General features: G+C 49.6%; 22 protein-coding genes across 25 annotated transcripts in view; 12 read left to right on the top strand and 10 right to left on the bottom strand.

Moving 5' to 3' along the window:
* The window catches only part of J3458_015442 (uncharacterized protein), a gene marked incomplete at its 5' end in the record, with an annotated part of 5,317 nt that extends 69 nt beyond the window's left edge, over window positions 1-5,248 (bottom strand). Inside the window, 8 exons of the mRNA XM_066120768.1 lie at window positions 1-3,458; window positions 3,525-3,650; window positions 3,698-4,028; window positions 4,090-4,151; window positions 4,209-4,406; window positions 4,461-4,575; window positions 4,631-4,869; window positions 4,925-5,248. The exon at window positions 1-3,458 is cut by the window's left edge and continues 69 nt beyond it. Of these exons, the coding sequence (XP_065974096.1) occupies window positions 3,399-3,458; window positions 3,525-3,650; window positions 3,698-4,028; window positions 4,090-4,151; window positions 4,209-4,406; window positions 4,461-4,575; window positions 4,631-4,869; window positions 4,925-5,248 (1,455 nt within the window). The 3' untranslated portion in view covers window positions 1-3,398. The remainder of the gene's footprint in view (window positions 3,459-3,524; window positions 3,651-3,697; window positions 4,029-4,089; window positions 4,152-4,208; window positions 4,407-4,460; window positions 4,576-4,630; window positions 4,870-4,924) is intronic.
* On the top strand, window positions 212-3,278 carry J3458_015443 (uncharacterized protein). The gene has a single exon (XM_007816925.2). It carries the CDS (start codon window positions 1,077-1,079, stop codon window positions 2,892-2,894), a length of 1,818 nt encoding a protein of 605 aa, XP_007815116.2. The 5' UTR covers window positions 212-1,076; the 3' UTR covers window positions 2,895-3,278.
* Window positions 5,249-8,769: 3,521 nt separating the features above from the next.
* J3458_015441 (uncharacterized protein) lies at window positions 8,770-10,386 on the bottom strand (the record flags this gene model as incomplete). The annotated part of the gene is made up of 4 exons (XM_007814759.2): window positions 8,770-9,555; window positions 9,611-9,882; window positions 9,938-10,200; window positions 10,267-10,386. The coding sequence occupies 4 exons, from the start codon at window positions 10,384-10,386 to the stop codon at window positions 8,867-8,869; spliced, it is 1,344 nt and encodes a 447-aa protein (XP_007812950.2). The 3' UTR covers window positions 8,770-8,866.
* Window positions 10,387-14,535: 4,149 nt separating this feature from the next.
* J3458_015440 (uncharacterized protein) lies at window positions 14,536-14,901 on the bottom strand (the record flags this gene model as incomplete). Its single annotated transcript, XM_066120767.1, has 1 exon — window positions 14,536-14,901. The coding sequence occupies one exon, from the start codon at window positions 14,899-14,901 to the stop codon at window positions 14,536-14,538; it is 366 nt and encodes a 121-aa protein (XP_065974095.1).
* A 252-nt stretch (window positions 14,902-15,153) lies between these two features.
* J3458_015439 (uncharacterized protein) lies at window positions 15,154-15,489 on the bottom strand (the record flags this gene model as incomplete). Its single annotated transcript, XM_007814760.2, has 2 exons — window positions 15,154-15,193; window positions 15,251-15,489. 2 exons carry the CDS (start codon window positions 15,487-15,489, stop codon window positions 15,154-15,156), a joined length of 279 nt encoding a protein of 92 aa, XP_007812951.2.
* A 2,737-nt stretch (window positions 15,490-18,226) lies between these two features.
* Window positions 18,227-19,713, top strand: J3458_015438 (uncharacterized protein; the record flags this gene model as incomplete). The annotated part of the gene is made up of 5 exons (XM_066120766.1): window positions 18,227-18,268; window positions 18,345-18,386; window positions 18,442-18,556; window positions 18,621-19,234; window positions 19,300-19,713. The coding sequence occupies exons 1-5, from the start codon at window positions 18,233-18,235 to the stop codon at window positions 19,711-19,713; spliced, it is 1,221 nt and encodes a 406-aa protein (XP_065974094.1). The 5' UTR covers window positions 18,227-18,232.
* A 518-nt stretch (window positions 19,714-20,231) lies between these two features.
* On the bottom strand, window positions 20,232-21,815 carry J3458_015437 (uncharacterized protein; the record flags this gene model as incomplete). The annotated part of the gene is made up of 3 exons (XM_007814762.2): window positions 21,592-21,815; window positions 21,195-21,535; window positions 20,232-21,132 (listed from the first exon to the last, which is right to left on the bottom strand). Exons 1-3 carry the CDS (start codon window positions 21,802-21,804, stop codon window positions 20,232-20,234), a joined length of 1,455 nt encoding a protein of 484 aa, XP_007812953.1. The 5' UTR covers window positions 21,805-21,815.
* Window positions 21,816-22,143: 328 nt separating this feature from the next.
* Window positions 22,144-24,757, top strand: J3458_015436 (uncharacterized protein; the record flags this gene model as incomplete). The annotated part of the gene is made up of 5 exons (XM_066120765.1): window positions 22,144-22,829; window positions 22,894-23,094; window positions 23,168-23,438; window positions 23,510-24,519; window positions 24,574-24,757. The coding sequence occupies exons 1-5, from the start codon at window positions 22,507-22,509 to the stop codon at window positions 24,755-24,757; spliced, it is 1,989 nt and encodes a 662-aa protein (XP_065974093.1). The 5' UTR covers window positions 22,144-22,506.
* A 2,822-nt stretch (window positions 24,758-27,579) lies between these two features.
* On the top strand, window positions 27,580-28,329 carry J3458_015435 (uncharacterized protein; the record flags this gene model as incomplete). The annotated part of the gene is made up of 2 exons (XM_066120764.1): window positions 27,580-27,678; window positions 27,745-28,329. The coding sequence occupies 2 exons, from the start codon at window positions 27,580-27,582 to the stop codon at window positions 28,276-28,278; spliced, it is 633 nt and encodes a 210-aa protein (XP_065974092.1). The 3' UTR covers window positions 28,279-28,329.
* Window positions 28,330-28,946: 617 nt separating this feature from the next.
* On the top strand, window positions 28,947-30,244 carry J3458_015434 (uncharacterized protein; the record flags this gene model as incomplete). The annotated part of the gene is made up of 2 exons (XM_007814764.2): window positions 28,947-28,990; window positions 29,049-30,244. 2 exons carry the CDS (start codon window positions 28,947-28,949, stop codon window positions 29,794-29,796), a joined length of 792 nt encoding a protein of 263 aa, XP_007812955.2. The 3' UTR covers window positions 29,797-30,244.
* A 1,062-nt stretch (window positions 30,245-31,306) lies between these two features.
* Window positions 31,307-31,606, bottom strand: J3458_015433 (uncharacterized protein; the record flags this gene model as incomplete). The annotated part of the gene is made up of 1 exon (XM_066120763.1): window positions 31,307-31,606. The coding sequence occupies one exon, from the start codon at window positions 31,604-31,606 to the stop codon at window positions 31,307-31,309; it is 300 nt and encodes a 99-aa protein (XP_065974091.1).
* A 2,617-nt stretch (window positions 31,607-34,223) lies between these two features.
* Window positions 34,224-36,652, top strand: J3458_015432 (uncharacterized protein; the record flags this gene model as incomplete). Its single annotated transcript, XM_007814765.2, has 3 exons — window positions 34,224-34,482; window positions 34,619-35,162; window positions 35,215-36,652. The coding sequence occupies 3 exons, from the start codon at window positions 34,224-34,226 to the stop codon at window positions 36,650-36,652; spliced, it is 2,241 nt and encodes a 746-aa protein (XP_007812956.2).
* An 889-nt stretch (window positions 36,653-37,541) lies between these two features.
* On the top strand, window positions 37,542-38,403 carry LXR1_1 (L-xylulose reductase; the record flags this gene model as incomplete). The annotated part of the gene is made up of 2 exons (XM_007814766.1): window positions 37,542-37,861; window positions 37,923-38,403. The coding sequence occupies 2 exons, from the start codon at window positions 37,542-37,544 to the stop codon at window positions 38,401-38,403; spliced, it is 801 nt and encodes a 266-aa protein (XP_007812957.1).
* A 2,971-nt stretch (window positions 38,404-41,374) lies between these two features.
* Window positions 41,375-45,567, top strand: J3458_015430 (uncharacterized protein). Of its 4 annotated transcripts, XM_066120759.1 has the most exons (6): window positions 41,375-41,851; window positions 41,993-42,219; window positions 42,299-42,591; window positions 42,684-43,877; window positions 43,941-44,336; window positions 44,407-45,567. In XM_066120759.1, exons 1-6 carry the CDS (start codon window positions 41,762-41,764, stop codon window positions 45,435-45,437), a joined length of 3,231 nt encoding a protein of 1,076 aa, XP_065974087.1. In that variant the 5' UTR covers window positions 41,375-41,761; the 3' UTR covers window positions 45,438-45,567. The 4 variants fall into 4 exon arrangements, with proteins under 4 accessions (XP_065974087.1, XP_065974090.1, XP_065974089.1 ...); XM_066120762.1 differs by having other exon boundaries at window positions 42,299-43,877; XM_066120761.1 differs by having other exon boundaries at window positions 41,993-42,591; window positions 44,407-45,566.
* A 1-nt stretch (window position 45,568) lies between these two features.
* On the bottom strand, window positions 45,569-46,977 carry J3458_015429 (uncharacterized protein). The gene has a single exon (XM_007814769.2). The coding sequence runs from the start codon at window positions 46,790-46,792 to the stop codon at window positions 45,770-45,772; it is 1,023 nt and encodes a 340-aa protein (XP_007812960.1). The 5' UTR covers window positions 46,793-46,977; the 3' UTR covers window positions 45,569-45,769.
* A 1,167-nt stretch (window positions 46,978-48,144) lies between these two features.
* J3458_015428 (uncharacterized protein) lies at window positions 48,145-48,841 on the bottom strand (the record flags this gene model as incomplete). Its single annotated transcript, XM_066120758.1, has 2 exons — window positions 48,145-48,436; window positions 48,501-48,841. The coding sequence occupies 2 exons, from the start codon at window positions 48,839-48,841 to the stop codon at window positions 48,145-48,147; spliced, it is 633 nt and encodes a 210-aa protein (XP_065974086.1).
* A 1,488-nt stretch (window positions 48,842-50,329) lies between these two features.
* On the top strand, window positions 50,330-50,630 carry J3458_015427 (uncharacterized protein; the record flags this gene model as incomplete). The annotated part of the gene is made up of 2 exons (XM_066120757.1): window positions 50,330-50,516; window positions 50,584-50,630. The coding sequence occupies 2 exons, from the start codon at window positions 50,330-50,332 to the stop codon at window positions 50,628-50,630; spliced, it is 234 nt and encodes a 77-aa protein (XP_065974085.1).
* Window positions 50,631-51,283: 653 nt separating this feature from the next.
* J3458_015426 (uncharacterized protein) lies at window positions 51,284-53,008 on the bottom strand (the record flags this gene model as incomplete). The annotated part of the gene is made up of 2 exons (XM_007814771.2): window positions 51,284-52,278; window positions 52,399-53,008. 2 exons carry the CDS (start codon window positions 53,006-53,008, stop codon window positions 51,284-51,286), a joined length of 1,605 nt encoding a protein of 534 aa, XP_007812962.1.
* A 1,203-nt stretch (window positions 53,009-54,211) lies between these two features.
* Window positions 54,212-57,284, bottom strand: J3458_015425 (uncharacterized protein). Its single transcript, XM_066120756.1, has 8 exons — window positions 56,424-57,284; window positions 56,287-56,373; window positions 55,833-56,226; window positions 55,437-55,730; window positions 55,180-55,349; window positions 55,030-55,125; window positions 54,775-54,964; window positions 54,212-54,719 (listed from the first exon to the last, which is right to left on the bottom strand). Exons 1-8 carry the CDS (start codon window positions 56,742-56,744, stop codon window positions 54,460-54,462), a joined length of 1,812 nt encoding a protein of 603 aa, XP_065974084.1. The 5' UTR covers window positions 56,745-57,284; the 3' UTR covers window positions 54,212-54,459.
* A 1,519-nt stretch (window positions 57,285-58,803) lies between these two features.
* Window positions 58,804-59,680, top strand: J3458_015424 (uncharacterized protein). The gene is made up of 2 exons (XM_007814773.2): window positions 58,804-58,906; window positions 58,962-59,680. Exons 1-2 carry the CDS (start codon window positions 58,841-58,843, stop codon window positions 59,298-59,300), a joined length of 405 nt encoding a protein of 134 aa, XP_007812964.2. The 5' UTR covers window positions 58,804-58,840; the 3' UTR covers window positions 59,301-59,680.
* Window positions 59,681-59,795: 115 nt separating this feature from the next.
* J3458_015423 (uncharacterized protein) lies at window positions 59,796-61,812 on the top strand. The gene has a single exon (XM_007814774.2). It carries the CDS (start codon window positions 60,083-60,085, stop codon window positions 61,535-61,537), a length of 1,455 nt encoding a protein of 484 aa, XP_007812965.1. The 5' UTR covers window positions 59,796-60,082; the 3' UTR covers window positions 61,538-61,812.
* Window positions 61,813-62,146: 334 nt separating this feature from the next.
* Window positions 62,147-63,544, top strand: J3458_015422 (uncharacterized protein). The gene is made up of 5 exons (XM_066120755.1): window positions 62,147-62,463; window positions 62,514-62,623; window positions 62,686-62,779; window positions 62,852-62,963; window positions 63,020-63,544. Exons 1-5 carry the CDS (start codon window positions 62,174-62,176, stop codon window positions 63,062-63,064), a joined length of 651 nt encoding a protein of 216 aa, XP_065974083.1. The 5' UTR covers window positions 62,147-62,173; the 3' UTR covers window positions 63,065-63,544.
* The last annotated feature ends 1,986 nt before the right edge of the window (window positions 63,545-65,530 follow it).

Raw genomic sequence — 65,530 nt, 5'->3', positions numbered from 1 at the left:
CGCACCACAAATTTGTGTCAGTCTGTCTCATCGTTCGCCCCTCGTACGACTTTCCCGCCGCCATGCGCAACTGGTTGTAAACTTGACTCGGCCATCATGCCTGGCAAAGTCCGACATTCATTTGGAAACACGGCCAGCCAAATGAATATCATGGTTTCGTAGTTCGGACTCGAACAAGAAACTGCCATGACTTAGTCATGCATCCGGTTCATCACAAAGCTCCACGGGCCTCGACAGTTCCCAATATCGTGAAACAGGGGCCCGACTTTGCTAATTATAAATCCCTGGCGTTGACAAGAAAAAGCACAATCGTGTCGACGGCCTTTGCAACGGACTTTTCGAGCCAACTTGGAAAACCCCGGGCCCGGACTTTCCGCGGGCAACTCACCGGCTAGCCAACAGCCAATATTGAACCAACCAACCATGTTGAACCAGACCCTGAAAGTTCCGGATTATGATGCAGTCTTTTCGGATAATTGGTTGGGTCCGTATGCGACCGACCACCCGCCCCGGGGTTGGTGTCCTGTCGTCATTGGCCGCACAAATGGCCATTGTTTCCATATCTCCGAGAACGACTCCAACCAGACACAATTAACAGTGGCCAGTCGCTGTCGGCTGGCCTCTTGGCGGAAGCCGTGTTCGAACACTTGGCGCCACCACTTGCGGCACTTGAAGTGTCCGGGATAGAAGTACAATGAGTCATATTTGAGTTCCAAATGTGTTGTTGTCTTGTCTCGGGTGCCAAACACACAAGTCTACTCTTGCCGTGTCGGTTCAAGGTTCAAGGCATCGGTCCATCGCGGACTCAAAGTGGACTCAACTACGGAGTAGGAGGCACGGCATTTATCCACGAAGTCCGGCCCGACATCACACCTGAAAATGTTGACCCTGTTTGCAGAATGCCTATTCATAGCCCACGACTTTCCCCAACCCATCTCTCTAAATTATTGAGTCTTATCTGGTTCCACATGCTGAGACGGTGTCGACATAATAGGCCGGGCTAAGTCGCGGGCATCTTTGCTTGGCATCTGCAAGTACTCCGAGCAAAGACATTCGCTCGGCATCGCGTCACCACCATGGCAACAAGATCGACCAACCACGACCACAACGACGGCGAGGAGCCGGTCCTCCATCACAAAATTCCCTACTGGCGACTTATTATAGACCAAGGAGGTGTTACTCATCATGTCCTTCACCACGAATACCCAGGATCTGGCACCCAAGGGGATCCATTCCTTGTCCAATGGACACCAAACGACCCCCGAAATCCCATGGGCTTTGGCAATACCAAAAAATGGTTCATCACCATTACTGTGGCCGTCGCAACCCTTGCCGTGTCTCTTGTTTCCTCAGCATACACGGGGGGGATGAAGCAAATCATCATCGAGTTTGGTGCCAGCCAAGAAGTTGCAACTCTCGGCGTCTCGTTGTTTGTTCTCGGCTTCGCCGTTGGGCCGCTGCTCTGGGCGCCCCTGAGCGAGCTCTTTGGGCGGCAAATTCTCTTCGTGGCCACTTATGCCTGCCTCACTGCCTTCAACGCTGGCTGCGCGGGCGCTCAGAACATCTGGACGCTTTGCATTCTGCGTTTCTTTGCGGGTGCTTTTGGCTCGTCCCCTCTTACAAACGCCGGGGGAACCATTGCTGACATGTTTGAGCCGGCTCAGCGAGGTGTAGCTACAGCCATCTTCGCCGCCGCCCCTTTCCTCGGCCCAGTTCTTGGTCCTATTGTCGGTGGATTCTTGGGCATGGACGCGGGCTGGCGCTGGGTCATGGGCTTGCTGGCTGCCTTCTCTGGACTCGTGTGGATTCTGGGCGCTCTTCTCGTTCCCGAAACATATGCCCCCGTCATCCTCCGTCAAAGAGCCGCCAAGCTATCCAAGATGACGGGCAAACACTATGTCAGCAAGCTGGACCACGATAGAGGCCGGGTTACCTTTGCCGAGTCCTTCAAGTCTGCGCTTTTGCGTCCTTGGATACTGCTATTCAAAGAACCGATTGTCTTGCTTCTCTCGATTTACATGGCCGTCGTGTACGGCACACTATACATGCTCTTCGGTGCATTCCCCATCGTTTACCAGCAACATCGTGGATGGAACCAAGGCATCGGAGGTTTGGCTTTCCTGGGAATCATGGTGGGAATGCTTGCTGCCACAGCCTTTACTTTTCCTCTGAACGCGCGGTATATCGAAACGCAGCGCAAGTACGGCGGTCACGCACCACCCGAAGCCCGCTTGCCTGGCACACTTATTGGATCCATCGCACTGCCTGTTGGCTTATTCTGGTTTGCGTGGCCGAATTCCAGCTCGGTTCACTGGATTGTCAGTATTCTTGCGGGGGTACCCTTCGGTTTCGGCATGGTTCTGGTGTTCCTGAGTATCATGAACTATCTTATTGACTCCTACACGATTTTCGCAGCGTCTGTTTTGGCAGCCAACTCTGTCTTGCGTTCTCTATTTGGGGCCGCCTTCCCGTTGTTCGTAGGACAGATGTATAACAACTTGGGAATTCACTGGGCATCTACTATTCCGGCGTTCCTTGCTCTGGCCTGCGTGCCATTCCCGTTTCTGTTCTACAAGTACGGTGCTTCTATTCGGGCAAGGTGCAAGTTTGCTGCCCAGTCCGCTGCCTTCATGGAGAAACTACGTCAACAAACTCCTGCCGCATCTGCCGCCACGGAGAAAACTGATGGTGACGACTCCGAGACTGGTGCCGATCTCTCGAGCGACGAGGAAACCGAGACGGGCGAGGAAGGGACGGCATATTCCCCCATCAAGGCGGCCCGATCTCATGCTTCAATGCATGGTCAAGCGGCTGCCGACACGTCACTATACGATGGTAATCCATATAATATTGACCGAGTCAACAGTAACCACTCATTCGCCAGTCACAAATAAATCAATACATACCGCGTCGCAATACCTCACAGTTTTCACTTATTTAATCAGTAGCTCGAGTCATAGAACTCGCCTGATTCTCTTCGCATTGTCTTTGATCTCATTATGGTTCTTACTTAGATTAGCATATGTACACATAGAGCATATAATAGCGGGGACACGACAACCGCATATGGTCTATAGCATAAGATGTCTCTTTTTCTCAACAAGTATACACTGATGTCCCGAGGTAAATTATGATATACTGCGTGAGAGATGTATAATAGCTTTCAGTTCAATATTCTTCGCTTTACACTAGGCAGAGGAGCAAATCAAGGCAAATTTCAATTCAAAATGTACCAACTATCTCTAATATTTAACAGTGAATGATAATAGTATGTTGCCAATTAATATGTGCCTGATTATCGTATTATAGTGCATGCGCGAACCTGGAATGGACCCAGCGTGGCATATGATGCTTTTCACAGCCCCATTAAACACTCCTTTCTTCTGCGCCCGGGGAAATTAGTAGTATTTCGGATTCGACGGGTCGGTCAGATCAAAAATGACGGCGCTATGGGGACGCTGGTGATTATGGACGTCAGCTTGTGCCTTCAACTTGTGTTTGAACAAGTAGCGCATGTTACTTACAGCTCCACCTCTGGTTGTTGTGAAGATGCTTTCAAAGTCAACAGTTCGGTTGAAGCTCAATGAGCCGTCAGGGAGAATGTCAATCCAGTGACCTTTGTAATCTCCAGGGGTGTTCAGAACGGAAATCTACTCGTGTCAGTTCTCACTCCGTTGATAAAGCGGATTATACTCACATCTCCTCCCTGGACGAAATAACCAGTGACCAAGAGGTTCTTCTTGTCGGGAGAAATCTTAACATAGTGAGGTCCAATAATTGGCTGAGTCTCATCAGGGTTGTCAAGACGTTTGACATTGTTCAGGTCCGAAATGTCTAGAGCAGCGACGTGGTTACCTAACGTGATGGTGAAGTATGCCAGCTTTCCATCGTCGCTGATGTCGGAGTAAATGGCAACAGAATTCTTGGCCTTGTCTCCGAGATCATAGAGAAGTTCGGCAACGCCCTGTTTGCCGTTGGCATCTTTTCGCAATGGGTAAATGATCCAGACCTGGCCCGGGTTGACCGCACTGTAAAAGTTTTTTTTTTAGAATCTGCTACCCTATAATTAATAACAGTTTGGTGACTCACGTGGCTAGAGCGGCGCTCTCCTTGTTTCCGGGAATAAACTTGACGTCTTGGATGCCGCCACCCTATGTATAGTTAGCTACCAAAAATCACTGCTTCTTCCGGAAGAACGAATTGCTCACCTGAGGAATTTGAATCGTGGATATAATCTTGCGGCTATCCAGCTCCCACAAACGCAGAGTATTTGCCTTCTGGATGCCGACCGCAGAGACGGGTTTGAGAATGGTGAGTGGAACGACATAGTCGGAAGTGAGGATAATGTTGTTCTTGAAGTCAACGCTCAGGCCGTGTGGTGTGAATTGTTCACCGAGAATGTTGAGCTATTCAAATCAGTACTTTTGCTTTTATAGTTTCACTTCCGGCTCATCACATACTGTCCCGGCGACATCCTCTGGCCACTCATGAATAATGTTGCCCTTGGCGTCTGTCTCAACCAGGCGTCCGGGTGCGCTTCCCACAGCGCTACCCATGTAAGTAATGAAAAATCCACTGCAGCACTCTTAGTTAAATTTATCTGTGTCGAATGATTTCTCAGGTGACGTACCCTTCAGGCTTGGCTCGAATCTCGTCAGTGATGGAACTTAGCACAGCCCGGTTGCTGTGAGCAAACTTTGGGTGGTAAGGATCACTGGAATCCCAGTAGTATGCAGTATCCTGCGTTTTTAGAAGGGAGAGCAACCCGCCGCCAACCAGAGTTTTCCCGTCCAGTGAGGTACCCAAGTGATGAGGAGAGTTGCCACTCGAAGGAACATCCGATATGTGGATGATTGTCCCAAAGGTATCCTAGACATGGAAGTCAGAAACGGGCTACTTGGATTAAGAAGAATTGATCGCTTACATCATCCAAGCTCACAGTTACCAAGAAGTCCTTGTGTTTATTATCGCCAGCACCAGTCCAGAAGTGGCCAATCTTCTTGGGCTGAATGTTGGACACCTCGAAGGGCGGACTGTCGACCGGGGGAGTCGGCACTTGAAGGATGGGCAAAGGAGGAGCATTCGACGCCAAGGGCTCCGTGACACCTGGAATTGCTGGAATAAGGGGAGGAAGAGTCAAGCCGAGGGGATCTCGCTTGGCAGCCGTACGACTGCCGCCCACAGGGCCTGCCAATCCAAAGTCGGCAACGCCTGCGAGCAGCAGGAGAGAGTCGAAGCTGCGTCTCATTTTGAGTGCCTTTCGCGGGTATTTGAGCAAGTAAATGATGAAAAAGTGTCTGAGTGTGGAATGATGCAGCATTTGGGTGAGCAAGTTTATCCAACTATATATGTGTGAAAAGCTCCTTCTATGCCGGCGTCACTTTTCTTCCATCTAGTTGACCCTTGTACGATTTTTCACATCGTGGATTCAGTCATCAGCGCGAATATGATGCAATTCGGTTATTATAACAAATGCCGTTGCTTTTTTTTTTTTAAGAGTCCGCTATCGAGATCCCAAGCAGGAGGCTTCTAGGTGCTGATTCCACGCAGGGATTACACGGCTTCACCGTTTAGACGCTACTGTTGCCCACCAAAATTTGAGGAACCGCGGCAGTTCAAGAGGCTTCACCTGCTCATTCTCTCGAGCAATGACGGAATATGCATGTCTCGCTGATCCCATTTAACTACACCGCTTTGGGCCGCGCACGGCGGGTTGGATGTTGAAGGGAGCAACGATTTAGGACGAAGAAGTGCATTTTCAAGTCTCTTTTGCCAATTTGGGAACGCCACAAATTTCCGAATCGCACCGGATGCTTGCTTCCCTGTAGTTGCGCCGTGGTTACCAGCAAGCCATGAGAACTTGGGAGGCATCTCAATGAAGCACCGTTAGCATTATCGCGGCAAGCATTGAAGGTTCCGAGAAAAAATAAAAGAGTGAAGCGGCATTTTAAACATATCCTCTTCCTTAATCCGAGTTTATTATTTCCTGATCCTATTCCCCAGAAATTGGTGAGCAAATGGCAGGTTGTCCTACATATGTGGCACTAAGTGCACAGCTCTCCGTTAGTTCATTTGGTAGCTTAATTTGGATAAGCCTCAAATAACACAGAATCAGACGAAAGCAATATGGGGTAAGACTTGAGAGCAGATCAGTTCTGCAGGCCTGCATTGCTCTCATGCCCCTAACAATGGCGTGATGCGCCACTACCGACAAGCCGCCAGCAAGATGCCGCAAGTCGCACCCGATCCCAACAGTGGTTATTCAGCTTTGCAGTTTTGAATAAAGGACTCATCTTTTGTCACTACTCTGTGTCTCAGCTCAATCTCGTCGCAGAGGCGAAAGCTGAGTGAGCTGCAAAGTTTGCCTTGCCAGCCTTGCAATGTCACCATTATAGTTGCCTTTGATGCCACTCGCGATCGCAGATCTTAATTTATATCACTGCCAAGTCTGCTTTCCGCAATCGCAATGGCCTTCTGTATTTCACAGCTCCTGTAGCCCGCGTTTGACTCCCTGCCACTTCATATGCTCCATCGTGAGCATCGACTCTTGTGTAAATGGACAGGACAAAGCACCATCAGGACATAGCGCACTGGGCGCGATTCCAACCTTGACTTTATGTTTATCGAGAGGCGAAGTGCCGAGGTTTGGGGCGTTCGGCATGTCTTGACTGAAGAACCTCAACCTTTGGCAAGCTACATTCACTTTGCTGCCAACTAACCCCGCTTGGAGCTTCCGACGGCAATTATCTCTTGCGCTCAGAAAATCTCGATACCGACATTCCGCCCGATGCGGAAGCCATCGCTCGGACAGAGGCCGTTGCAACATCAGACGATGACAACGGTTACTTGCCTTTTAATGGGCAGAGACATCTTCGCAGCGTCGCAACAGATCATTTCTCGCGGATTTCTGGCGTCGCCTACTCTGCTGATCAGAATTGCGTCAGCTCTGCTGGCGGACTATCTGGCATCCTCAATGTTCTGCTCGCAACTATGGAGCAAGGCCACGAGGTCATCGTGACCGACACATATCGGCTTGATCAACCGCATTATTCTAGACGGCGGTGTTCCAAAGCATGTTCCATTTGAGTTTACAGCAGGTGCAACTTGGAAGCTTGATCGCGGCGCTCTCAGGGATGCCGCAACACCCAAGGCCAAGGCAATGCTTCTCATGTCTCCATCGATGCCTTCTGGAGGCTACTTTGACAAGCACCGTTGGCGGGCGATTGCCGATCTTTGTGTGGTAATGACCTCTGGCTTATTCTAGATACAGCCATGGAACGGCTTATTTTTGATGGGCGGGGAGTCACAAACCCGGCTAGCCTCCCTGGCATGGAAGAGAGAACCATTACCATTGGATCGTCAGCCAAGGAGCTACGGATGATTGGATGGCGGGTTGGATGGATTGTCGGGCCGGAGGAGGTGATGAAGGATGTTGCTGGCAAAGGTTCGAGCCGCTCTGGGCATTCGTGCGACTTGGTTTGACTTCTCATTCCTCTTCAATACACGTGGGAAAATGTGCTTGAGGCGTTTAAGGAACTTGAGTAATGGATGCAACATCGTCACCCGCACCCAGTCTTTCCCAATATTAGCCGCTTATTTGACAACAGATCGTTTCGTTCGCGTATCAATCGTAATGAGCACTCGAATAATACCATCAGTCCATATCTAGGTATAGTTATACAGAAATAAATACATGCTGTATTATGAGGTGTGATCATGTATTGTAGTATCCTGTGGTGCACTGCGATGTTAGTCCCGCACATGCCTTATGCCTCGCACGACTCACTATGAATTCCACATTGAGACGTGAGAAAGCCGATAGCTTATGGATATGGAATAGAAGTATTATCGCACACGACACTACTTTAGTTTTTAATTCTTGGAGTGTTGGGCTATGTCCACAATAGACCTACGAAACGGTCAATGTTTTATCACGACCAATAGGGTAGGCTCTCATGTGCTCTCCTACTCAGTACAGCAGTTCTGTCTCTGACATGCAAACCAGACTTTCTAGTGCCGACATTAAACACTGAAAGCCAAGTCGCAAAGGCTACCAGCAGGCTGTGCCTACGAGTGTTCGCTCTCGCACTGCGGCATGGAGCGCCACACAACCACACGAGACTGTACCAGACCAGGTCATCAACGGCAAACGCTTTCGACATGACAAAACAGGTGGATCAAATGTCAACACATTTGCACTCGCCGGCTTCAATTCCAGCTTCGACGCTACAGGTGAAAACGATGAGAAACATACTGCGAGTTTCGTTTTTGTCGTGATCAGGTGCGGTTGCGCTGAGGCAAATGACCGCATGCTCAGGCATCTTTTTACACTGGCCTACGGATTGAGAATACTTCCAAGGGATGCAGTGGCTTTTGCGAATTGCAACCTGCCATGCCTTTGCCAATCTTACCATGGCGGGAACATTTCGGCATGGCTGCGCCAGCATGTTATCTGTCTTGGCCAAAACTGTATCCAGGATACGTCTTGTCCCACACTCAGGCTTCCAAGGCTTAGATGACAATTTGATGGCCACATCGGTAGTTAGCTTAGCCATATGTGGGATGTTATCATCGCAGCAACTACATACGAGTTTTCAAAGGAATCCGCGTTGGCATACAATTTCAACAAAGCATCACAAAACCTGCAAGCATTTTCTGAGACCATTTTAATCCTAAACCGAACCTCTGAGATAAGGCTCGTGGGACACTAAGTGATAATTACATGAATGATACATAGAATTGCCAGATTGCTCGGCTTGGGCCATATGTCTAGAATAATACGAAATGTAGTCCCACTCCCAAGAACACGTGCTTTCTACTCAGACAGGAGCTATCAGACCTCGAAGTAATTGCAGATTAACAGCTATTAGATGTGTCGCAAACCATGTCTTTTATGTTTACATGAGACGCGAGACATTGAGGCTGTCGATGTGACCGTTGCAGCCTCTTGGGTATCCTTTTGGCCGTCTTGGATTCCTGGCGCAGTAGCCGTGGTAATTCGAGTCTGGTACTTTGACAGAGACACCGCGGAGGGCGCTACCAAGCTAGTCTGGTTCTTTGACATTGTAGCTGTCAAGGGCGTGGTGTGGTTCATTGACATTGTCGTTGTCAAGGACGTTACAGTCCTCGTGCGGTTCATTGACCTTGTCGACGTCGATGTCGCCATACTTGTGTTGTTCGTTGGCTTGATGAGCCTTTGTTCAAAGTACCGGATGTCCTTGATTTGAAAGTAAAAATTCTTGAAGGCGTGAGGATTCTTGGCAACAAAGTCGATGCATGTCGGCTCTCTGGTGACTTTGTCGCATGTTTTACCACTGCCTCCATCTAGCTCCTTCCAAAATTGATCACTCCCAGGTGGGTTTCCGCAAACCGGAAGAGTGAACATGAGTTGCTGCTTTTGGAAGATGCCGTCAATGTCGCATTTCGAGGCGCGTATCTGAACGGTCGGCTTGCCCCACGACGAAGTATCGAGCTCATCGTCGTCCAGGTTCTCGGGCTCCTTGCCATGCGGCCAGGTAAACAGCTTAATGTAATCTTTGGTCCACTCCAGGGCCTCTGATATATATGTAAGCACGTGTCTCACCACAAGATGGAGGCGTTGACGACTTACGGATTCCTCCCTCTGGGGAAGCCCAAATGGTGTCTTTTGTCTCTCTAGACTGGCAACCTTGGCCTGGCCACTGAACTTTATTATCGGCGAAGGTATTGTCGCAATTTCCGGAGATGACCTCTGCGGATTGATCGTCCTGTTCAATGGTGCATGACCCAAATTCGGCCGCTGGACCGACGTGTATAGCCGGCTTATTGTGTACGTCCAGGTTCCAGCCTTCATACATGTCGATTTCACCAGCCTTGGGCCATTCTCCTACACCGAGAGTCCAGCTGCCAAAATGGTTACTATTGCATTGTAATGCGGCTCGTATCGTAAATCACTTACTATGCTGGCCAGCCTCCGCAAACGAGCTCCGGCAAATGAGTAAAACGAGTAATAACTAACCCGTACCTGAATGCCTCTTTCGAAACGACCCGGAGACTGTCGCGTCCCTCGGCAGACGTCTTATTCAGAACCCTGGTATGATCAATGCCCAGGTAGATTTCGCCGTCTTTGACCTTGGCTAGACCCTTTTTCTGTGCATTTGGTAAATCTTGGTACTTCACCCACGACCAATTGTCGTCATTCTGATTTGGATTACCACCGGTCTATCAACCATCCATTAGCCAAAGAAGTCATTTACCGGTCGAAGATGGATATGCATGGGGTCGTACGGTGCGAAAGTCGAACGAGTCAAAGAAGTTGTCGACACCGTAGGTCTTCTTGACACGAAACTGTTCAGCCGCTGAGGCTGTAAAGTGAATGGCAAGTAGCCAAGCGGTTACAGGGCGCATCTTGTCTTGGTTGGACCGAAGAGATGACCCGACAACTTTGTCAAGATTGCAGTCAGGCACATTTAGAACCAAGTATATGTATATATATAAGAGCCTATGTATTATATACAACCTGGCGCCCCAGAGCAGAAATTGCTGGTTACTCGAGCTGGGGTACGCGTAACACAATGTAATTTAATTTGCCATTGCAACATTTTGTCATGCAAGGAAGGTTTTCAGCGGGATGCCGAAGTTATTGTTGAGGACCCGGCGCATGAAAATTGATTGCCAGGATCTGCCCTGGTTCTTGGCAAAGGCGCGGTTTTCCCCAAGAGAGATATGTACGTATGTATGTACGTACCACTCCGTACCTGCATTTGAGAATTTTTTAAACGTGTCCGCTGGTGTGGTGATTGGTTATGCTATGCCAGAGTCCCAGTAGCCAAGTCTTGTTATCCCGGCATCTCATGAGCTATGGATTGGGGTCAATGACTGAGCCACTTGGTGCGTAATTGCGCTCGCGCTAGTGAACTTGTCAATTTGAGAACCAAGCCATACGAGTAAGAAGTCTGGTGCTTATTGGGAGATGGAATGACTATGGGAGCACAACGGCGGCCGTGGGTTTCCTAGCTGTAGACAGCCTGCCGGGCGGTCTTGAACAAATATTCGCGGCATCATACCAAGTGAAAGCTTTTCATGACTGACAATTCTTGGTGCCTTAACGCTGGTTTGTACAAACTTGTCCTGTTACTAACCTAACCCCAATTGCCCGAATAGCCCTGACAAGCCAATCTGTACCCCTTGTTCGTCCCTCGATTGCCATATCGCCTGGCTGGGTCCCAGGGGATGCGCCTCCAATTTTCCCGACAGCGCGCATATTGGGCCGTTTATGGCCGAACGTCTATCCAGAGCAGCTCGACTTTAAAAGGAAATATAATCACAGAGTACAAGCTGGAGGGATGCACAGCTTTGTAAAGCATGAATTGATCCCTCTTGCGATGATGATAGCAAAGGTTAATTTCCGCCTTCCCCCCGGGTAACCAGCGTTCTACACGAACCTGAAATGCACGTTCATCTTGCCTAGCACTCGAGTCAAGACAATCAGGCGATTGTGCGTTAAAGACCAATAGCGAAGCGAGCTATCTGACAAGGGAAAGTGGGCCTGTATGAAGTCTATGTGTTGTCGATCCCGCCCATCCGATTCGACATGTTCCTGCCCTATAATAGATATAGTACCGTTGACATTTCGGATTGGTGCTTAATATAACTACCAATGCGAGAAAAGAAAAGATAAGAAGAAGAAGAAGAAGAGAAGAAGAGAATGAAGCTAGCAACTACGGTATTCGCTATTCCTGTTCTTTCGCAATGATCGTTCTTGAGAATGAACCTTTGCTAGTTGACATATATTTGGTCATCGGCCACCCGCCTGTAGGGTGGTGTTGCAGAGCGAATAAGATCCACTAGACTCCATGCGGCGGAATGGCCGAGCGGGTGTATTGTACATATTGTGGTGTTGGCAAACAGTCGCAGGAAATCAACACTTGGTATGGTGGCACGCAATTGACCCTTTATTGAATGCCATTAGTTTAGGCAAGAATTCACAAGCATCCACGGTGGTAGACGGAAGATTCTGGAAGCACTATATTTCACTGCGCGTTCAACATGGACAAAACTTGTATTGACGCCTTTACGGCCGCAGCCATTTCCCGGTGCTCTTCTTGATGCTCTAATTGTTCTAATGGGCTAACATCTAAGAGACCGGTCTTATGACCATCTTCCATCTGAACGAGTAGCCAAGTTGTGCGAATCTGCCAGTGGCAACCCCGAGGTTTTGATACAACCAAAGTTCAAAGGGTAGTGCAAAGGCTTCATGTTATCAAGTGTTACGCACTCATGACCTTTGCGCCATTGCGACGACAGGTATTAGAAGGAACCGTTGCGGCGCTACTATCCCATCTGGCAATTGAAACGAGTGACTCATCAACGTCTTCAAACTATGGTGGCTGATGGCTCTTAGTGAGACTTCTCACCTATATCACACCACAAAACTCCTCCTACTATCACCCCTTCTCCCTAACCAGACCTTGTGAGTCCCTTGTATGGCTGTGTTCACGCATTTACAGCTCTCCATACGCCATCATCCTCCCTGAACTTTAGCTGTCACGAGACACCCTCTTAGTTTCTGCAAACACCAGGCCATTCCCTATTGATAGAGGTAGCATATGCGACCCAAGTTCATCAAATGTTCTTCATTAATGTTGCATCTATCTGTAGGGGCTGGTCACGAAGGGGCTGTCTAGGGGGACGGGGCTTATACGGCTTCGCATGCTTGTCTACTGCGCTGATCATAGCAATGGTGCCAACGAAGCCTGCAGAGACCAAAAATATCACACTGATCTGGACGCGCTGTTGTCCACCAAGTTCGTCCGTAGATCACTCCGTATATCACTGTACCAAGTAAGCCGGGCTATGTTACCTGATTTTGGTCTGGTGCTGGCCCTTTCGGGCTCAAACATGCCGGGCAAGTGCAGCAAGCTGGTGAGTCATCCTTGTTGTCCAGGAATTCGAGCAAGATTCCTCGCATGGAGGCCAGAGTTCAAAGAGTTCGTGCTTCCTCATCACGGCACGGATTGGTGTTGCTCTGGGCTTCCAACTATATAGAAAGGGCAGATGTTAGACCTGGCAGAATGCGAGAGCAGAGTTAAACACCCAAAGCAATTCTCTTTCCGTGCTTCTCTATCAACTCCTTGAAGTATTGATAGCCGCTGTTTAAGTGTGTGGTCTACTTGACGGCGATCTCCCCAGCAGCATTGACTGCTGCCTCGGTGATGTCTGTGCCTTTTCGGCAGCAGATGAAGCAAACTAGATAACCTAGTCAATAACCTTTTGAAGCTTTTCATCGAAATTGGGGCCGAGCTCTTCTAGCTCACGGCTCATACTCTCGGCCGTGTTAGTTACCTAACCGCGCACGCTTTGGCTCTCTTCTCTACAGCCTTTGCAGCTTTCTCGCGAAATCTTTGCTCAATCTCCTCAACGGACTCTGCAATGCGCTCCACTGGTGATGTCGCTACTTGTGCCAATTGGTCAAATACTTGTGTAATGCCATGAAAGAAACCCATCCTGCTGTGCCAAATACCATGATTTCAAGGTGTCTATGCGCTAGGTTGAACAGCACAAACACTTTAAAGAAGCAGCGTTGCAACTAAAAGAGGACGAGGACTTCGCGATTGGGCCTTGAATATTGCAAAGAATTCAGTGAGAGTAACTGATGCGCAATGGATAACCAGTACCGCAGCCTCCAGTTCCAGATCCGCAGCTCTGGTAACCACTATTAGTAAAAAAACATTGGAAGATATACCATGGACAGGACATACTGCTCTACCACCGCTCCCCCCCAAACAGCATTCCCACACTGTCCGGCCGCTATGCCTCCTCTACCGCAGCTTCCAGCGGCACACAGTCCCCAAGCACCGGCACCTGTGTGGACATAGCCTGGTTCCCATCCCCGGTGCTAGATACAGCGGATACACTGCAGGGGAATACACTGAATTCCGTTTAGCATTTCAAGAGCATTGTCGCTTACTGAAAGATGAAGAGGGGTTGTGACACGTACTGAAATATGAATAGCCCCAATGGTCATAATAGTCCTTGGGCGGAGGAAGCTCACGGCCCTTTTCTGGGCGCGTTCCACAGCCTTTTGGTAGTTTTTCTCAAGGAAGTATTGTTGATGAAGGCAAAGGTTGGCCCAGGCCATCTTTGTAGACCATTCCACGGAACGAACTGCGTTGTGAGCAGAGTTATCCGGTGGACAGCGTCCGGCTCTTCCAGATTGGTGAAATCCTTCTGCAACTTTATCACCACTCGAGGTTCTAAAAAGTGAGCGCCAGAAGCTGGAGGACGCGTGCGGTGCACGGGTGGCTAGACCAAAAGAAGAGTCAGTATGGGCACAATTGATACATATAAAAGCTGGGACTGGAGTGTGAACGGACATACCTTCGCAGTACCAACAAGTGCATTCGCTGTACAATTCATGAAGTAACTCCGATACGTTTTGGATGTCTATTCGAATACTTCACTGAGCTTGACTTCATCAACTTTGTCATGATGGTCAATGAACTTGGATGTAGCGCTTGTCGTGTCGGAATAGTAAGGAGGGATGAGCTGACGTGTTTACCAGGCAAGGTCAACATCCAGCGTAGAGACAGCAACTTGTTTTGGATGAAGCTCCATCAACTTCATGCAATTATGGTATTTTGTGATAAGTCGCGCCATTGTATCTCGTGCCGAGGGGCTGTGAAGCCAATCCAGCTTGACCATCTTGTCGACAAAAAGGCCCTGGCGCATCACGGCTCCGCACAAGTCCAAGGCGAATGCCGAGAAATTCTTCCAGTATTGACTGATCATCTTCTGAACGCGGGTTTGAGACGTTGGAGGAATCTCGGTCAGAAGCCTCGAACCGGGGGGCAATGAGTCTATGCGACAGTGTCGGTCCGGGTCACGCAATACTCCTTCGACAAGAGGTTTGACCGTCTCCATCGTTGGGTCTCTGTGAGACTTGAAGATATCTTGGATTTTGATTCGCAAGTCGAGCTGGATCAACGTTCTTGGATTCACACTTTCCTGAGGCCCGCACGATTAAGGCTCTGGCATGCCCTTTTGCGGATCGAGGATTGTCCCAGGCATTGGTACTGACCTGGTAAGATGCAATGCCGCGTCATGCACAAACTTACGAATAGACAAGGCCTCTTTGCAATATAGCCATGGCAAGCAGCATATTGATGTCCCAACTTACCGTCCCCATATCCCACTACCAACAAGACCGGATAATCTGAGCGAATATTAGTTTTGACTGCGATATCTAATCAGGTGCCCGTGTGCGACAAACCCATCTTCCCTGTTGGTCTTTTCTTCGTCTCCCCAGGTTGTCCACGGAATATGGTTGGGAGACTTGCAGTGAGGGCACTTGATGATCTTGACCACGGGATCGTCGGCAATGGCCCAGCATCGACCGGTTGCCTGCATCCAACGGTTTTGGCGACCTTCAGAGACGGAGTAGTCGAAGTTTGTGTCGATTGCCTCATTGGCAAGAGGCCAGAGCACACCCTCTTGCCACAGGTCCTTCATTTAACTGCTAATGGAACCATCCAGAAATGGATGAAGTTGAGCATATGGGAATGAAATACCATGAGCACGTCTTGGCAACTTCACAGTTAGCCCCAACTTTTGGATCCCACGTCGAGTGCGCATACCTAGAGGCGGAGGCATGTCTTGTCCAAGTCCTCGAGGGTCTTTACATAGTATCGGAAAGTTGGAGTACAATTCTGATGCAGGTTCGCGCATCATGTCCTCTGTGAGATAATTTTGGCCTCGAAAGACCATCCACCAGGTCTCATTTCGATCAACTGCACGAGCGACAATCATTGACCATCTCTTTTCACGGATCTTGTTCAGAGCAAGCTTTAATTTTTTCGCATCTTCAATCACGATTCCCTTCATAGCAAGGATGGCATCCAAGTCTAGTACAGCAGCAACATCGTCCGCGAAATTGTCGTACAAGCCGAAAAGACCGTCAGAGTAGCCCACTTCCTCCTTCAAGTTGTGGATGGCGTGGAGGAGTCTCAAGTGGGCGAGACAGGTATCAACTGTGAGTTTTCTTCCTGAAATGTGCTTCTCCAACGATAAATGCGTAAAGGCTGTTGTAGTATCGAAGTCGGCAGGTGGGTGTGCCTCTGGTTGTTCATCTGCGTAGGCTGGGGATGGTGCAACACCAGCTCTAAAACAGTCAAGTCGCTCTTTGAGATGAAAATAGTCCGAGGCGGCGTTGAAACGTGTTTGTTCGCCGCCATCATCAGCTCAGCAGCAGCACCGATCAGGCCAGACTGCGCGGCACCAAATATCGCCATGTCAAGAATCATGACACTCGAGTGTTGTTTTGCGTGACCAATGTCGGTCAATGCCTTGCAAACATGAAAGTTGGGACGCCCGACGCCACACAGGCAGGCAGACAGCACCACGGTCGGTGTCACCACCAACATAGGTACCTATGTATTCTCAATGTTGGTTTGACGTGTCCCGTTCAAGTTTCGTAGGACCAGCCGACAGCCCGGTTCCTTTCGATGGATGGCATGCCAATTAGTTACATTGATGTAATCGGGTGATACGGCAACCACCATGCAAACAGCAGGAAACTACGCCAGCCCGACATTGACTGTCTGTTCCTTGTCCCTGCCCCTCGTGGTGGTGTTTCGGTCGCATGCTCAACTGCTCACCTAGCATCATGGAGCTAAACAGATCGTCTAGGGGTCCTGCCCTAGTTACAGCACAGCGGCTCCTGAACGCCCGGATACGTTACATATATGTATTCGTGGCTGAGAGGTCCAAGTCTCTAGTGTCTCCAGCCTAAACGCCACTTCGACGCGGTTCGTTCCCGCAAGACAGGGACACTGCCCAGATCTTTCTTCTGCCAGCCCCCGTCCACGAACCAGGACTCTGCCAAGTGTCCAAGCTCCAGTCAGAGTCGGATGTTCTCGTCGTCTGGTTGCTCAGGCCATGTCATCGCAGCCTTTCTGCACAGCTAGTAGCATTGCTGAGTGCCCAGCTTTGGAGTACTTGGCGACTGACAGTGCCCCGACAGCTAATTGGCTGTATGACGACGCAGAATGCCTCGATTTTTTTTCAGCTTCCTGTGACTGCGGTAGGAAAGCAACATGGTCCTCACCTCTTTTCGTCTCAATACTCGTTTCCGAAAGTACCCAGGTACGGAGTAGTGTATCTCTGAGCACTAGTATCACCGTTTAATACGAGTAATTTCGCCCCGTAAGCATCCCAAGGCTCCACCTGGTGGCCATTGCCTCGTGTGAATGGAGTCTCGCGCCGAGCGTTATTTTCATCAGGCATTTATTACGTACGTTTGTTGCTCCATCCTTTGACATCAGTCCAACTGCTTCGTCGCAACTGCTTCGTCGATGGCGCAGGCTAGGCGTTAGAAATCACTCTCTAGGGATCGTTCTCATACTAAAGCGCAATCTTTGCATCCCCTTCTCGGCGCTTCCTGTTCCAGCCATTACAGGGACTCAATATTGGGGTCTGAATCAGCATGTACCCCTGGAATGAATCAGCGTCGAGTCTCACGTTGCGTTGTTTCGCAGGAACGTACGGAGCCCGGGTCGGCAACTCTGGAATTTTGACCTAGCCACAGCCATTTTTTCTTTACTGAAACGTCAAACGGTAATGATTTGCTTTGTTTACTCGGAATACTGAGGACATTCCGAGGCAGTTCTTCTTGGTACATTGATGGATTGGCCCACCATCCGACGTGGCGTTGGTTCTTGATTGGCACTCATTTGACAGCCTGCTACCATCGCCGTTGCCAAGCACTAGCTGTCAGACGGGTTCAATGGGTCCAAGAGAGACACTCGTAGAGTCGGGTTATTTATAAAATACGGAGGTCGACGCACTAATTTAAAAAAAACACGAGGGCAATCCGTCGACTCCGTGCTTTCAGTTACTTTTTAGTTAATAAATGAGCTCTCAACCCCTTTTCTTGAATCCTTGCAATCGTCCTTGAGTTTGATTTCGCCCATCCACTCGTTATTGGCCTTTGTCTCGCTTTTGATTGTTTCGTGTAGTTTCCGACGATGCGAATAGACCTTTGACCTGCGCCAAAACGCTTTGCTTCAGGTTTACGTCACTAGCCCAAACCTCCGCGAGCGGGTTGCCCAGCATCATCAGCGATTAGCTGTCGCCGAGCTGCCACGAGCTGTCACTCATTGGGTTGCGTCACCTTCACTCGTCGATCTTGGATTCGCGTGACTTGGTTGGCGGTTAAAGGATGCACACTCGCGCATGGCTCACCGGCCTGTTGGCCATGTCTGCGGGAGTCATGGGCAAGTTGAAGTACTTGGTATGTTTCACCCTCTGTGAGCTACAGCAAGTGTTGACTTGACAATCGACGTTTCTCAACTAACCTACAAGATCAGGGGGCTGCTATGGCTGGTATAGACTTTGGCTGCGACATTGATGTAAGGCAACACGAGTGGACGATGACAGGGGCTCATTATTGACCGTGGAGGACAGGGCTCATGTCCCGGCGACCACGTCCAAGTGCCCCTTGCATCATTGGGCGGCGCCGACTCTGCTGGTCAGATGAAGCACTTTGTGGACGACGATGGCATGAACACGTTTCGACTCTGTAAGTGTCCCGTGCATTGGTTCATCTCTTCGCCCTTGCTTTGCTAATTCATTGGCGACTTAAGCCATGACCTGGCAGTATATCACGGCGGGTCAGCCCTCCGGCGGGTTGGACAAGATCAATTTTGGCAATTTTGACAAATTAGTTCAGGCTTGTCTGGACACCGGTGCATTCTGCATGCTTGATCTCCATAACTTTGCGCGATACGACGGTGGAATTATCGGCCAAGGGGGCCCGACTGACGAGGTTTTCGCCGGGTTGTGGAAGCAGCTCGCGACTTACTATGCGAAAAACGACAAAATTATCTTCGGTCTCATGAATGAGCCTCACGATCTGGATATCAAGATTTGGGCCAAGAGCTGCCAGGCTGCCGTCACCGCAATCCGAAAAGCCGGTGCCAAGTCGCAAATCATCCTCCTCCCCGGAACCAACTTCGCAAGCGCCGAGACATTCGTGTCTACTGGAAGTGCCGAGGCCCTTGCCGAAATTACGAATCCTGACGGTTCGACAGACAACTTGTTGCTTGATCTGCACAAATACTTGGACATCAACAACTCCGGCACCTATGCCAAGTGTACCACCAACAATGTGGCAGGCTTCAAGACCGTTGCAGAGTGGTTGCGTAAGAACAAACGCCTCGGTCTCGTGTCGGAGTCTGGTGCATCAATGGACCAATCCGTAAGTAGCCACGGCCAAACAGACCACCTCACTGCTTGCAGGCGGCAATGCTAACAAGTCGAAAGTGCATGACTAAATTCTGTGAGCAAAACGAGTTCATTGCCAAGAATGATGACGTTCTCGTAGGGTTTGTTGGCTGGGGGGCAGGCGGATTCGACGGCACGTATGTGCTTACCCTCACGCCCTCTAAATCCGGTGATGCTTGGACCGACAACGAATTGATGAAGCAATGTATCGTTGCTCCGTTTGGCAAGGCTGCGAGCTCGACTACGCAGGCACCAACATCTACTACCACAACGTCGGCGACGTCGACAGAGCAGACAACCAACAAAACGACTTCTGCCACCCCGGTTGGCACAAATAATACCAATACGAATGAATCCGCTCCAAAGAAGGACAACGCCGCCGGCAAGGTCATCGTTTCTCATATATACATCATTTTAGCGAGCATGGTAGGACTACAACTCTACCTCTATTAGTCCAAGAACATTTAGACAACGCCGAGGCATTATTTGTGCACAGAGGTCCCGGCCCTGTGGACGATGCAGTAAATATATGGATAGAACCGGGATTTGTTTTGCTGCGGAAAAGTGCCTTCATTTCAGTCATTCGGGCGAAGCCTTATATATTTTTAATTATCAGAATATGCACTTTCTTGGGATATATTGGCCGATGCCGCTCGATATAAAAAGGGCTTAGGGTACCCCGAAAACCATGAGTAAATAACAGTTCATCACTGCACACAGCAAATAACACAGCATATGCCACACTACACATGAACTCGGAGGCCAACTATAGCCCTTGAACTCGAACGGAACCTGACAAAGACAATACAAGGCGTTCGAAGAAGCCCATGGTGACTTGAGTCTTATCAGGCTGCATGTGACAGATATCAAGGTTTGTTTCCAATGCCTGGCATCCTGCTTTTGCACAGCAATCGCATAACCCTGTCTCCTCAGAGATGGATGTTTTTTGCTGCCAAGAATGCTAATTCCACCTAGTTTTGCGATATAAGAGCCGGCTGATGCCCGGATTTCCAGTGGTACTTGCTAGCCGGATGATCCTCCCTGGGAATCTTTTGTCCAGGCTTCCCGTACAGATTCTCTCGGTAAGTGCCTCCCTCCACTGCGTAGTCATCCCAAAATAAGCCCCGTTGACGCAGAACCGGCAGGAGAAGCTCAATTACATCTTCAAATGACCCCGGAAGAATGGCATAAGCCAAGTTAAATCCGTCTACGTCGGCTTCAGCCACCCATCTCTCCATCTCGTCTGCAACCTTGTCGGGTGTGCCAACTACCGTGGCACCGAGTCCGCCTATTTTGATGTGATTTGCAACGGTGTGCTTGGTCCATTTGGGAACTTCTGGCGTTGATTTGGACCATGCGTCGACCGCCGAGCGAATAGCATTCGACTCGACATGTCGCAGCTCCTCGTCATCTCCATATTTGGCGAGGTCAATTCCAGTCCAGCCGCCAAAGAGCGCCAACGCACCGTCCTCTGAGCCGTAGCTCAGATACTCACGGTACTTGGCTTCAGCCTCTTCTTGCGTCTTTCCGAGCACCGGACAGAACAGTGTCAAGAATTTAATGGAGCTGGGGTCACGGTTGAACTGCGTCTGAGCCTGCTGTCGAATATCCGCAATGTTCTTGGCGATTGTCGAAGGGCTGTGGCCGGCAACGAATATTGCTTCTGCATTCTTGGCAGCAAAGGCCTTGCCAGCACTTGACGTTCCTGCCTGCAGGATCAAGGGCGTCCGCTGAGGCGATGGCTGGCAGATATGCGGTCCCGGTACGGTGAAGTATTTGCCCGCATGGTTGATTGTTCGGACCAGTGATGGATCAGTGTATACTCTGGTTTTGGGGTCGAGCTTCACTGCATCGTCCCGCCATGAGGCTTGCCTGGATATAATTAGCACTGGCGATGCTCTTTTTAGCAATTTTTGGGGTTGGCATTAACGCACCAGAGTTTATAGGTTACATCGACATATTCTTCTGCTATGGCGTATCGCTCATCATGCGGCGGCTGTTCCGTGAATCCTAGGTTTCGAGCCGCAGAATCGAGGTAGCCGGTCACAATGTTCCATCCCAGGCGTCCACCAGTGAGATGATCAACTGTGCTTAAGCGCCTGGCCAGGTGATAGGGTTGTTCATAGGTAGTAGCTACGGTTACCCCAAAGCCAATGTTTTTTGTTGCCGCTGCCATGGCAGGAACAACCGCGATTGGCTCATTAACAGGCCATTGAGCTCCGGACACGACCGCAGGGTCGGGATTCTTTGGACCTTTGTATACGTCGTAGGATCCCTGACGGAGAAACAGTTAGCGGGCAAGAAGAGGAAGAAAATATGGAAGAAACCCACCAATACGTCGGCTATGAATATACCATGGAACTTGCCCTTTTCGAGGAGCTTCGCGAGTTCAACCCAATGGGACACATTGTTGAAGTTTGACGATTTATCCTCTGGGTGTTGCCACAGCCCGGGAGATTGATGGCCACTGCAAGACTCCACAAACGCATTTATAATGAGTTTCCTCTTTGGTGAGCTAGTCGATCCCCCATTCAAGTCTGCCATATTGCGACGATGCGTTGCCGTGGTTAGCAATTACTTGGAGCTGTAGATCGAGTGGTCATGCAGTCTGGTTTTTAAATAGAATTCGATATTTTTTCTATACTTTCTTTGGGCCGCGCCGTCCAAGTCGCGCCATGTCCGATCACTTGCATCACGTTGTTGTACAACCAGATTGCGCCATCGATCACGACTACCATGTCATTGCACTTGAGATCAAGCAGTCCTGGCCAATCATTCGGCACTTTTGATCAAATCACGGCATTTACCTCCATACATTTGCCAAGAATACGTAGCCAGGTCTGCTCTAAATGTTATTTCTACAAACTAGTCTGTTATCAAGATGGTTATTCGTAGCCCATGGCTCTTAGTCTCGGCAACTCAGTCACGGCTGAAACAATGAGTCTTATGCCTCAACTGCCGATATTGCGCAATTAAGAGGAGAGGCAATGCGGGGAGAGTACGACTTGTAACGTCAGTGTATCACTAGTAAAGAGAGGAAACGAGAATATATAACAATGTATCCCGTTGGCAACTGACAGACGGGGTCCGATGCCCATTCCGCGGTAGGGTAGATCCATCCGTCGCTTCACATCTCTCAAGACACTCACGGCCCTGCCATCTATCGATCGAGCGCCGCTGTAGCAAATCTACAGGCTTTTTTTCCGGCTTTCTCATCTCTTCATTCCGCTTGGAAGCCGTAAAATTATGCTTCCTTTAAGGAGAAATGGCGTCGGTGATAGCGGCAGCACCGTTGAGCCGCCCTTACCACAATCTGCTGGGTATGTTATCGTCATTGTGATTGGCTTTTTGATCGCACTCATCATGATGGCAATAACCCGTGTATTGAAGCAGACTGCAGGGGAAGACAACAATAAAACAGAAATGTTCATGACGGCCAATCGGAGAGTTGGCACAGGACTAACAGCATCAGCTGTAATTTCGTCTTGGCTATGGAGTACCGCGATGCTTGGGAGCACTCTTGTGGGCTACAACTTTGGCGTCGCCGGTCCATTTTGGTTTGCCGCAGGGTGAGTTTTGCTTTTAGAGATGGCCTAAAGTTGCACAGTCGTCGTTAGGCTCACAACTCTATAGCTGCTCACCAATGATTGTATTCTTCTCCTTGCTCGGCATCGCCTGCAAGCTCCGAGTTCCGGAAGCTCATACATTGTTAGAAATTGTCAGAATCAGATATGGCACACAGGGTCATGTGGTCTGGATTGTGCTGTGCTTGATCAACAACATCATCGCTGTAGCAAATATGCTTCTTGGCGCCAGTGCCGCCATTTCCGCTCTGTAAGTGGTACATGTTCAAACTGTACCACCCTTGGACTTGTAGATTTAAAGCTCTAACACTCTGATTGGGTAGTACCGGAATGCATATTATTGCTGCTACGTTTCTATTGCCCGTTGGGGTTGTGTTATACACCTTTGTTGGAGGCATCAAGGCAACCTTTTTAACCGATTATTTCCACACGTTTGTCATCACAGTAATTGTTTGTTTCTTCACAATCAAGGTATTTTTGGTGCCTGAGATTGGGAGTCCACAAGATCTGTTCGATATCATCGCCAAGGCTGGCCAAATCCATCCCGTTGACGGTAATCGAGACGGTTCATATCTTACCATGACAAGCAAAGGGGTAAGTTCACTGGAGGCGGCGACGACGACAAGGTATGGATTGCAATGTCACTAACCGGCGGGACACGACAGGCTATTCTATTTGGTATAATCCATATCCTGGCCAACTTTGGGCTTGTCATCATGGACACGGGCTTCTTTGCAAAGGCATTTAGTGCTGCGCCTCACGCCGTGGTACCTGGGTACATCGTCGGTGGAATCGCATACTTTGCCATCCCGTGGTGTCTCGGGACCATCATGAGTTTCGCAGCACTGAGCTTGGAGGGCACAGAGCGTTTTCCAACGTTCCCTCGACGCTTGTCACCTACAGAAGTCTCCAACGGCCTAGTTCTTCCGTATGCCGCCGTCGCTATCGCTGGCAAGGGTGGTGCCGTTGCAGTGGTGTTGATTACCTTCATGGCGGTTACATCAACAATCAGTGCCCAAGTTATCTCAGTGTCCTCCATCATCAGTTTCGACATATATCGGCAATACTTCAATAAAGATGCCAGAGACAGCGATGCCATCCGATGGACTCATATAGGCGTTGTTGCGTTTGGCATCTTCTCGGCGGCTTTCTCGACAGCACTGCATTATGGCAATGTGGATCTTGGCTGGACTCTTTACATGCTTGGTGTATTGACCTGCCCCGGCATCATCCCAACTGTATTCACAATTCTGTGGAAACGTCAATCCAAGCTGGCTGCTGTAAGTTCGCCAATATTAGGAATGGCAACTGGCATCGGCGTGTGGCTAGGTTCAGCGGCAGCCCTTTACGGAGAAATCAGTGTCGCCACAACAGGGCAGACGTTACCTTGCGTCTATGGAACAGTCGCCTCTGCCTTCAGTCCAGCCTTGTACTCGGTCGTTGTTACAATCATAAGGCCAGACAATTTTGATTGGGCTTTCTTTCGGAACGAAAGACTGGCCTTTAATACCTCATCTGCAAGTGTAGCTGAGGCATCAGAGTCGGACAAAAAAGAACCGAAGACACACGATGAATACATTCAGAGCTATGCCGCCGACAAGGCCAAGCTGAAACGTTGGGGAACCATTGCAGCAGTCTGGAGCTTAGCAACATTTCTAGGACACTGGGTTCTCTGGTAAGTCGTAAATACCTGTGCCTCATGACATTGACTAACACTGGACCATTTTAGGCCTTTGCCAATGTATGCGGCAAACTACGTTTTTAGCCAGTCGTTCTTTGTAGCATGGGTACTTGTATCAATCGTTTGGGTCTGGGGGACCATGCTCGTTGCCGGCTTTTACCCCATTATTGATGGCTGGGGACAATTGAGCCAAGTCTACCGTGGACTTCGCCAAGGGCGGCTCAGAGGCTGAACTGAATGGTGATTTTCGCCCGCAGCTGTGTGGCCACTTTTCCAATCACGGGCCAATATTATGCTCCTTTGCCAGCATCTATTGATCCGGTCGTTCGCGTGCCAGGTCCGGCTAAGTGACTCGGGCGTCGGTGGCTGATTTGGACAGGGTGTTGGCTCCAAGGGGCAAGTTGGAGGTCATAACTTGTGGAGGAGTCAAAGAACGCTATTAGGGCTCCAGAACCAGAAATCTGGGACTGGACTTTCGCGGACAACTTGCTGAACCAGCACATTTTCTAGAACCCAGCTTGCCAGCCAACCAGTCCTCCTTGTGGCGGCCAATGTGAGCGATTTTGGATGAACATTGGCAAACTCCACTTTCGATTTGAACTAATGACCAAGGTCAACGGAAAGTGGCTTCTTTGGATGTCTCTTTGTACAATATACAATTGGATTGTAGTCGTAGAATGTGGCTTCCTCCGGGGCTTTCTCCCGCTCGACGCATCCTCAGTCGTTCCGAATATTCCGCAAGTATTTAGCATGCTGACAGGTGTCAAATGGCCATTCTGGATTAGCGGACAGTTGATAAGGCGCCGTTACAGCATTTTAGCTTAGATCTAAATTTTTTACTAGTGTTATTGCATTTGTATGTATTTATATAGACGGCGACATTTAGGTGATTACTCTTTAACTACGGAGTACTCCAAAGCTGTTCCTCTCCATCTGTTCTTGATACCGGACGCCTGTTTACATCCTTGGTTAGCGTTTGAAACCATTTGATTGATGCACCTCACATGGTTTAGCATGCAGTTACCTAGTTCTGCCTCTGATGGTCAAGGTGTCTCATGCCAACATGTTGCGCCGGCCGAACTCGATCTATTGGACATGGTTGACGTGTTAATGAATGGCAGGTATAACTGCTCCATAAACAGCACCTACTCCGTAGTTCGTGGTCGAGGTTCGCCCATCCGCTCTCACCCCGGCTCTTCACAACCAACCATGACCAGTTGACTTCTTGCGCAATCCCTGAAGGCCTGGCTGAAAGGAGCTGGCGTCGTCTACAAGCCAATGTCTTTCGTTGAAGCCACCGAACCCCCTGCTGGCCTGTTCGCTGCACCGGTTGGTCCCTGCCGGCGCAGCGGACAGCATATCGCTCGCCCCGCTGACATGGCTCGACGACTGTCGCAATACATGCCAGGCTGGTAGTTTCTCTCAGCCACAGCCACTGTGATACAGGTCAACTAGTTTGCAGCACGAAATTGGCTACCCGGGCAATCGTGCGATAAACAGGCCTACATGGAGGATTACCAAGACGTTGGAAAAAATGACACCGCCAGCTAAGGACAAATATCGTGTTTCGCCGCAGTAACCCGCCAGGATTCCACCAGCTGCTTCCAGGGCCTCGTGCAGAAGTCTGGTGGCATGTGGGTTTGCTTCATGAACAACACCATCGTGAATCGCGGGACGGCGGGACACGGGACGCAGGGCCTTCCGGTGCGATCCAAGGGGGAAATGGGTCACTTGCGCCTTCGTGGATCCGGGGTAGCTCTGCCTAATATTGCTGGTGTTTGTTGTAGTAGTAGTCAATTGATACCGAATTGTCCGTACTGCCAACTACTCCTGGGTTTATACAGAGGAGACTGGGTGTTGATTGCGCAGCAGCCATGCTCAAGTGGCTTCGGCTAAAATCTTCACGGCGCTAGACTGTGAAGAGACCTCGGTTCACCAGAACCATGGGTCCAAAATCAGTCCCGAAACGACCAAGAAACAGTTCCAAGATCGTCGTCCTCGTGGGCCCTCGTTCTTCCCCCCTGGACTCAGGTGGGAAGCCCTTGGCATCACGTCAAGTAGTTACTTTATTGCTGGCGGCTTAATGTCGCACAACCCACTATGTTGGTTGCTGCGTTTCTTCATATATGCCCATCTAGGGCCAAATCTCTGTTCTAAATTCTAGTTTAGGAACTCTTTGGGTAACCCCTATGAACTCGAAAGACGTAGATGCGTCTCAAACCAGCATCATGTCGAGTCTTGCGGCGGAATCATGGTCCTGGTATGGGCTGACGTGGTTGGTCGTGGCCACCAGAATGTTGGTTTTGTTTGATCTCTCTACTGTCAAGCCTGTCAACTGTTGTTCTAACAGGCCATCTAGGGCGTCACAGGTCCTGCTGAGGGGCTCCGTGAAAAAGCTCAAAGTAGACGACTACCTGATGGTCGTGGCCATGGTACGTTTCACTTGTTGCACGTGCTGCAATAAGCTGATGCTGTAGCTGATGTTTTCTGGATATTAATCAAGTGCACTGATACGGTCCTAATTATCGCGACGAACATCGTAGCAACTACGAATAGTAACCTGATCGATCCCAGCCACCCAGCATCTCTATCACCAGAAGATATCAGGCAACGGGAGTTCGGGTCCAAGATGGTGCTTTTAGCAGAGCAGATGCAGTGCGTGACCATTTGGTTGGTCAAGGCTTGTCTGCTATTGATGTATCATCGTTTAACGTAGGTTCTGGCTCTACACGCGTCTGGCATCCCGGTGATGGATTACGCCATTTGCAGTGTAGCTAACTCTCATCATAGATTGAGTTTGAAGGGCAACCTAGTGGTTAAGATGGTGGCATGCTATGTCGCCTTCGGCTTCGTGTTGATGGAGATATTGTATCTCGCTGTGTGGTGTCGTCCCTTCCAACAATATTGGGCAGTGCCTCCCGATTCCAGTGAGTCTTTGTTCCGATTCTCGTCATGCTGGCACCAAGTCATAGTAACCACATACTTTCAGTACAATGCTCTGCAGCGACAAACCATCTTATAACCAACGCTGTGCTGAATATTTCATCCGACATCATGATAATTCTCATACCGATGCCTATCTTCTTACAATCACGGCTCAAGTTGAAGAAGAAACTGATCTTGGTTGGCGTTTTTGCACTTGGTGGCTTTACGGTACGCAGGACCCTCGGGCATTTCTAAAAGGCTGCCCGTTCTTGGCTAACACTCTTTGTCTGGTAGATTCTGTCGGCTATTCTTAACAAATTTTATAGCTTTAATGAGCCATTTGGATCCGCATGGACGTTTTGGTACGTTCGGGAGTCTTCCACGGCCATCATCGTGGCCAATCTTCCACTTACATGGACTGTCTTCCGACGTCTTTTCCATCTACGATCATTCGACAATAGCGAGTACTCGTCCAAGAACCGAAGCGGTCAACCCAGTTCAGCTTCACGACCTCACGGCCAAGCTCATGGCCGCATCCCAAATCGCAGCTACATCAGACATGGCGATACCAATGACATTGACTTGGCAGGGAGCCAGGAGGAGATTACAAAAGGACACGGCATCTCGTTGCGGATTTATCAGCGTCATGATGTTCAGATCAGCTCCGAGCCTGTCTCCAGTAATCACGGTAGGCAGTTATCGAACGAGTCACTACCCGACGGCCTCACCACAACGATTAAAGCTGGCGCTTCTCGGTCCTTCCTACATGATGCGGAGACTGCATCGGATAAATCGTATCCAGCTGTGAAAGCGAACTCTACCGTGTGATTTTTTATCTCTTAAAGATGGACTTGATAGAACAGGATTTACTTGCCGCAGGACCTATACTCTTTATTTCGGCCTTTGGGAATCACATAGTTCTTCACCACCGGTTGTTGACTTTGTGGCCATCTCGTACATAAACTGTCTGGTGTAATTTGCCCGCTAAGAGTTGTAGAATTTTGAGTATAGGTCATTTGATTGCTAGCCGGACTACCTGGTTGCGCTTCCATTGTTCGGTGCAATTATTGGTCCATTTGGTAGTACGTTTGTTTGGTCCAAGGGTTTGTTGGGCGGAGAAGTCTTCAAGCAAGCATCAATAGCCATGAATTTCCCTATGAGACTAGACCCCAGCTCAATTCTAAGCGGGCGCCGGGGTTCAAAGCCAAGGCAATCAACCCGTAGCATGTACAGTGGGAGGCAAAAAGTATGTGACCAGATCAAGTATCTGGCCATCGCGCTTTATGCTATAATATGCTATAGTATATTAGTACATACTTCTTGGAGGGCAAATATATTCTGCCACAGACTGTAGGTATTAAAGACGCTGTTTGACCTACTGTGGCTTGCACTGGCAGCTCGCGTATGAGAGAGGATGAACCGAGGTGGACTCTCACGATATCCACAACCACGTGAAAGAGCCCTTGAGAACAAGATCCAGCGGCAATTCTGGCTCCATGTTATGCCAAGTATCCAACCTGCCTCAGTTCTCTTCCCTCTAGTAAGTCTGGGATATGCGCCCTTCTAGAGTACCCGGGTCACTCACTCTCATTACACAGCCAGAGCTGGACAAATCGCCCCAGACCCTTCTCAAGCATCTCGGAAGTCGGTATGGCAATGGCTGCAACTACTGCACCAACCATTGGCAATGCTGTGTTGGCCATGTCTCTAGGGTCATCTGCCCTTTACAGCATCTATCTCCGGTCTGAGCCATCGCACTCGCGTATGGCCTTCAAAACAACAGCTACCGCGCTCCTCGCCCTATTTGTCGGGACGCAAAGCCGGCATTGGCAACTGGTCCCGGCCCTCGTACTCGGGTCACTAGGCGATGCTTTTCTTGCCTGGCCAGGTGATGAAGCATTTTTTCGAGGACTAGCCAGCTTTCTTGTTGCCCATCTGTTTTATGTCTCGCTCTTTGCGGGCATTGGCAATGGTATCGACTTTGTCTTGCATGACATGCAGCGCCTGGGTCTAGCTGGAGGAATGCTGCTGCTTGCGCCAATCATGAGCTTCACACTGATGCCCAACGTTTCGAAATCTCTGCAAATACCCGTCGCATTATACTCAGCTATTATCTTGATCATGGTGCTCTCTGTCCTCACCGTTGACAATGACCAGGTGGTTTTGGGGGCCGTTCTGTTCGCGATTTCGGATAGCGTCCTTGCTACAGATGAGTTTTTGATGCCCAAGGACTCAGGATACCGAGCATTGATGCAGCACATCGTTTGGATATTTTACTACACTGGGCAGCTCCTGATTGCCGCTGGGCTTGTCGATGGACGGGATTGGGTCAACCAGCTCAGGTGATCACGTCCTTGTTGCAGCGAACCTTCGCCAAGGTCGATATTAAAGTACATTATTATAAAAACCTGGTTACTTTCTCGCACGTTTGACCTACTGCTCAATGCTCTTCTGGATCATTCTTGGCAGAGCGTTCACTACTGTACAGAAAGTGAGGCCAGGTTGCAACAGGTTGCCGCCTTTAGGTTATGCCCCATGCGACGGCCGTGTCCTTTTGATCTCGAGCAAGCCATTTCACAATCTACGCCATGTATGGCTATGGGGAATGCGGAAAGTGCCAGTATAGACTTCCCGTGATGTAGATGGTGCTCCCAGCCTCTTGGATCGGTGCGCAGTTCTGTTCATTCGAGCAATCTTGACTGCTCATAAGCTTGTCGGAAAGTGTGAGTCGTCCTGGAACGATGGAACCATTAGACGCCTTTCAAGGCTTATGCTTCTTTGCCCTAGAGATCAGTCGCTGCATATGCGTCATGCTTTCTTTACAAGCCAAAGATGCTACGATTTGCTTCTTGGTGCGGAAGCCTGCTGCTAAAGCAACCCCGGGGAGGGGCTGGGCAGTGCCTCGGTTCAAGCCAGAAAGAGTATTCCGCATCCTTGGACTATGACAAGACCCATGACAGCCCAAAGTCGGTAGACTCCGTACGTTGAGCAAGCAGTCTCAGTACTTTTGCCAGTGGGGTTTACGACTTGGAGACACCCGAATCTCCACCAAGATCTTGCACAAGACCGGGTTGCGCCGGTAATTGACCCCGTTGATGTGGGTTGCCATGGGGCGGTTATCGGGTTGGAGAAATCGTGCCCATGGGGAACAATATTCCCCAAGCCAAAAAGAGCAATATCGGGTGCTACCAAGATAATTTCCGTGCCAAGAGAGAGTAGCCAAGGTCCTGTCAGGGTGTGATTGTCGCTCATCACATCTATTGAAATAAAGACGAGCGTTAGAAATGAGTTTGTGGACCCAGGCGTCGTGGAACCTCTCCCAGTCTGCTCGTAGACGAGCTGTGTGCGCAAGCGTTCCTATTCTACCAGTATTGCACAGTTGTTGGGCGTGTCTGAAAAACATTGCCATGATTCGAAAACATGTCAACGTTGACTCTGTTGAATGCCCTTGGAAGTGGTACACCCCAAGTTCGGCCAGTCTCACTCGCTATCTGCAACCCTGCCAATAGTACGTGGAAGTGTCACGAATTACATGATGAACGACTAAGCTTCATCGCCCATTTACCTTCTTTAACCGATGAGAAAACACGGAGTCACCAGCCGGACGAGTTATGTTGCGCCTTGCCCAAGTGAGGACTTTGGAGTCTGCTAAAGCCTGCACCAACTCCTGTGAGGGTCAAGGCCAACATTGAGCGGCAATTCGGACTTGATACTCCCTGACAAGCAATGGCTAATAACAGTAAGTTTGCGGTATGAATGAACACAAATCTGTGTCTACTGCATGCATAGATTACTGTCCGTGGGAACACTATAAGCTCGGTTCATTACCCAGAAGCGAGTCTACATGTCCAACGTACTACCGACCACGTTGGCTTGGCGCAGAAAGAATCGTGTTGGCCACTAAAGTTGCCAACGAATTCCAAAAAGCCATTGTATAATGGAATAATCCCCGTATTCCCCGTTGGATAAGCCAAAGCCCTGTCTGACGGGCCCTGCTGCAGCCAAGAGATTCAAAGGTTCCTGGACCAGGGTGAATAACCCAATCCACTTGGAGAATCCCACCCCCCGTAGGATGATTGTGATGATATGGTTTTGTAGGCACATCTCGTCGGAGAGAAACTTTGATCGAGGCAAACAAGTAACTTACGACCTGCATCGACCGAAAGAGGTACCCCGTTCTTCACCGAAAAGGGGTCACAGACGCAGCGCAATATGGGGGCTGTTGTGAGCAATGAGCCGGAGCGTGTGCAATCACTTGAGTGGCACACTACAGGAAACTGACGGCATAGAAACATGTCGGCTCTACATGCAACTTCTATCTGCCCGACTAGACTTCTGACTAAGAGAAGAACTTTTGATTACTGCCCCGCGAGGATTCCTATCCAGTACCGCGCCAGGTGACTGCGTCAGCAGTAATGATAGTATGTCTTGTAAAGGGCGTCTATTATCGAGACTATCCGTCCAATTTCTCCGTTCTTGGTCAATCAGCTCAAAAAAAAAAAAAAAAAATACAAAACTAAAAGTAAAAGACTCCATAAAATAGAAAAAGTTCGCTGGACAGGATGCCCGAACCTGGCGTCGGGCGATATGCCTTGAAGCGGGTGTGGGCACATCAGTTTTCCAGTATGGCATCTGGCGAACCGTTTCTGTGATCGTAATGATGATGATGCTAGCCATGCCAGTCCTCTTTCGAAAACGCATGCGACCAGTCGATATGGCGCGGAATCAAACTGGTCTCAGTACATCTTGTCAAGAGCCCCATTCGGCTCGAGCCTGCGACATGGCGGCCCGGGCAATGCATCTCCAGCGGAAATTGGAGACATTGGTATTACTAGAGAGGTGTTCTGCTCCATTTGGAATGGTCTGTTGTTTAATTTGTCATCTCGAATGTTGACTCACCAGTGTGCAACAGAGCAACTGGCCGAGATTCTTCCACCCGCTGGATCCTTGGAAGAGTCTGGTAACTACTGTAGTAGACAGTGACTCTCTTGGCGACCAGGGATTAAACACTGTGTTGGACACTTGGCATGGCCACCTAGAGGCTAGGAACAAGGCTGCGTCGACCTGGTGGATTTATCAAGACACCCCTGAGTCCGCAGCGAAAACATCATGCGTCGGGTGGGTAGGCCCAGTTGGGTGAGTGGTGATGCTGATTCTTGAGAGCGGGGTTCTTTAACATGTTGTAGTCGGTATTTGCGGTTTTGGCGTACAATTCGAGTGTTTGGAGTTTTGTAGACACGGGCACTGGACAAGCCACGACGACGCTCTGGCCCTCAACAGACTCCGGATCGCTGCGAGTGAATACTAGATGTCGAGTATCAAGCCATAAGGCCAACACACCTCGTCTGGTGGGACTTGTGGCAAACCGGTACCGTCTTCAGTGGATGGGTGTTGCCGTTGAGGGCGCCAAGCCGATGCCCAGCAACCAGACCAGACTCTTTCCGACCCTCTGAACAACCTAATCCTTTTGGTTCTCCTGTCTGGTGTGTCAGTCTGGTACTTCTGCAGCAAGTTGGCCAGGCTTGCTGTGTCCACTGCGGCGCCTGGCCGAGCCGGATATCCCACCAACCCAGTATCCCGGTAACGCCACCCAGGGCCGTTTTGGTAGGAGGCCGAATAACCTTAATGACAGCCACCGCAGCCCTTCATTTTTCTTGTACCCCCATGACCATTTGCAGGACTGTACGGAGTATGCATGCATGGACCCTTTGAGAGCAAAAGAATGTGTGTGTATTTTGGGGTAATCATCCAAATCTTGTCGACTTCTAGATCTTCCCTAGCGACTCGCTTGCAAGAAAGGGGGTCTGTGGAGGTCCCGTGGCAAGGCAGCCTTGTGATTAAACCTGCGATGCTAGGAGGGAGCCGATGGCACACTGGTACAGCGTATCGGGCCCTGTGGTCTCCTTCGGAATATCGTCCGAGTCTAGATGGCCTTCTTGAACAATGAATGCTACATACTGTTGCCAGAGATAATGCTAAGATCGGAATGGTTGAACGTAGCAATGTATGTGAGGTTCCAGAACTTATTACGTGGCCGTTCCTGGGTATTGTTATAATAATGCAAGGTCATCTAGGGCGAACAACTCTTTCAGCGCAAACTGACTGAACTAACTACCTTTCTAATTACGCCTAGTCTCACAGTGCACAATCTGAGTTGCGGAGTACCGTATGTTAAATCCCACTTCGAGTCCGGCCATCACCAATCGGAGGGCGAATACCAGAACCACACCGCATCCATGACACACCTGAAGGTGACTTGCAAAGACAAGAGGGGGAAAAGTTCCCACGCTTGCAGCCGGGGGGTTCTTTGGGACGCTACGCGAGCTTGCAAAATGGACGAGGAACCCAACGCCCAGAAAGTTGACGCCGTACCTGGAGCTCGCGGTTCGTCCCAACAAGGCCATGCATGGAGAAGTGATAATCATGACTCTATTGTGCGTCTGATGGGTGTGTATTCGGGATCTTTTGTACTTTGTGTTTTCCCGGGGTGCAGCATTGGAGTCAGCGGACCCCGAAACGGCCGGTCCACGGGCTCTTTGGTCTGGATGGAGTTCGGGTACATGCAATTTAATACATGCGACATCCTCACTAGTGGTTTGACGTTTCAAGCTCCTTCCTTGCGTTTCGTTTTGTCTTCTTGATCGTTGGGACAAGTGAGCATTTGTCGCATCGGACGCGACAGCTTCTCAGAGAGCACAGCCGGGCTCTTCCGTCCTGTGTATTCATCTCGTCAGCCAGAAAACGACTTTTTGGCCTTTTCACTGGCGGCAGTCATGGCTTCCGGTGCCATTACGACAGGCCACGAAGCCCATGATGCTTTAATGGATGGCCATATCGAAAAGAGAGCTTCAGTGATTGCAGCTTCTGAGCTGAAGCAAGGCTCGGAAGTCGAGGACGAGGGAATCACCGATCTTTTCTCCAGCTTTCCTCCGCTCAAGGGAATCGAGCATGAACCGAATCCCCTAACCGCTCGCGCCGTCATTGTCGGCATCGTTCTCGGGTCTCTGGTCAACGCCTCCAATGTATATCTAGGTATGTGGCCGCGATAGGCAGGCACCCAAAAAAAAAAAAAAAAAAAAAAAAAAAAAAAAAAAAAAAGAAAGAAAGAAAGAAAAAAGAAAAAAGAAAAAAAACTCTGGGGTCTGGTGTTCTAACCACGCATTCCCAGGTCTCAAGACGGGATTCACATTCAGCGCAACAATGTTCGGCGCCATCTTCGGCTACGGCATCATCACCTTACTCACAAAGCTTCTCCCGGGCGTTCCCCTGATCGGGATGAAGTTCGGCCCCCAGGAGAACTCCATCATTCAGGCTTCTGCTACCGGCGCCGGTGGCATGTCGGGTGTCTTCGTTGCCGGTTTGCCTGCCATGTACCGCCTGGGCCTTCTTTCCGAGGATCCCACATCCGATTTCCCTCGAATCCTCACCATCACCATCATCTGCGCCTTCTTTGGCCTCTTCGCCGCCGTACCTCTTCGCAAATTCTTTATCATTAACGTGGCAAGAGAGCTAAACCTGGTTTTCCCCACTCCCACCGCCACTGCCTTGGCCATTCGATCCATGCATGCGGTGGGGTCGGGGGCAAGCGATGCCATGAGGAAGATCAAGGCGCTCGGCTTCTCATTCCTCGGCGCCTTGACGCACATAGTTGTATCTCAGTATGCCAACGGTATTCTTCACGAGTGGCATCTATTCACTTGGTTCTATGCCTGGTTCGTTTTGCGGCCCCTCGGATAAGTTCTTGACTCTAACATGGATGACTAGGAGCGGATACACGAACTGGGCCATCAATATTGAGAGCTGGGGCTGGTACATCCAATTGACCCCAGCATTCTTTGGCTCCGGAATCCTAGTCGGCCTCAATGCCGCCCTCTCCTGGTTTCTCGGTACGGTGGTTGCCTGGGGCCTCATCGGTCCTCTTTTGGTGCACTATGGCGAATGCATTGGCGAACAGGTCGGCGAAGGCAAGTGGGCGGAATTGACCAACTTCAACAAGTTGAACGACATCAACAAGCCCGGGTTCGTCCCTTCGCCTCGGTATTGGATGCTGTGGCCCGGCGTCATGGTTCTCCTCGCATACAGCCTGGTCGAGTTCGTGCTTCATATCCGAGTGGTTTGGGACGGTGCCAAGTATGCCTTCAGGTCCATGGCCTCGTCAATCAACGGGGGGCTCAAGTCCAAGGGCAAGAGTATCCCCTTCTTGGAGAAGCAAGCCGCCAAGCTCGAGGAAGAGTCTAGCTTGCTCCAGGACTTTGCGCCTCCAGAGCAGCAAGTCCCGGGTTGGATCTGGGGCCCCGGCACCATTGTCATGGTCGTCGTGTCCTGTCTCGTCTGCCACTTCCAATTTGATATGAACGCCGGACTTGCAATCCTTGCCTGTGTACTTGGAATCCTTTTTGCCTTCCTCAGCATCTACGGCGGTGCTGTCACCGACACTGCACCCCTGACGGCATCATCCAAGGCCTCGCAGTTGGTGTACGGCGGCATCACAAAGGGTAGTTACAAGGTCGCTGACGCCCAGCGAATCAACCTTATAGCCGGTAATATTGCATCTGGGTGTGCAGACGTATCCAACAGCCTGGTTTCCGACTTTCGCGTTGGGTTTTTGCTCAGGACTCCCCCCAAGTATCAATTCTACGCCCAGGCCATAGGCGCGTTGGTCTCAGTCTTCCTGGCGCCGGGAATATTTGTTCTCTTCATGTCTGCTTACCCGTGTGTATGGCGTACTGACCTGCCAAAGGAAGAGGTAATGCGATGTCCCTTCAAGGCACCCTCGGTCGTGGCGTGGCAAGCGGTTGCGCAGGCCGTCACGGCACCCGAGATTCCCATTCCTCTTTCATGCACCATTTTCTCCATTGTCATGGGGGTTGTCGCTGCCCTGCAGGCCGCTTTCAAGAACTTCTATCTTGTTGGACCTCGAGAGAAGTACCGGGACTATCTTCCCAACTGGATGGCGGTCGGCGTGGCTTGGGTGCTGGGCGCTGATAGCGGATACGCCAATGCCATTTTATTTGGCAGCATCACGGCGTGGTGGTGGAAGAAGTACTTTGGCAAAAACTTTGACATGTATGCCTTCTCTGTTGCCGCTGGCCTGATAGCTGGTGAAGGACTGGGAGGCGTTGTCAATGCTGCCCTTACACTTGGAGGCGTTGATGGCCTCAAGAAGGGCACTTTTATCGCTCTGCCCGGGGAGGATTGGTGATGCGATAGGGATTGCCCATTTGTTTAGCTAAAATATTATTGACGTACAACGAAGAAATCCTTGGCAGGAACCAACTCAAAGTGACTTGCGAATATCCAGGACAACTGAGAAGAAGAGCGAATTTGACGCCCACTTTGCTTCTGACGAGCCCGCAGCGTCAGCCCCCATTCTACCAGCACTCGAGGTCTGGGCAGATGCTTTTGTCGCCCATTATCAATACTACGTCGATATTTGACAGACGAGACATCACTAGTCAAAACCGCCAATTCGCTCATCGAAACCCTCATGCGGGGGAGCGAGCCCCTTGAGGTTACTCAGCATGCAGAGGCTCAGGTAAGCCAAGAGGGGGACAAGGCGGCGACGCAGGTCATGCTCATGTAATGGTTGACATAAGACACTAGATTCACAAGCCAAACCAATCATGTGTGCAGCCGCCACCACAAATACCAGACTCCAAAGTGCCGGCAGCCCTCTGGATGCGGTCAGCCACGACAAATCCTCAACGTCGGGGATCCTCTGCGGCAAGCCCGCGAACGTCCAAACAACTCCAGCACTCCCAGCTCCGTCTTGGTCACGGTTGACTGGGAACTCGCGGGTTTTGGTGACGACATTGGTGGGGTCCTAGCTGCGCTATCCGGGTCCCCTCCCAGACTTCAACAGCAAACGAAGCTCCGAGTGGTCTCACCCTGAACTCAGATGCCAGTCTGAGAAAATGGCTAGGAAGCGCCACCCTTGTTAAAAGCTTGGGACCTCCTCTCCTCGGTGGAAGCAACGAGTCAAGTCCTTTTCCCCTCATCACCTCTTCTGCGACCCGTCGCCTTTTTCGCACAAGACCAAATCACGTTCTATATACCTATTCTTATTCTTCCTCCTACTCCTCATCATCATCATGCCCGTCTCCGTCCCCAAGTCCGATCGTCTCGTTGACCTCTTCAGCCTCAAAGGCAAGGTTGTCGTCGTGACGGGCGCCTCGGGTCCTCGCGGCATGGGCATTGAAGCTGCTCGCGGGTGTGCTGAAATGGGCGCTGACGTTGCCATAACCTACTCGTCCCGAAAGGAGGGCGCCGAGAAGAACGTCGAGGCGCTGACCAAGGAATACGGAGTCAAGGTCAAGGCTTACAAGCTCAACGTCAGCAACTACGACGACGTTGAGCAATGCATCAACGGGATTATTGGTGACTTTGGCAAGATTGACGGCTTCATTGCCAAGTATGTTCAACTCGCGTCGTCTTCCCCCCTGCAGTCTATGATGCTAACAGCAATGGATTAGTGCCGGTGCCACAGCCGATGCTGGCGTCATTGACGGAACTGCGGCTGCCTGGGACAAGGTCATCCAGATTGACCTGAACGGCACTGCCTACTGCGCCAAGGCCGTGGGAGCTCACTTCAAGAAGCAGGGCTACGGCTCCTTTGTCATCACGGCGTCCATGTCTGGACACATTGCAAACTACCCTCAAGAGCAGACATCGTACAATGTCGCCAAGGCTGGCTGCATTCACATGGCTCGCTCGCTGGCAAACGAGTGGCGCGACTTTGCTCGAGTCAACTCGATTTCCCCGGGCTACATCGACACTGGCCTCTCCGACTTTATCGACCCGCAGACACAGGAACTCTGGCGCTCCATGATCCCCCTCGGCCGCAATGGACTCGCCAAGGAGCTCAAGGGTGCATATGTTTACCTGATTTCCGACGCCAGCACCTACACAACCGGAGCTGATCTCGTCATTGACGGTGGATACACCTGCCGATAAGCGGGGGCGGCATGCGGTGGCGATTCGTGACGGTGTACGGAGTACGATGATGTACGGCGTAAAACGAAAAGCTTGCTGACAAGAAAAATAAAATAAATAAAAAGAAAACCCTGCACGGGGCCTCGTGCTCTATCCAATCGTTTGTCGGGCAGCGTTCATGGCGAACGAGATGCTGGAACCATCGTGAGTTCGCGACGCGAGAGAGCCGCCCGGATGGGGCGGAGCTTCGTTCAATGTCTGATGTCGTCACGTGAAGGTATGCATTACCAGCCTGTCGATATTGTGGAGTCCCCTCACCCATCATCCCAACATGCAACGCGACACGTGCGTTATTGGCCCCGCGAATAGATAAAGGAGCCTGGCGTTTTGCAGCGATTTATACGGGCTAGGTAATTGCTCTGTAGAGTCGGGGAATATAGACAGAGTATGTCAGCACCTCTTTATCTGTCATTCTCCGATTGGCTCCTAACATCTATAATTGATTCTCTGCAATGACTGCGGGAGTTGTCTCCTATCACGAATTGATTACATACCAGACTGCTGCTGGTTACCTAGGTATTCAACATTGAATGCATCTCATCTCCATGCCCCACCTCTTTCTCGCGTGTCAGCGCATCTTGGTGCGCCGTGGAACCTTTCGGTGCAACTTACGGGCGAGCATCCAGATTCAATTCTTGTGTTGCTTGAAACCCACTTGTCCTATTCAAGCTTTCGCTTCTTTGGTGACGTCTCGGTGGCTGCTTATCGCCGAAACGAAAGCTCCATGTCAGCTAACGCCGAAATATCTTGATCAAATGGCGCTACCCTACACGCACGCCCTCGCCATACTGTTGGGTTTAGCCACCAACGGTTAGGACAGCCCGAGTGATAAATAAACAGGCGCTTTGGTGAGGGCTAGGTTATGTCCGAATTAATTTCGATTCGTCTTCCAATCAAGGGAATTAAGTTACCCAAGCTCCGACTCCGAAGCACGTACATCCGGGCAGTGGCTTGTTGTTACATAAACGAGCGCATCCGCCATGCTTGTTTTAGGCACTGCTCCCATCATCCCTCTTCACGTTTCCAAAGCTAGTCAAGGAAAATAGAAGGAAGTGGGAACACAATCTATTCTTTTAAAATAGATACACGTTTCGGTACAATGTCGAAACATAAGCCCGTCTGGCTCATTGCCGCTGCATCGAGCGGCTTCGGCCACGAGATTGCTCTCGCAGCTCTGAAACGCGGACATACCTGATTGTGAACGAGTCATTAGGGATAAATGCTCACAGAGCCTTGAGATATTGGATGAATGGAAAGATGTCATCAGAAGCACTGATCATGACCAGTCATAGAGTATGGTGATGAAGTTTTTGATCAGTATGCTCTAGAAAGATGGTTGCTTATCTAGGAGTCGCAGGGTATAAGAGCAACCACGTCGTGGGGTTAAACGATGATTAGTTCTAGGCTTGACATGGTGCACTATGAACGTCGTATCCACTAGCTTGAACGTAATGTAACATTCCACTCATAGCTTGAAGAAAATTGGGTATACTTTATGTAATATCTGGGAGTACTAGTACCAAAGGCCAACTCAACTGTGATGGTGTCCCGTTGTAGCAATATCACCTTTGTATTCCCCTTTGGGCCGGAAGATACAGCGCGACAGGAAACTGAAGGTTCAGTAACATAACTATAGTCAGGCATTGCGACATGTTGTTGCAAATGTACATGTTCCAAGCAGTGATCGAGGTGTGCCTCTTGTCCCGGGAGCAACCGGCTATAAGAGGCTAAAAGCATGGTGCGCCTCTGGACGAGAACCCCTTTGCAGCCTGCTAATCCAGATCTTTGGGAAAGTCCAGATGTCGCCTATAGAGTTTGGCTAACGACAGCCCCGTGCCCGTGGGTACTGGAGCATCTCCTCAAAACAGTGGGTTTATGGCATATGCGATGTATCGGACTTCAAATTAAAACTCCGTACGGAGTACTTGACAAGAGATGCCGTGGTAGTGGGGCGTTGACGTTCCTGCAGGTTCTATTTCACCACCCAATGCCTTGCCCATGGCTCTGGATATTGGATCTTGTGCTGTATGTTGCACAGCATCGCGGGTGGTTCGGCCTACAGTAGTAGTAGTAGTTGCACAGCAGCAAGACATCTGCACGACTGGAGTTGGGTGCGTGTTGGCAAACTGACACGTCATTTTCATTCTTGTGAAGCACCAGTTGACGCCTTGGACATGGGATGGTTCTGGCCCACCGACTCGGTATCGTTGTCCAGGGCTGCTTCATCCGCCAACAACGGCTCACCAGCACTCGGGGTCAACGGCAGGAGACGTCTAGCATATCGTACTTGCCCCGTGCGTAACTTATAATGACATGACTGAACTGCAAAACGTGGCCATGGGCTGCCGGAGCTATGACCTATCGACAACTCGGGGCTTGCTGCACGTTGACAGATCTGCGTGCCACCAACATGTGGGCCGTGAAGGGATGCGAGGCTAGACAAGAGTGTCCCAGCCATTTGGGGCGGAACTTCTGGCTACGTACGTGCCATTGCAGGGCTTTTGTCAGGTCTGCAAGCGTGCCGGTCTCTTCCCCCACAAGAGTCAAGTCTGGTTGGATATTGCGTGCGCGCTGAGAGCATGATGCATGCCGGTCCCTCAGTGTCTTGCAGCTGTCGTTCAACCCGTCCCCGAGCCATGGATCACGATCTGCTTCGGACCACGGAGCAGTCTGAGTGGAAACATGGGCGATTCAGTCGGCACCCCAACACCCAATCCGTCTCGACTTGATTGGTGGCGCGTCGACAGGGACCTGATGATGAGGTGGGAGTGTGGTCCGAGACTCTCTCAACTCTCCACAGAACGTCGAACCCAGGAACCGCCCACCACCCTACGGAGTACTCCGTACCAACTAACTACCAGGCCCCTGTCTACTTAATGGGCTGTATTTTCTTGATTCAGGAAAAAGCAAATCCAGTGACAGGGCCCGCGGCGTCTTGCGGCGCTCTCATTTCTTAGCGCAAGATGCGGGAAAACCGGCGCCTCCGCCTTCATGCCATGGCCGAATGGGAGAAGAATCATCGGAGGCCTATGTTCTGTTGACTCAAATGTTCCCATCTGGTTGGACAAGGGCGGGACTTGCCTGCCTTTTTACAGATTGCAATTTGGCGGTTTGGGTCCTTATCCGGTGCCATGGTCGATCGATTCCATGTCGATTCTCAGCTGTTTCCCGCCCCACGGTCGGACGGACTCCTTGTAACCATCTTTTTGCTTCCAGCTTCGGCCGCTGTGTTTCTACATCCCTCATCTTCCTCGCCGAGCTACCATTACTCACCTCTCTCTTCATGGCAGAGTAACGATGCTGCGCGTGTTGCCTCATAATGGCCCTCGACTCCGCACCTCACCTGACGGACGCTGCCATATCGCACCTATGGCACTTCATCGAGACTCGCGGCTTGGATCTGGACGTGGTACGTTGGTTTCGGCGCTCTTGGCTGTCTTGCGCACTGGGAGTGTGAATCCTGGTGTAGCGTCACGACGTTGAACCAAGATGGAAGACAGGACACTACACAGTCGACCTGCACACCAAAACTGACTCTTGGTCTTCGTAGGGCGGTTCCCAAGATCCAAGGCAGGGATCTGCGCGAAACGACTCTTCAGGCGGCGGAACTCTTAGCCAGACGGCAGGTAGCAAAGGATCATCACTCGGCAAGTTGGGCACAACATTTATACCTGTATCTATCTTTACGGCCGTGTGTCTCGTCATATTTACCGTTCTGCGCCGGTTCTGCAAACGTGTGTATGCACCGAGGACCATCCCAGAGCTGAGAAGCCCCGAGTAAGATTCCTATGCTATGCGACGCGCACTCTCGAGTCCTGGGGCCATGTATACATGTCGTACTGACCACTGCCAGCAGCGTGCCCAGCCCAGCTCTACCTGGAGGATGGCTGGATTGGATTGTTCCCTTTTTCAAGACACCGGACACAATCGTCTTGAACCATGGGTCCCTTGACGGCTTCTTCTTCCTAAGATTCTTAAAGATCCTACGCAACATTTGTCTTGCTGGCTGCCTCATCACATTTCCCGTGCTATTTCCGATCCACGCCACAGGGGGGAGTGGTCTTACCCAGTTGGAAATGTTGACTATAGGCAATGTCAAGGATCCTCAAAAGCTACTCGCCCACGTCTTCGTGGCGTGGGCCTTCTTTGGTATGACATCTGAGCTCTCCTTGGACCATTTCCCGAGCCTTGTTGCGGGTGTACTTGCGACGAAGCTAATGCTAATCCTGCCATTTTTGAAGGGTTCGTGCTTTACATGATCGTACGAGAGTGTATCTACTATGTCAACCTTCGCCAGGCGTACCTTTCTTCACCGTACTATGCAGACCGCATCTCCTCCCGCACGATTCTACTTACATGTGTCCCAAAAGAGTACCTGGACGAGCGTCGTCTCCGGAAGCTGTATGGAGACTCGCTGAGGCGTGTGTTTATTCCGCGAACATCCAAAGCCCTCGTAAAAATGGTAAAAGAGCGCGAACAAACTGCTGAGCGACTGGAGAAGGCCGAGATTGCGCTTATCCGAATCGCGAACCTGGCTCGACAAAAGAAACTGGCCAAGGATCCGAAGCTGGCAGATTCTTCTACCGCCGCAGCATCCACCACTGAATCGGCCGGCTCGAAGCAAGACTTGGTTGTGATCCCGAGTGATAGCACTGCCAATGCTACTTGTAGGGGCGATCCGGACGAGGCGGAATCACCAGGGTCAATAACTTGCTTGGAATCTTTACGACGCGATCCCGATAAAGACAGCCACACGAGCCAGCATGAAGGCACCAAACTGAACAATATCACTGCGGATGAGAACGAAAAATTGGACCAAGTTGATGACGAGTATGAGCACCCTTACGGTCTGTCGATGGATCTCCCGGATGTCAGAGGATCTGTTGCCGCCCAATGGATTCCGGTCGAACGACGACCATACCATCGGCCAATTGGTAACTTTGGCCGCCGCGTTGATACGATACGATGGACACGCTCACGACTGCGAGATCTCAATCTACAAATTTTCAAGATGCGCCGACAAGTCCGACGAGGCGATGGCATCACCTTGCCGTCGGTTTTTATCGAATTTTATACGCAGGAAGCTGCACAAGCGGCACATCAAGTATTGACTCACCACCGACCGTTGCAAATGTCGTCGCGCCTGCTCGGCATTCGGCCAGACGAAATCATATGGTCCTGCCTAAGAATGCCGTGGTGGGAACTGATCATCCGACGCTTCGGCATCTTGACCTTGGTAACGGCGGCAATAATCTTTTGGGCGGTCCCGTCCGCTTTTATTGGCACAATTAGCAATATCGACAGTCTGACGCAGAAGATCGAGTTTCTCAGCTTCCTGAATAAGCTACCTGGTGTGATTTTAAACTTTATCCAAAGCTTTATGCCCGCAGTGGTCTTGTCCCTGTGGATGGCTGCAGTGCCTTGGATGCTTCGATGTAAGTATTGTCTACATCTTGATGACCGCCGAGTTTTCTGGAGGATCTGACATTCCATTTCAGTCTGCGGTGCCCAGTCTGGTATTCCGACGATAACACGAGTCGAATTATTCGTCCAAAATGTGTATTTTGCCTTTCAGGTCGTTCAAGTCTTCCTCATTACCACCCTCACTTCCGCAGCGTCGTCAGCTCTGGGAAAGATTTTGTCGAACCCTCTGGGCACAAAAGATCTCCTTGCCGAAAATATTCCCAAGGCATCCAACTTTTACCTGTCCTACATAATGATTCAGTGCCTGATGAGTGGAGGAATGCGCCTTATCCAAGTTTTTGGATTAATTCGGCATTACATTGTCGGCCGTGTGAGCGAGGTACCTCGTACGAGATACAAGCGCTGGTGCAAGCTCGAATCTGCATATTGGGGTGGTGTGTATCCTGTCTATACCAATATGGGCGTGATTGGTAAGTTTATCTTGATGACGCGGTTGCAAATCCTTACTCAAATAAATGCATACTGACTTTGGCGTTTTAGCCCTCAGCTACTCCTGCATTGCCCCGCTAGTCCTTCTCTTTGCCGCTGGAGGATTGTTTGCAACACAAGTGGTTTGGAAGTACAATCTCCTCTATGTACTAGACTCTGATATGGACACGAAGGGGTTGTTTTATCCTCGGGCTCTCATTCACCTGACAATTGGCCTCTATCTTGCCGAAATTTGTCTTATAGGCCTGTTCGCGTTGAAAGGTGCTTTTGCGCCTTTGGCATTAATGGTCTTGTTCTTCATTTTTACGGGCCTAGTGCAATTCTCCCTCAGCGACGCAATTGCCCCCCTTCTACTCAATTTGCCGCAGACATTGCCTCTCGAAGGCGAAATCCAAGAAGAAGAAAAGGCAAAGGCTTTACGGGAGAAGGAACTTGCCACGGCGAGGTTGGAAGGGGAAAGCGGAGTTGCGGGCGCGGCAAACGACTACTATGACTCCGAACAAGTCTTTGGCGACGAGGAACAGATGGAACAGTCGGATACTGAGGAAGAGGAAGAAGAAGAGGAGTCTGGGGACGAACATGGCCCCGTTACGGGAACCAGAGCCGTTGAAGGTGCAGCTAGCATTGGGTCTACACTGAAAGAATGGGCCAAGGCTACAACCCAAGCCAAAGTCAACAAGACGATCAACAGCCCAGACGTACAGGAATTCCTAGCCAGGATTCAATTCTGGAAACATGACAAGCATGCTAATGACAAACCACCGGGCTTCCTGGCACGATGGCTTCATCCAGAAGAGTACGAGGATTTTGTTGCTTTGCGAAATACCATACCTGGGGATCAACTCCGTCATGTTGAGTACCCATCCGAGTTTAGGAAGCGATGCTACCTTCCGCCGGAGATGTGGGCGCCAAAACCTACTTTATGGATACCTCGAGACGAGGCCAGAGTCAGCAGACAAGAGGTTGCCCATACGAAGAAATACACGCCCATCTCGGACAAGGGCGCAGAGTTGGATGAGAAAGGTGGAGTGGTAGTCTATTTCGACAAGGCACCGATAAAGAAAGACCGGATGCTTCTGTAACATAGGATCCGATTTAGCATGGCGAATTGTATATAGTTTGCAACTTATTTGCATCTCGTAGGACTAGCAGCCTTCCCGAAGGGACAAGCATAGCCCACGCACGATAATGAAATGAACAGTAATATGTGAGAGGTCAATATCATTAATGCTATCGTGACCAGTCTATATCGGTATATAATAGTACACGAAATCCGACAGCAATTTGGCAGTTGCAAATTTTGCTACTTTGTACCTCAGTTCCATAACAAGCACACCGTCTTGGACGTTCCCAATTTTCTCTCCCTTTGATGTCGCCCGTTTCTGTTTTCAGTGTTACGCAGAACGTCAAGCCGCTACTGCATAACGAGAACATTGCGAAATCGAGGCTTGCCAGCTACCAGGCTGTCAACAGCCTTTTGAACATCGGCAAGAGAATACTTCTCAATCATGCATTTGATATCATGGGTTCGGGCGAAACGTATGGCCTCCTCGCTGTCCAATGCATGACCTGAAGGCCAGCCACATACGCTCAAACCGCCGAGTACCATGGCAACTGTATCAAATTGAACACCACCAACCGCGGCTAGACAAAGAAGCTTGCCTCCTGGAGCTAGACCGCCCACCAGTTTCCCAACGACTTCGGGATTGGGGGCCGTCTGAACAATAATGGCAGCGCCACCGAGCTTTTTGAGCTCAGCGGGACCATCAGAATTCTTCGTGTTGATGTAATGGTGAGCACCCAGCTGTTTGGCAAAATCAGCCTTGTCGTCCCCAGACGAGAGAACGGCAACCTCATAGCCCATCTTATGGGCATATTGTACAGCAAGATGGCCCAGGCCTCCAAGCCCTTGGACAGCTACCAGTGCGCCCTGCTCAACGTGCATCTTGCGAATGCCGTTAAACACCGTGACACCGGCACACAGCAACGGAGCAACCTCTGCCGGGTCCGAGTCGTTGGGGATACGAACAACAGCCTCCTGGCGGAGGAGGACGTATTCTGCAAAGCCGCCATCCTTGGAGCATCCATTGACGAGCTCATTATCGCACATTTGAAATTGGCTACGCTGGCATTGTCGACAGTGGCCATCGTGGCCGCCATGCCAGGGACCACCAACGCGCTGACCTTTGGAAATATGGCTCACGCCTTGGCCAAGCTCAACGACATCGCCCACAATCTCATGTCCTGGTGTTCGGGGAAAGACGTCTCCCATATGGCCCCCAGCCACGGCAACGTCCGAAAAGCACACGCCGCACGCAAGGACTTTGACGAGAACTTGGCCGGGGCCTGGGTGCTGGAGCTCTACGTCTTGCAGCTTGAATGGGGCGTTGGTCTCTGTGAGAACGACAGCTTTGAAAGTCTTGGGAAGCGCAGCCATTGTTAAAGACGTCAAGTGGCGAGATGTTGATAAGAGTAAGGCAAGTTACTAGTTGAAAGCCAGCCCGTGCTGTGCGAAGAAAAATGTTCCGAGGGGCAACATGTTCGACGTGGTTCTAGCATCCCTTTAAAATATCATCTTTCCAACGCAAGCTCACTGCGTCTTGACAAGATGCAGCTAGCGCACGCCTCTTTCGGAATTGGGATTAAGCTGGAACAAATAGTGTTTTCGGGGCGGCGATCAATAGCTCCGGCTGATCCGGAGCAGCAGAGGGGTTGAGCATCACCTATTCAGGCGTTTCGGCTTCGGCATAACTATTTCCTTTGGGGTTGATCCAATGAGTGAGTCCCACCATTGCGCCTGGTTGGAGCCAGACCATTGATCGGCTTTAATGACATAGTGCCATCTGTAACGCCGAGTGCCAAGTGGTAACTTGTAGCACGAAAGCCGAGTCTATCAGAGTTGCGCATCAGGATGTAACCGAACACTAGGAAATTCGGACAGGCGACGGACTTCACCAAGTGAATATTGGATGTAGGGGAACTTTGGCTACTTTACACCGCAAGACTACCGGACCCAATTCGTAGTTGAGTGGCGTATGGGTGTAATAGTTGCAGGATTTCATTCAGCGTCTGTGAGGCAATTCGCACAGAGTCAGGTCTCCCAAGCATATCTGCTACTGAAAGTGGAGGATAATATGGTTTGCTACCTGCCAGCAGTAGCTACGCTACACACATCGGCCGTTTTGATGCATGTAATTGGCAACTTCGAGCACTTGTCTCCCCGCTGTAGCGAGGTCACCACCGCTAGGAACCTGTTGCAATTGAGCCTGGTACGTATTGTCGATTTGCTTATTTATAACAGTAGTGAGGAAACCACATGTGGGAAGTTGTCAATGCTCACTTGAGCCTGGTCCTTGGTAGTGAATCAGAGGACGTAGCTGCGTTGTAAAAAAGCCACCCATCCCCTATATCGGCAAGATATGGTCCTCGGCATTTGATAGGAAATGCAGCCCAATTCCTGTACTTTCGCTCAGAATTTCTCAGTCTCTCCCTTTACAATCTAAGTCCTGCTTTCTTGGGAGTTGGCTGGCCTCGGCTTCTTCATCATTCCACTGACAAGCTTCAATGTCACTTGTCTTATCTACATCATTCTTCCCTTGGCCATCCAAAGAATATTCAGCAGCGATATTATATGAATACCGACAGTGTAAAGCTCCTCTAACAACTGGAGGGACCGCGGCAGCGTTGTCAGCTAGCCAGCGCTCGGGTATGAAGTGGTTAGCCGTATCTCCCAAGACTCTGGGATTTGTTGGGATTAGACTGTGTCAATTATAAAAGCTGGCAAGCCGCCTAGGTACTATTGGCTACCGTTGGGTATGCCCAAATTACGGCCACAAGTCCGTATCGCGACTCGTTAACAACAAAGACAGCCTCTTCCTCGCTACTGAACGAGCAAACAGTCGCCACAGGGCCAAATATTTCCTCTTGGGCGATGCGCATTGTGCGTACCACGTCCCTAAAAAGCGTCAGCGCGACGAAGTAGCCGTCCTTAAGGGAAGGGTCCGAAGGCAAGTCAGCCTGGGCCGCAATCTTGGCACCCTCTTCACTTCCCAAGGCAATGTAACTTTTGACCAGACCGTTCCTGCTCGTCAAATCCATTTCCGACTCGCAATCCGCGTACTGCAGCGGCCAGTCTATTGACGAACTCATCGTAGAGCTTTTCATGCACCAGTAATCTCGATGCTGCAGTACACGCCTCACCCTTACTAAGATAGGCGCCCTCCAAAGCACCCTTGACCGCTCGATCCATATCGCAGTCGTCAAAGACAATGAATGCGTTCTTGCCACCAATCTCCAACGCGGTGCGCTTGACAAGCTTCGAAGCCGTTTTAGCGACAGCAGCGCCGGCAGCAGTAGATCCAGTCAGCGAGATCATCTTGACTGCAGGGCTCTCAATGAGCAGCTGTGCGACCTCAGCTCCAGCTCCTGGGATGGCCTGCACAACGCCCTTGGGGAGGACGGTTTGTAGGATCTCGATGATCCGCATCACTGTCAAGGGAGCCTGTTCTCCCGGTTTGATGATGATGGTGCTGCTAGCGGCTATGCATGGTGCAATTTTGCCGCCTGCATGAATCGGCGGCCAGTTGAATGGCAGAATGCCAGTGCACACACCAAGCGGCTCCCGGATAACGGAAGAATAGACGACTCCGCGATCATGAACTGTCCAGGAAGCTTGTCGATCAAGGAGCCGAAGAAACCAAAGACCTGGATGATAAAGGCCACATCCAAAGCCGCGTCGAGAGCTGGCTTTCCGTTCTCGGCGCAGAGCAGGTTTGTAAGCTCTTGCTTTTGCGTCTCAAGAGCGGCAGAGCAATTCAACAAGGTTTGCCCGCGATCTGCCAAACTTCGCTGCTTCCAGCTGTCAAAGGCCTTGGAGGAAGCATCGATGGCTGCATTTGTGGTAGCAGCATCTCCTCCACGAACAGTTGTCAGGATCCCTCCGGTCGCAGGGTTGTGGACGACGAAATCCTTTGAAGCGTTGGCAGATGACAGTGAAAGATGGAGTGCTTCGGGATATTGAGAGCTTCAGCCATTTTGAAAGGAGTTGGTTGGCTGGTGGTCGTATTATTGGTTGGTCTAAGACGTAAGTCAATTGTTGCTTGCAATGCTACAGTCTGTCTTTCGTTCTTGGCAGCTTCTAGTATGAGGGCGAACATTCGCCATACTTTATACTATTGTAGCTCGGAGTTTACTCAAAACCAAAGCCGATATCTCTGGCTTAAACTGTCGGAGAGCAATTTTGCTTTACGTTAATAATACCTAGGACTGACATGTTGTCATGGTATATTGTACGGTTTGTTAATACGGATGATGGCAAAGTGGACATCTGCCTATGACCGGAGAAAAAAATCAATGCAAGTGTTGTAGTATTGATCGAGTAATGAACAGATGTCATTTGGTGTCTTGGGATACGGGGTACATGCTGTGTATTGCACAATTTCTTGTAATTCCATCCCTCGGATTGGAAATTAGTACTCTATTATTATTCTTACTACTCTTATCTCTATATATGTACTTAGGAACTATCAAGTAATTAGTTACCTATTATAACCTATCTAGGCAATTAAGCTTGTCGATGTTAGTGCTTGTCTATAAATGCATAGAGTTTAATACCAAAGTATATATGTTAGCAACCTGGCGAACTCTAGCGTAAAGCAATTCTGTTCCCCTACAGTAATGGTGATTGGGATAGAAGTAACGTCCTGGGTCTTGCCAGAAGTGTCTACACCAAATTCCTTTAATCTATAGTAACCCGTTTTGGCTCGGATGTATTAGTGATGTCACAAGGCCCATTAGGAGTCATCGACCACTCGAGCTTCTAGCAGGTCGGTCGGCAGAGACAAAAGGGTGGGGGTATATTAGGGAGCGAGCTAATGTTTTTGACAAGTCCTTTAGACACCTGCATTCTACTTCAGAAGTGCTGCCGCCGGAAGTCGTGTCAATTATCTTGCAGAACGCCTCGGCTTGTAAAACCATGTTTTGGTGGAATATAGTCCGCGTCCACAATGCATTATACTATCAAATTGGGGATGAGTTAGTGACACAGACTATTGAGAAGGCTCTTCAAGAATATCATCATTTCCAAGGTGTCTTTGCGCCTTTCTTAGATATTTGCTCGAGGAATTTTCAGACCCTTGGCCAGGAAGCCCAGCTCCACTATTGTAAGTTGCTCACAGAACTTGTCCGCATCTAGATATTGGATGGTAGCTGATATTCTAGTTCTACTAGTTACACACTTTCACTGGGGCGCTTTGGAGCTGATTAACCTGCTCTAGCGAACTAGGAGTGCTGAGACGTTAACAGCACCGGGGCCACCAAGTATTACAAGCGTCCAAGCTATTGTCGAAGCCGCTTCTCTTATTAGCAACCCTAGTCAGTGGCTTGTGACCGACATGGACTTTCCAAACCTTGACCTTCGGGATCCATTTCCAGAAACAACCGTCGATATTCTTTCTACTACCGCCAACAAAATACTAGATCTCCACACCGCAGGAGAGCTCTCAGTTAGCACTGCATGGCTAATGGCTTCTACGATTCTCGACACTCTGACTGTGATTTCTAAAGTATCGGGCATGGCGGCTCGGACTCTTGACCAGCTGCAAATAACTATTGCCAAACGAATTCTCGAAGCTGTTGGAAGAAATAATACCCCAACAGTATTTTGATAGAACTGATTTTGCGAATAATATATCCGTAATCTTTTAGACAACAATAGTAGGTAATAGTTTAACAATCATAACCCTCAATGCGGGCGCAAGTGTCATGATACGAATAGATTATATCCAACAGGTCGGAAGATTCCATATGAATGTTGGCTAAAATACGGAATATAAGGGGGTATAGTTGTCAATTAGAGCGCGGCCTTTTTGTGATAAAATGCAGTACTATTTATATTCAAAAATAGTTCTGTATTGGTTCCAACACACATTCAACCTCCACCAGCCGCAATGTACTCCCGTATATCAGTCTTCGTTTCGTTCATCTTCGCTTGGGCTATCATCAGGGCTTTAGAATCCATGTCAAATACAACATACATGCTTTGTAGTGCCGGTGCTCCAAGAACAGGAATATCTGTAGGTCCGTCGCCCTCAACAGGCGCTAGGGCGAGCTCACAAGTCTCAGCACGATCAGAGCCCGGTGAGGCGCCGCTGCCGATATTATTATTGTTTCCTTTGCTATTACCCTTCGGGGTACTGCTGCCCTGTCGATTTCCTCCACGGTCCTTCCTATTATTCTGGTTGTTGGCGCCTCCCCGATTTCTGTCCTTCTGGGGCTGTCTTGAATTGCCAAGTCTAGCATTGCCGGGCTCTCTTGCGCCACGTCCAGGATCAGGTGTAGCAATGATGGAATCAAGAGGCACCCTCACTTGAACATTGTCTTTGTTCAATCCAAGCGTGAGATCCATACCCCGTATACGGCTACAGTCCGCAAGGAACTCGCCTTGCGGCCCGGGTCGCGCGCCGAGTCTCTTTCCCAGTGCATCTAATGTTCCAGCGGGGAGGACGATTGAAGGCACACCGGTATCAAGCCACGCTACCGGAGGTGCATCGTTGGATAACAGATTCCCTCTCCGTTGTCGCCGCAATAAATCTCGTGCCGACAGGCCCTGGGAGGTGTGCACATATGATGGGACTCGGGCGTTATCTAGACGGTGACTCGTGAACACAGACCTCTTAAACTCCCCTGACCATGATATGCTGTCGTCGGATTCGGGAAACGACCCTTCTTGTCGACTAGGGCGTTCTTGCGAATTATTGCCTCGTCCTGTATCCCTAGAGGGGGCCAAGCCAACTGAGCTAAAATCCACGACGAACGAGGGCAAAGCCCCGTCTTCGGTTGCAACTAATGGTGCGATTTTAAGCTCACCCTCGCATTTAGCGGCGTCGAATCCACCCCAAACCAAACTTCCATTGTCAGGAGATCCTAGAAACGGAATTAGCATCAGTTCATGATTTGAAGGCCATCAATATTTTCCAGAGCAGTTGATCCACTACATAATTGGACCAAGAGAGTGTGTAAATGGGGTTTAAATAATATACTTACGGAAGTCACCGAGATAAAGACCGTATGCGTTCGATCTGCTCAGGCTGTCTTGTTTAAACCGAGCCGGGACATTTGGATATAGATTATTCGTAGATTCTCCTTGAACTGGGCCAATACCCATGACTGGAAAGCTGACTTGACCGGGAGGCACGCCTCCTGATTCCACGAGGCCCATCTGCACGGGAACTGCTTTTCCGCCGGGGGTGACCTGAAGAGAGCTTTCGATAAATTTACCAACGAATGCGGCCCCTCCGGTAAAAGTTGCGTTAAGAGGAAGGTTCAGATCTCGAATTTGGGTTTTGTTCTTATTGACGTCGAGGGATCCGGCCTTGAAGCCCGTGGCACGTCCATCACACTGCTCTCCTTCGCTACGACAAAAGTCGCTTCCCGTTTTCGGAATATTCAAGTCACTACTTCCTGTATCAAGCAAGCCTCTCATGACCTGGCCTGCAACTGAAAACTCGATAAAAGGGCGGAAGCCACCTTGAGAAGCGTCTGTGATCTTCTGGATCTCGCTAACTTCTAACTTCACTCCTGGCTGGGCAGTAGCCTGGCTGCTAACAAGCAGTAGCTGGCTCGAGAGCCAACATGTGAGGTGAACAACCTTCATACCTGCTGAAGGATTTTAATACAAGTGTTGAATGAAAAGTCGGATGCTAATTATTGCAGTTGGAAATAGAAAAGTATGCTTAGACCAATGTAGCTTCCAGAGCTAGAGTACATAGAGAGCTATCAAGCGAAGAATTATCTTCCTTCTTCTGTACTTAATATATTCCAGGATAATGCGCTTTGTTTCTAGTAGTCTTCTGGAAACAGATCTAACCTCAATAGTAACACAGAAGTTGAGTTTGAAACAATCTTCAAACGGTTGAATGTAGGTTGTGGAACCTATCACCACTACTACCGAGAAAATTGAGAAGGCTGACTCAGTAAGGCTGTTGTCAAATTTTATTTATTCTATTCATATGTCTTGTAACGAAAAGGCCACCGGGCATTTAAGCACGTAGCCGGGTGTGATTTATTACCAGCGTTATAGCTGACTGCTTAATAGGATGTTGTATTTGTATTATTACTTTTGTAGGAAATAATACACCCCCCAAAAGACCGAGTGCTTTTTGCTATCGCTTCTCAACAGGGGACTTGCCACTTGGGATACCCTGGTTAATCTAGCTGCGCTAAATGAAGTTTCGACGCTAAGGCTACGTCAATGACTCGTGATAGGCCGCAATGATAAGCTGGTGAAAATGCTCGCACTCCGCAGTTGAGGCTTTGATTAACTTAGTTTCTCATCTGCTGAAACGTGCTGCACTTAATCGACTCGTGGCTTGTACTACAGCGCAGCTTCTCGCGAATTGTGCTTCAACGTCTGGGCCGGATGGCCCACCTTCCGTTGCCAAGATGGCATGACTCTTATTGTTAGGCTCTTCTCCGCGCCCGCAAGACTGTTGCGGCGCCCTGAGTCGAGAGCCTTTGAGTCGTACCGCTTCATTCATCGACTTCATAATCTGAGGAATGGCCGTGGCTGTATAGGCTAGCCGTAGCAACATGGACCTATAATTTAGACAGCTTCCTTCCAGTTCATATGCAAACACAAAAGAATTGCATTACAAAGAGCCAGCTTCGCTCGTACTGTGTGAGATTATACAGATTCTTCTTCCAAGCTACCAAGTCCACCTTAGAATCGTTGCATACTCGGAAAAGTTAACCGAGTTCAAGCTTGTGACGGGTAATAGGTCTGTAGTTATTGCACATGAAGCACATGAGGGAAATAATGTATAATCACGTCGAGATATTTTGGAAGCGTTTACAAATATCGGGATAATAGTTATAATTGCCAACTTATTTGTTCATATATAATTGAGTCACGCATCTACTCTGCCTAATAACCACCCCTTCACCCCTTTTCCAGGAAAAAAAAAAACCACTTTATAGGTCTTGCCTGTAAGTCTATCCATAGAATTATAACAAGAGACACATTTCTCTATTATGAAACAATTAGGCCTTAAAACACCCGCGACACAAAAAACAACACGTTTTTGTCTCTTGTATCAAAAGAGGCTTCTAGGTCTCCTCAGACGCAATCCAGGCGCGAAGACCTTCAGGATCACGGCAATGGAACTTAATACCAGCCGACCATGGAATGGCCTGAGCCTCTGTGGGTGTAGCGGTATCAGCAATTGCGTCCATTTCAAGCGAGCACTCACGCTCGGCACGGAAGGGTGGGAAAACTAGTTTCTTCTCCTCCTCCCCAAGAGGTTGCCGCTCCCAAGTAAAGAAGTGTAGTAGGAGGACGAGTGTGGAGTAGAGGCCACGATTGGCCACTACGAGAATTGTTAGCTCACGACAACAGGTATATAAACAAGTGACCAAACGTACTATCAATGCCAGGACAGACACGCCGACCACAGCCGTACGTCAAATGTGTTACGCCAAGCTTGTCGCCACCTTCAGTAAAACTGTCGGTGCGACCCTTGCGGCCGTTCAGCCACCGCTCAGGTATGAATTCATTTGGGTTATCAAAGGAAATTGGATCTCGGTTGGCGGCCATTAGGTTCATGATAACAAGCTGAGAAGGAGAGGTTAGTGTTGAGTGAAGAATACGGATAAAACTATAGGCAAAATTAGACATACCATTCCAGGAGGGATCTCATGCCCGTCATAACTAGCACCATCAAGGGTCTGCCGGGGAAAACCAAGTCGAACTGGCGTGTATATACGAGAGCCCTCCTACATTTAGGTCAATTTTTGCAAGTAGATGAGGTTTAGAGAAAAGCTACTAACAGTATGCAGGGCCTTGACATATTCAACTCGATCGTATTTGTGAGGCTTAGGTGGTTCGCCGTTGTACACCTCACGGATAGCTTCGTAGCCGTTTTTCTGCAGGTCTGGCCTGTTGGCAAGATAACCAATAATCCAAGTAAGCGAGTAGCCAAGATTGACTCCCGCGGCAACTGTCAAGAGATGTCAGATGCTGTGCTCAACAGATCAAGTGAAGAAAGAGAAGCGAAGGGATGAAGGGGGATGGCTGGTTGCCTTACTGCCGGTATAAGAAGCCAGAAGAACCTCTTCATCTTTCAACAGACCCTGGCGAAGAATATTGCCCAGAATTGACGGAGTCTGGTCTCCGTTTTCGATACGCTGCTTTAGCTCGCCAAGCATCTTATTGATGTAGACTTGCTGCGTCCTGCGGTATTCGCGAGCCTTCTCTTCCTTCTCATCATATGACCAGCTTTTGATGCCCAGCGTCTTTCCAGCCAGGTAGCGAAGCCAACTAGCACCGCTCAAAATAGGAATGTAATCACGAGCTGGTGAACCCACAGTACGCTGGCGAACTAAGTTGAACTGTTAATCAACTGCTATATTTGGAAGGAGGGTGAAAAAAAAAAGGGAGGCCTAGCAAGAAAAGCATAGGTTTAAGCCCAAGAAATACTTACAGATGTTTGTCTCGTTTTCCGCGAGCATCCCTACTATGTCATCATCGAGAGGAGTACCCATGAGTTGTTCAGACACTTGGCCAGTACCGAAGCGGTGAAGCTTCTCGGCCATATCAACAGCATTTCCTTGGCTAAGAGTGAGAATTTCACCAATCAGCTTTTTCAGCTTGGGGTGAATGACGGGTGTGTAGATTGGTAGGAGGCGAGGAGCAATCTGGGTAGAGAGCGCCTTGCGAGTACGGACAAGACGCTCGCTAAATGGTGAGGTGCCAACAGTCCAAATACCAGATGAGGCAAAATCCTGATGAAAGAGCTTGAACGTGGGCCTTGATTGGTATGCCGGACCTTGTTTGACAATGGTCTTGGAGAGAGCCTTGTGGCTGTTAATAAAGACCTATTCAGCTATACATTAGTTTATAAACTCTTTTCAAGAAATGCAATTGTTATGACATACCGCTTCACGCCCACCAAGTGACACCCGGATAACATCACCATACTTTTTGGTCCACTCAGCAATCTTTGGGACATGGCCATTGCTTAGCTACTAGAGATGTTAGATATGGAAGAGATTTCATCGCGTGGAATACAAACCTCAAAAAGATTTCCAACGATGGGCAGACCAGGAGGACCTGGAAGCGAGACTGTATGGGGAGCACCACCCAGCAGGCCATCAAAAAACCACAATATACGATTTAGAATTTTACGGCCAAACTCAAATCCACCTAAAAGCACCGCAGTAAGAGCAATAGCGGTAGATGCATAAAAGAAACCGAGGTCTCGAGCTCCAGTAACCAAACTGGAAACCATCTGGGTCCTGGGACCAGCCATGGTAGAGTTAAGTAGAGGGTCCATGTCGGCGAAGACGGTATAAGAGTAATGATGTGCTGTGGTGTGATGTTTCTTGAATCTCATGGCATTCGCAACCTTTTATATTTTTAGCTACATGGCGCAAGAAGTGATAGGCCAATGGCTTCCATCTCCCCGCCAAACGTGTAAAGCTCAAACGATGGTAAGCCAAGGCAGGGGGGTTTGAGAAACCCGGAACGGTATGCGAGGGCCAGTTTCCGCGAGGCAAACTATGGAACCGACGGATATTGGGTAACATTCGTACTAGCTCTGCGTCAGTATTGTTGGTAGTGGCGAGTCGTTGAAAATATTGCAGTTCCTTCCAGGCTTCTGTCTGACTGATCAAGAAGTCAGCAAGTGGGAATGAGACGAGGAGAAAGGAGTAACCGCCGGCATGATTCGCTAGTACAGAAACCTAGCAGACGGTGCTGACAATATGACCCGATGTATTGTTCATGTACCAGAAACCCGATAACGAAACTATATACTCGAATAAGAGTTGGAGTTAGGCGAATACCTATCATTACAACGGGTAACCCTAGACAAAAGACAGTCGCAGGGGTGTTCCAAAACTAAGAAATTAGGCGCAGCAACAGGTACCGCTACTACTTCTGACAAAGTCGTATAAAACGTTGCCGATACAAAATGTAAATTATATTTCAGTCTTGTCAGGCTTAATCCCCACTCAGCCTCGTCCTGGTGCCAATATCAGCCCCCGGTGTTGCTGGACTAGGGAGTGAAGGCGTCTACTAATGATATGCGGATCTACTCGCTAGGTTAAAGTCACTCCGTCTTACATCGACCAAGCTGAGTATGGCGAAAATTTTACATAGTCATCAAGGTTTTAGATAAGCACGGTGTAACTAATATTCCCACGGGGCTTATTGGTTGAGCAACTAAGAAGCCTTTCTTCACTCGAGTATTACTGACGCAGCCACCAGATCCGCGAACCAAGATTAGACGTACTCCGTACGTGTCGCGACTACGGCCAAGACGGCAGATGGATCAATAGTGGTAAGGTAAATGGAAAATCTCTCCACTTGAGGGTAGGCGGTTAGGAACGGTACAGTCGCGACCTTTTTTTTTTTTTTTTGCTTTGGACAATTATAAAGACCAGTTAACCTTGTAGTGCACAATAGCGGCTACCAAATTGTATGGGGCTTGGGACTCGGGAAAAACAGCACTGTCCTAAGCTATTGACACTAGTATGCGCCCGTTCACTTGGGTCAAACCGAGTACACAGCATTCAGCTTCACAGGAGCGCGAGCGGTGGCTTTTGGGGGCCGAAGTCTTTGAGGTCGGTTGAGGGGGCTTGGATGATCTCTATCCTCAGCCTGGTTAAGCAAGACAAAAAGCGCATCATGTATTAGCCATGTGGCCGAGACGGAAATTTTACTCGGGGCGGTATCCGGCAAGGCAGCTAGTATTCCAATAGTTGCACAGAATGGCGTGCTTGAATGCCTCGGACAAATTCCTCTCCACCAGGTGGACAATAGAATATGCACAATGACCTGTCGGTTTAGGAACCCCTCCGGAGCTGAGAGGATCCAGATCCGGTGGCCCCCAAAAAGCCACCCAAGGGGCCGGGCATTATCTTGCAACTCGTCACCCAGCCCATGTAGCACCACCTGATATATCGTAGCAGGCGACGCCGGAGCAGGTGTAATGGGGTGGCGTGAGGCTGAAGGTTAGTTTTGCATGAACTAGTCTGTGGGAGAGATTTTCCGCGTCTCGGGTCGCCAGGCATCTCTTCTAGAAGCATTCTTGCAATCTTGCTTACAGGTGTGAGCATATAACTTTGGGCAATTCTCGTGGTGGAGAGTCCGAGGGCAGCGCAGGATGCTTCCGTTGCCCTGCGACATGCGGAGAAATATGCGGGGCTTACATACAAGAGCAAGTCTTCGGGGATTAACCATCTTATTCAGGCATTTTCCGTACCGAGGTCCCACACTGCCGCCAAAAAGACTTCAGTTGAAAGCACCAGACACCAGCAGTGCAGATCGCTGCGGGGCAGAGAGGGGACAGAGGAGGAGACGGACACGGAGGGGGCGCGGAGAGGGGTTGGTGAGTGTATAAAGAGCTTTGCATCTAGGTTCGTAACCCTCAGGGTATTGCACACAAGTCCCCTCGATCCATTACAGACTTCTTCACCATCACCCATCATGGTTGAAGGTGGATGCCTCTGCGGCTCGATCCGCATCAAGTCCACTGGCGAGATCAAGGCCAAGGTACGTACACGACGCAGCCCGAATCCCTCTGGCATCTGCTGAGACAAGCCATTAGGCCCTCTGTCACTGCCTGGACTGCCGCAAGATTACTGGCTCGCTGTTTTCGACCAATCTTCTGGTTGCGGATGATGGCTTCTCTGTGACCAAGGGCACCCCCAAGCAATATTCCAAGACGGCCGACAGCGGCAAGGCCATCACCTCATTCTTTTGCGGTGACTGTGGCTCGACGCTCTGGCGCCAGAGTGATACATACGCTGGTTTGAAGATTATCAAGGCTGGTACTCTGGATGGAGGCGCTCTTGAGGATGCCAATCCGGCTGTCGAATTGTTTGTCGTGAACAGGCCGTCTTGGCTACCAGCTCTTGCCGGTGCCGTGCAAAATGACGCGGCGTAACGAGTTGGACCAAAAGATGGAGGGGAAAAAAAAAAGCGAAGCAAAGTAATCTTACTTGCCCTTGAAACTAGTATTAAGCTACCAGCTAATACTGTCTGGTGTGCAACCTCGTACTATGGAATTGGACTTGGAGGGTGTCTATTCTGCACCAGACGATACCGGCTCATGCAAACATGGCCAATGACTTGACAGGTAGTAAATGCAATATTTTGAATGCGATATCGCCTACTTGTGTTATATGTACAACTACTCAGGAAGGCCGGCCACCTGTGAGGATTCAATGTCAGCTGTTTTGAATTTGTGCATCAAGTCAACCTAGCCATGGCAGAGACCAGACCAGACCGCACTCGAGTTTCTCGGCCGACCCCCCAGACGTCAACTGGTCTGGTAACATCGGAGCGAAAGCGCTAGTCTGATCTGAAACTAGCGGCCCGGAGATTGCATGTGGGCATAAGCACCAACATTCACCAACCCACCGCCTGCAGAGCCAACTCAGCTACTCTTACGGAGGGCATCCATCAGAATAGTGAGGACACGATTATCCGACGCATCGACGCCCTTTGTGCGGTGTGTGTCGAGGTACGCATTCCCTAGCGCGATTCGGACCAGACACTGCATGTGAGCCGCGCACCACCACCAGTCAGAAATACCCCAAATGTATATAATACATGCTTGGGCACTTGCGCATATGCACATGAGACCTACGCACCGAGCCCAGCAAAAAGCCTGCGACGTCCATTGACTTTCCATTGTCATCGACGCCTCGGACCTCAAACACCAACATGTGGGAGTCCAAGCAGGCTGCTGACAACTCAGATTCAGACCATGTCCCCCCATCGCCAAACGTTGACAATGCCACAAGTCTACATTTGGCGGAACAGGCAAAACAGCCAGATCCAAGACAGAGTCCAGAGCAACCGCCAAACGGTGGCTATGGCTGGATCTGCACGCTCTGCGTTGCGCTCATAAATGCCCATACCTGGGGCATCAACTCGTCCTACGGCGTTTTTCTCGCCCACTACCTCTCCACCGATGCCTATCAAGGAGCTACGTATTTGCAATATGCCTTTGTGGGTGGCCTGTCAATCTCTTGCGCCATGCTCGTGTCGCCACTGGCCACTTTGTCAACTCGCCGATTTGGAACCCACGCGACCTTGGGTTTTGGAACCGCCCTCGAGGTAATCGGATTAATTGGTGCGTCATTCGCGTACAACATATGGCATCTCTTCCTCAGCCAGGGGCTCGCCTTTGGCATCGGCATGGGCTTTCTCTTTGTCGGGTCAGTTGGCATCCCGCCACAGTGGTTTACTACGAAACGATCACTCGCCAACGGCATCAGTGCCTCTGGCTCGGGTTTCGGAGGTCTGGTATACTCTCTGGCAGCTGGGGCCATGATTCGATCCATCGGAATCGCTTGGTGTTTTCGGGTGCTTGGGCTTTTGGCCTTTGGTGTAAACACTATTTGTGTCGCCTTGATACGGGACCGCAACAAAATCATCGGTTCTCGGCATGCCCCATTCGATATGAAGCTGTTCAAGAGACCGGAATATCTTCTACTCAACGGCTACGGCTTCTTCTCCATGCTGGGGTACATTGCCCTGGTCTTCTCCCTAGCCGACTATGGAAAAAAGGTTGGGCTGACCGCCTCACAAGCATCCGTACTCTCTGCCATGTTAAATCTGGGCCAGGGACTTGGGAGACCACCCATCGGGTACTTCTCGGACGCCATCGGGCGAATCAACATGGCTGGGCTAACCACCCTGCTTTGCGCGCTGTTATGCTTCGTCGTCTGGATCTTCGCCAAAAGCTACGGTGTCTTGATCTTCTACGCACTTGTTGGGGGCACTGTGACGGGCACCTTCTGGGCAACCATTGGGCCCGTTGCTGTCGAGGTTGTAGGACTTCAAGATCTTCCTTCAGCGCTAAACCTCGAGTGGTTAATCATTGTTCTGCCTTGCACGTTTAGCGAACCCGTTGCTCTCGAGATTGTTGAGCACTCGGGAAATTACCTTGGTACACAGCTACTGATCGGCTTCATGTATCTTGCTGGGGCTTTATGCGTAATGTTGCTTCGGGGATGGAAAGTGGGCGAATTGAATGAGATTGCGAGAATAAAAGACCACCATCCTGACAATCACCACCATGTGGACATGTCCCTGGGGTCTACCAGCGAATTGGCGAGGGCAGCTGGAAGGCGTACCATACTTACACACTTCTGGGAGTGGCGGAAGGTCTAAGCTACCAATCGGTTGACCCAGATTGAGACTACGAGCTATGAGATACCGAATTGTACAAACTATTAAGAAACCCTTGACAAGTGAATACAAGTTACTGCTCCACGGGAACAGGTTGCCAAGATCAACAGGGGCCAGCCGCAGATCTAAAGTAGATTCAGGAGACGAGTAAGCTAGGAGGGTAGGCGTAAATCCCCCGTGTCCAACCACTCTAGACCATGGACAGCCAACCATATACTACACTGCGGATCCCTCGAGGAGACGCACATAAGCCAAGTCGGGATAATTACTGTCCGCCCGCTACAACTCGGACAAAAGTTTCGATGCTACAATGTTTGCTTACCCGATCTAGATTCGGCGCCTAAGATTTGCCACTCGGCGGTCAGATTACGCGACATGATCCTTGCATGAAGCCTGTAAACGTGGCACAAAAAATTCCTCTTGGAACACGCCTGAAAATTGCCACCCGTGAGCCTGCGCTAAACGTTGGCATTGTCTCTTTAATTCAACACTGATGTAATTTGCTGACACTTGGCAGACTCGGATGCCTGTTTAATGAGGTGGAAGACGTAAATAAAAAGGAGTCTAAGCACTCTGTATCTAGCTGCGTGAATAAAACAACGTCGTTAGATCGTCAACATGAAGCTTTCCGCTATTATCTTGAGTCTGGTCTTTTGCGGCCTAGGAGCTTCTGCTGTCCCAGCGACCAGCCGATCCCCTATGATAACTTCATCCCGACCTCTTCTTCAATGGACTCCTCCTTCTCTCATACCGCAGATGCGGTCTGCCTTCCAGGCCAAGATTGACTGGGACTTGGATAACGTTAGCAATTTCTTTTTGATAGTCGGGCTTTTCTTTCCTAACAATAATCTACAGAACCATACCATTCAGACCCCATCCGGCCTTCGTGCTAGCTGGTGGAGTCGCGAGTATGTTTCCGACTAGTATTCGCATCGTCAAATATCTAATTTCTTTTTAGGGGCTACTGGTATGATACAAAGGGCCGACAGTTTGGCGAAATTCTTCGTGCAAACGATGACGGCATTGTAACGTCTGGAACAGACCCGGGGACCAAATATCTTGAGCTCCGTATGTTGATCATGAATCTAGTGAAGAAACGACACTCCTGTTGACAGTTGTCTTTTGTCTAGTTATTTCCTATGTCGTAAAGCTAGATGACGGTCACTGGGCGTATGTGAAGCACACAGGCGGCGCTATTGTTCGCCAGTATCAGAATGGCATCGTGTAAGTCTAAGGTTCCTTAATTAGTCTGAGATGAGATTTCGCTTTCTTCGGCCCTTAATAATGTGGACCTAGTCGAGTAGAAACGGATTCTGAAAAGTACACCTGGCTTAACCGAGTTGATTTCATTGCCCCCGGGACGTTTAACGGCACTGAGGTAATGACGGTCAATCATTACTTTCCTAATGTGAGTAGCGAAGATTTTACGCATTAGATCAAGGCTAACATGCTTGTCATCTACAGTCTTATAACTTGCCAAATGGCTTACCCAAGAAAGATAACCTCTAGGCTCAGCGAGGGGTATTCTTCTTGAGTTGGGATTATTGGACTGAGGGAAATAGGGTAGGAACTTTTGCTACCCTTCCGAATTCCTTACTTGAAAGGCGGCTTGCATTCCTCGATGACAGATTAAGTGAGGAACCAATTTAACATTAAACGCGATCCATCGATGCCAATCGTGACAATGTCCTTGTCGATCTAAATGTGGATGACAGGCCGTCGATTCTAGCTAATGTACGCCGACTTGAGACTTTATAGCTGGATGTGGCAAGTTATATATCTCATTACGCCACGAGGCAAAAGACTTAGCATGTATTACCGTCAAAGCATGCAGGAAAATATATTAGTTGCCTCATGAAGCCTATCTTCAACCGGGAGGACCAATCTAACCACGTATTGCTATGGATGAAAATCTGCTTGGTAGACTTTTCTTATATTTACTTATAATATACTAAGCTAATAGGGGTAGCTTTAATATTTATAAAAGGCTTAATTCAAGTGAAGCGATAGATCCACCTCAAAGAAGCCCCGTCCACGACGAAATCATCGGACGTTTACGGGACGGGTAGGTTAGGTGAGATGTTTTCAATTAGGATGTGCCTTAATAACGCTTACTATTTAGGGAATATGACGGTTTGCTCAAAGCTATACTCGTTATTAGTCACGCTGGCTCAGGCAAGACGAATCTAGTTAAGCTAATAATAAGAGAGAACCTTGCCGTTAGGCATTTACTTATCGCTAGTATGATCCCCTAAATGATGAATCTTATCTGTTCTAATCAGATTTAGGAACTACCGCCCCGCATTATACATTGACATGGATTAATGACCAGATGTTCCTCTTCATAGATACCCTAGATTTGGCTATAAAAACCAGCCTGTTTCGGAGGTAAAGCGTTTAATCTTTTTAAGATTTTTGGAGAGTGTTATCGCCTGTTTGGTGGCATGCATGGCGTATTTTACGACCAGAGTATTCTTGCCGACCGTACGTCTCCTGGCATGACGGATAGCCTTTGGTTTCTACGCAACCTTTGTTAGGACAAAGATGTTCTTCCTGCCATTACATTCATCACCACAAAGTGGGATGCTTTGGCCACCAAAGTATAAGATAATGCTGAGGCTAAGTATATGTTATTAAGGTTATCGGACTAGCGGTGGTATAAATCGGCGACCCTTCTGGTGCTAAGCATTTCCGGAGTCCGATCTCATGTCGAATGCGAAAGATACAAAACTGAGACCATCGACTTTGCAAGGATGAAAGTAATTAATGAGGTGATAAGCCGCTACAGGGATGCCGGCTCAATAAAAGCTCCCATAAAAAACGTGCCTATTCGGGAGTAGACTCTTTTGCAAATGGCAGGTGGTGCTGGAATCATTGCCGCAAGCCCGATTTGGCTACCAATTCTTGGGGTATATATGTTTTTTGCGCACGCAGAATGGTCTGTGAGCGTTACGGGCGCCCCAGTTAGCGGCTATGCCGAGGTGCGATTCTAGAATAGTGGTGCTCTTATGTCTTCCCTTATTTAATGTGAAGTTCCATACTCACTAATATCAGATTCCCCGAGCATTTCATGTCGGCTTGGTAAGTCCTTCTAGGTAGTGAGAATCATCCGGAGACAGTTCTAAACCCCACCGTAAAACACGACAATACGCTGATGGGTAACAGTATAGACTGCGGGCGCCTTTGAGCGGATGCCATGCTGGTTGGCGTGCTGTTACTATGTGCGCTAGAGATCGCAACCGTCTTAAGGCCATGCAGATCAGGAACGTGGGAACATCCTTTCTCCGGCTAGTGGGGGCTGCTTCAGTGCTGCTTAGTAGTAAACTCCTTTCCTCTAAATCTACTAATTCACAAGACTTACTATCAGAATGTCATAGGATTTGAGTTCCTTCGCCTATTAAACAAGTCCTCGAAAAAATAGAGTACTGTAAACGAACAATACGCAAGCAAACAAGAACACAAGGCTGCAAGTCTAGACGCCTATACAATCCATCCAACCATTTATCCTCAATTGAACCAGACGACCGATTGGGGTTGACCCATCAACACGTATGCTCCGCTGATCCATATCTTTAAGTAATTCATCGATGTACGGACCTGCGGCGGAAAGATGAAGAATGTGCGCAATAGCACGGTATATAGCAAGAAATCGCGAAGAAGAAGGCTCAATTACCCGTTCTTTCGTAAGAAAAAGGGTGCGAGTGACAGGTAAATTATAATTTAAGAATGCTAGTGGAAGGAACGTATTAATTCGGTACGTATTTGCTTTGCTGTCCACGAGTTTAAAATATATTTAAAAGTCCCCGAACAGTAAATGTAGATTATGTGTTAGCGTTAAAGCGTTACGTGGCCTGTTAATCTTGGGGCCGTTAATAAGATAGGTAACGCCGTGGTCGAACATGTTAAGGACTTTTAATGCCGCTTCTCGAGATGTATCCTGCGCCTGTAAGTAATGCGTAAATTTGCAGCCGGGTA

This window comes from Metarhizium acridum (assembly GCF_019434415.1).
Source record: "Metarhizium acridum strain ARSEF 324 chromosome Unknown scaffold_356, whole genome shotgun sequence".
NCBI lineage: Eukaryota > Fungi > Ascomycota > Sordariomycetes > Hypocreales > Clavicipitaceae > Metarhizium > Metarhizium acridum.
Note: the sequence above shows the minus strand (reverse complement) of the source record. Positions and strands in the feature narration are given on the sequence as shown.

Coding starts and splice junctions, on each gene's coding strand:
- J3458_015443 (XM_007816925.2), top strand. CDS start 1,077: ATGGCAACAAGATCGACCAACCACGACCACAACGACGGCGAGGAGCCG.
- J3458_015430 (XM_066120759.1), top strand. CDS start 41,762: ATGGCCCTCGACTCCGCACCTCACCTGACGGACGCTGCCATATCGCAC. Junction 42,220..42,298: donor CCAGAGCTGAGAAGCCCCGA/GTAAGATTCCTA, acceptor CACTGCCAGCAG/CGTGCCCAGCCCAGCTCTAC. Junction 42,592..42,683: donor CGTGGCGTGGGCCTTCTTTG/GTATGACATCTG, acceptor CCATTTTTGAAG/GGTTCGTGCTTTACATGATC.
- J3458_015429 (XM_007814769.2), bottom strand. CDS start 46,792: ATGGCTGCGCTTCCCAAGACTTTCAAAGCTGTCGTTCTCACAGAGACC.
- J3458_015425 (XM_066120756.1), bottom strand. CDS start 56,744: ATGAGATTCAAGAAACATCACACCACAGCACATCATTACTCTTATACC. Junction 56,227..56,286: donor CACTTGGTGGGCGTGAAGCG/GTATGTCATAAC, acceptor ATAGCTGAATAG/GTCTTTATTAACAGCCACAA. Junction 54,720..54,774: donor TGTCTGTCCTGGCATTGATA/GTACGTTTGGTC, acceptor CAATTCTCGTAG/TGGCCAATCGTGGCCTCTAC.
- J3458_015424 (XM_007814773.2), top strand. CDS start 58,841: ATGGTTGAAGGTGGATGCCTCTGCGGCTCGATCCGCATCAAGTCCACT. Junction 58,907..58,961: donor CTGGCGAGATCAAGGCCAAG/GTACGTACACGA, acceptor ACAAGCCATTAG/GCCCTCTGTCACTGCCTGGA.
- J3458_015423 (XM_007814774.2), top strand. CDS start 60,083: ATGTGGGAGTCCAAGCAGGCTGCTGACAACTCAGATTCAGACCATGTC.
- J3458_015422 (XM_066120755.1), top strand. CDS start 62,174: ATGAAGCTTTCCGCTATTATCTTGAGTCTGGTCTTTTGCGGCCTAGGA. Junction 62,624..62,685: donor GACCAAATATCTTGAGCTCC/GTATGTTGATCA, acceptor TCTTTTGTCTAG/TTATTTCCTATGTCGTAAAG. Junction 62,964..63,019: donor TCAATCATTACTTTCCTAAT/GTGAGTAGCGAA, acceptor TGTCATCTACAG/TCTTATAACTTGCCAAATGG.